Source organism: Pan paniscus, chromosome 2 (assembly GCF_029289425.2).
Source record: "Pan paniscus chromosome 2, NHGRI_mPanPan1-v2.0_pri, whole genome shotgun sequence".
Lineage (NCBI taxonomy): Eukaryota > Metazoa > Chordata > Mammalia > Primates > Hominidae > Pan > Pan paniscus.
The window spans coordinates 35,316,950-35,389,038 of record NC_085926.1 but is presented as its reverse complement, the minus strand read 5'-3'; positions in this window follow the sequence as shown (position 1 = coordinate 35,389,038).

Here is a 72,089-nt window from a genome sequence, read left to right as displayed (position 1 = left end):
AATGTTGACACAGCTCATCTTTCAGAATGCAAATGTGAAAACATCATGGTCTCTGCTTCTATGGACAGTATAACTTGGCAGAAATAAGTGTACCAAAGGCAGATAAAAGTGTCTTGAGAGGACACTAGACAAAATGTTACATGGACTTCTAAAGGAAATCTCTCACATCTGGTTTTAGAATCCAGAAGTTCTTTCAAGAGAAGGAAATGCAATTATATTCTTTCCTATTAATCTGGATATTGTTAAAAACGAAGTAAGTTTTGACTACATAACTGGATCTATAGATTCTATATATGTAGACTGAGGGATAAAAACATGTATTTTCAGTTTGAAGGATTCATTTTGAAGGATTTTGTAGACACCAGCAAGGTCCTTTTTATTTTTCAATGAGGACAAAGTTGAGGGCTTTATTTTCTCATGTGAAGTTTCTTTGTGTTATTGTCAGAATATTGTTCCAAGTTAGTCTGAGTGTAATGTTAAAACCTGAGCTGTGGAATTAGAAACCTGTCCACTCCTTCTTGTCTCAACTTAATTGCATCTTCTTCATAGAGTTCACTCAATCTCAATAGTTTCCATGTTTTCTCTTCTCAGAGTGTCTTGAGCTCCTTCTTTAGAACATTTATTATGATGAATAAGAGTATAATAGTTCATGATTTTTTTTTGTGCATCTCTTTCACAGCTTTCTACGTTTCATGAAGAAAGAAGCTCTGCTTGTCTCATTTATTGCTGCATCTTCCTTGCAGGTACAGTGCCTAACACAAAGTAAACTTTCATGATAGAATTATTGGAATGAATAAAGAATTAGATTAGAGTCCTGACTTTATCTCTTATGAGCTGAAGGGGCTGTGGAATATTTTATTAATCTTATGAGTCTCAGTTTTCTTACCTGTAAAAGGAGCAAAAAATAATTTATGACACAATGGGTTATGAGGATCTCTTGGAGAACATAATAATGAAGGCACTTTGCCAATGTTCAAGTGCTAAGCCAATATTTATTATTGACTATTGTCATGCTGTTATAATTTGTAATGAGCATAAGACCAGGAGCATATGTTAAAACCAAAGTTAGTGCAGAGTGTAAAATGTGCTGCCCAGCTTCTGAAGTGACATTGCAGACCCTTATGAGAAAATCTGTGCTAGGAAGCACTGTGCTGCTAAGTTGTCAATGAAAACCTTTAATAACCCTGTATTTACGTGCTATCCTGGCTTTCCCCAAACTTATCGTCTGGGACCATGACTAGTCCTAGTCTAAGAATTTGGTAATTGCTTTTGCCCAATCTGAGCACAATCTGTTCCGCTACTTTTGAGCTATGCAGGGGTGAAATAAATACAGAACAAGCTTGCAAGCTACATTAAAGAAACTCAAGATGTGCTTTGCACATGGATAAAAGTTAAAAAAAAATGCCTGAACTTTCAAAGTCAAAACCTCTACAAGCAGCAGTATCACGAGTAAAACTTGAAAAACCTAGTGGAATCACCCTGTAGTGCTTTGAAATGTAATGGGTGATATTATATCCTCTAAATTGACTTCCTGAGATGAAGCTAGCCCCATCCCCATATCACAAAAGATTGAAATTAGGATAGCTTTAAATAGTCTTCCCCAAAAAAGATCTGCTTCTCAGGTATATATATGTATATGCACACAAACACACAAAACTATATATATGTGTGTATATATATATGTTTCTATATATATTTCTTTATATATATACATTTCTATATATACATATATATTTTTCCCCTATCAAGGCCAATGTAACTAAAATTAACCACATTTTTTTTCTTTTTGCTCAAAGCAAAATGAGCATCCCAGTTTTAGGAATTTGCAGAAAAAGCCTCACCTTACTCATCTACCTAAAAATGTCTTATATTTTTAGGTTATTTAGGTTATTTATATTTGTCAGCATATATTACGTTATATTTTAAAATATATAATTTTAGTTTCAATTTTATTCCATTGTGACCATCTTTGAAATGATTCATGGAATATGGAGTATTTTAAGTACATATAAAAATAATTTCAACCACAGAATGTTAAGCAAGTCAAACTCAGGTAAAATCAGAATTAAAATGACCTACCCTCAGGAAGAGTCCTGAAATTTATGACTGAGAATATATAACAGAGCCGGGATCAGTTAAAATGCCCAGGGCAAATCTCTGGAAGGTAAAATTTATCAATATATTTGAAGTTGTAACTAAAAAAAGCTATAATTTAAACAATTATAATACATGGATAAAATTGACATAGTCATAATCAATTCTAATCATTTTCCTGAGTTATCCTTTATCAATGATAATTTTAACAATACCAAGAGCCATTAACAACAGGAACAACTGGTTTTATTTATCTTAAAATGCATAGGTCTACCATCACCTCATACACAACATTACATATTAATACCTTTAATTTATGTCTATATTTAAATTGTAAAGACAACAGTTCTGTTCTCAAATTCGAATACACTGAGTACATGATTAAATTCTTATGAGAGTAACACTATAGTTATCTGTGACTAGATACCGGAGATAAATTAATCTCAGTGACTTTTACTAAATTGCATCACTATAGATGATGTTTCACATGTGAACACTTTGTCTCAGAATAGACAAAATATCAGACAGAGTTATTTGAGTAAAAATCTGCCATCATAGGAACATTTAACGATTATTTGCTGTTATTAGCTGTGTCTTTAGAAGCTAGCATTACATCACAGTTGTAATATACTTTTCTCTTGTTTTGTTTTTCCATGTTGATTATAATTTATTGACTATTCACATCTGGCATTCCTCTTTGATTAGTACCACATTGTTTTCTTATTACTTTTGTTTGCAATTATTCTTTCTTTTTTTAGAATTGTCTTATCCTTATTATGATTATAGAGGTGTTTTTTTGTTTTGTTTTTGAGAGTTATGGTCTATTTTAGTTCTCCTAATTTTACTAAGAACTAAAATTCTTCTAGAGTTTCTTATATTTTTACACATTTTTATAACTCCTAAAATTTAGAAGTACTTCATGAAATAAAAACATGCTCAGTCAGCATTTCATATGATGCTATTTCACATTTTGATTTCTATTAATTTCAAAATAGTTGACATGTTTTAAAAATTAAAGAAATAACACTTAAATGCATACAATTCTTATAGTCACTTCCTACCTTTCACCTGTTAGTATCAGCACATGATCACTGGAAGCTTGCATGTTTATTGAGGTGAGTGGCTATATGGAAACAATGCCCAGCTGAAACTAGGGGCAAAATACTAGCAAGAGAAAGGAGTCAGAAAGAGAATGAATAAGATCTATGAAGAAACAGCGTCTATATTTTATTGAATGTCTCCTATGTGTGAAGTATAGGACTAGATGCATTATCTCCTTTAACCTCACAATATACCTGAAAGCTAGGTATTGTTTTTCACCTACAGCACTGAAGACCAAAAAAAAAAAAAAAATTCAAGTAATTTAACTTGTTCAAGGTCACTCAACCCATAAATAGATGCTGGCCTGAGTCCCAAACTTTCTAACAATGCGTTTTATTTTATAAGTTGATGTGCTTATAAAAGAAAGTAGTTTGAATGGTGTTCAGAGAAAGATGAACAAAAACAAACAAACAAACAAAAGAAGTACTCAGTGTCCTTGGAAGACTATCTAAGGAAGAACCACTGAACAAAGCAATGAAAATTACGGATCTTGGAAATAAACTGTAATGTGGGGCAAGAATATTTTAACTGGTGTTTCCAGGGATTGTCCGACTTATGCCTAAAACCTTTCTACTCTCTGCTCCCTGAAGCCTTACCAGATCCCTTCTAGTTTAATATGACTTCTGATTACCCTAGAAAAGTGCCTACATTGGTGGACATAAAAGAAATTAGTAAATTCAAAGTCAAAGAAATTAAATTAGTTTCCTGATTGTTAATAATTCATTTGAGAGTTTGGTTAATAAAGTTACCTCTTCTGAGTTAGTTTTTAGTACCTTGAAGACATCATATTTCCTAACTAGCAAAGCTGAGTTCCAGACTCAATGACTGCGGTGACCAAATGAGGAATTGCCTTTGAAATTGTCTTCACATTTAAAATATATCTCTGGACAACATCTCCTTCACACTCTCTTTCTCTTTTAAACACAACACTAAAGCCTAACCATGAGGACAAGAAAGGAAAGACTTCTAACCACAAGTACTTTTCTTTGAGACTTTGTGTCTCACTTCTTATAAGCATTTCTATGACCCTGGAAGCTTCTAATAATGATATGTGGAGAGAAATGACATTTTAGGGGAACTTTTCTCTAAATGTTTAAATCTGCAAGTTTGTGTTAGTCTTTCATTCAATTGAGAATATGTCTACTAATATAATTCCAGATATCTGACAATTTTCAAACTATAAAGCCCCAAATATTGTTTTTGCTCTCTAAATTTTAAAGCTGATTTTTAAAGGACTACTTCTTTTTTGTTTTTGTTTTTGTTTTTGTTTTTGTTTTGAGATGAAGTCTTGTTCTGTCACTAGGCTGGAGTGCAGTGGCACAATCTTGGCTCACTGCAACCTCTGACTCCCTGGTTCAAGCGATTCTCCTGCCTCAGCCTCCCGAGTAGATGGGATTACAGGCATGCGCCACCACGCCCAGCTAATTCTTATATTTTTAGTAGAGACGGGGTTTCACCATGTTGGCCAGGATGGTCTTGATCTCCTGCCCTTGTGATCTGCCCGCCTTGGCCTCCCAAATTGCTGGAATTACAGGCGTGATCAACCATGCCCGGCTGGTAGGAGTACTTCTTTAATAATTTAATAATTTTTTTTTCTGTTCTGAAAGCATCCTCTACAGATTATCTCTCTACCTCTTTGATATTCCTCCTTTGACTCTTGGTGGCATCCTCTTCTGATATCTGGTCCTTAAATTTTGCAGCTTTCTAGTGGACTGTCATATAGCTCTCTTCATTTTGCAATTTTTGTGGGAATTTTCACAACTTTCATAAATTTGGTTGTAACAAATATGCTGATAATTCCCAACTCTAGTACAGTTCTTCCCTCATTCCATATTCAGAGTCATTTTGAGTTATTCACTAGAAATAATTGCAGAGATGCTAATATCTCAAGCTTAATATGCTCCAAACCCAATTCAATACTATCATTTTAATCCTGTATTTCTTGAGTATTCCACGTCAATTGCCATTTTTACTTAACCCTATCTTAGAAATTTGGCCTCATCTCTGTCTCAATGTTCTTCTTGACACAAAACAGATAAATTACTATAAAATTCTGATAACTTTACTATCTAATTGTATTTAGAGTTTATTCTTTTTTATGTCAACATTTAATACTCTTCAATCCCTCATAAACTATTACCTACAGTATTACAATAATCTTATAAAAGGTCTCTGTTCCAGTCTTGTTCTTCTGAAATCTATCCTTCACACAGACACAAGAATAATGGTTCTGTAATACAAACTTTTTATTACAACCCTCTGAATAAAACACTTCAGTGTATCCTTATTATGTATAATATAAAATGCAATATTTTCAAAGTGATAGGGTTATTCCTTAGGACTTATTAGAATGCAAATTATGATTATAATCATAATAAACATTATAATTTTAACCATCTTTAAAGCAAAAGCAAAATCTACTGGACAGAATTATGGATCCTTTCCTTTTCTTGAAACAGACTCTTGTCTGGCCTTCTGTGGCATAATATTCTCTTATTTTTCCTTTTTCCTCTTGAACATTCCTTGTCTACCTTATTTACATTATTTTTTTCATGGTTAAATGTTGGAATTTCTAAACATTGAAACCCATGGTCAGTAAAATGTTTAATCTGACTTCCTCCGTATATAGGTAACTCCATTTTTTATACCTCCTTCTAGATATCTCCTTCAAATTACAGCCTCAAATAGTCAAATGAGCATCTCACATATTCTCTGGGGCGTTTTAGAGACCCTCAAATTCAATATGCACATATCCTCTCCCAGCTGCCCCCTCAGAGGATATGCCAGAGCCTCTTCTAATTCTCTCTATTGCAATGAATATTATCACCATCCATGTACTTTGATAAGCCAGAAACATATTGATGCTACCCTCTCAGTAACCATTGCCATTCGATGCAGTCCCATGTTCTTTGAATTTTTACTCCTAATTATCTCTCTAATCACCCTGCTTTTCCCCTTTTCCACCCAGGTACTCTTTGACATATCTACCAGCATCAGAGCACCACAATACTTTCATATTCTTCCTCATATCCTCTTCCCATTCTAAGTTCTTTGCCACACTAAAAGTAGAGAGATGTTTTCAAAATGTTATATGATTAACTATCTGCATCTACCATCAATTAAAATAATTGCGTTTTCTTTTAAGATAAAGTTAAAATCATTTACAGACATCGAAGTCCATGTGTGCCTTTTTGTGAGTGTCATCTCACAGGACATCCTCCACTTATTTTGTCTTCCAACTCTGCTGTTCATGCAGTGCTTTTTCCTATCTGCAGAACTCAATATATGTTGCGCTTTTTATTTGCAGGTCCTCCCTCTCTGTCTCTCTATCTGATAACTTCACTTCTAACAGAACTTTATAACTCACTTTGACCATTGTATTCTTAGAAAACCTTCCTTCATTAAGTCAGATTCCCACAACATCCTAGTTTCAATTTTACATTTATTTATTTGTTTAATGTTTGATCCATCTTTGTCTCACCCAGTAGACCATGTGCTGTATCAGGGCCTCAATGCATCTGTTCTTCTTCATGTTTTGTATTCTTAGAAGCTACCTCCAAATTGGGCTCTTTAAATGCATTAGAGATGCTCACATTCAATATGTCAATATGTGGCACTTTGTAATTGCAAAATGCCTTGATGTCATACATTGTGTTACAAAGCAATTCTGTGAGTTAAGTCAGTGTGATTTGCACTTTATAGATGGAGAGATTGGGTTGTGACAAATGTCCAAAAGCCCAGTAATAAGGTATTAATGCCACCTTTCTAAATATACTTCAATACACATAAATATTAAGATACAACAACAAACTAATTTACCTCAATTTTAATTACTTTATTTAGATATGAGCATAAAAGAGCCTGGAGAGGCTTGGAATCAAGTCCAAAAAGAAGATTTATTCATGTATTTAAGATAATAATAATCATCATTATCATCATCATCATCTTATACTATATAATTATCTTAGTGCTTTGGAACCCTTAGGAATAAAAGCCAATAATTCCATCATAGAAATGAAAAAGAACATTTTAAATTCTGTTTACTGTTAATTTGGTAATGACTTTGTTCACTAAACTTGGTGCATATATGTAATAAGTGCTAAATAAAATATGAAATTAACAAAATACTCAAATTAATTTTTTCTAAAGAAAATGTTAAGCAAATTTTACCATAGGAATTTTGTGTTGAAAATATTTTTCTAAGCAGCCGTCTGACACTCTGATAATCAAACAACACTTATAAGCCTACCAAGTGGTCATGTTGTCCCATTTAGGACTGTAGCTGCAGGCAAGAACGTGAGAGAAAAGCTGCTGTTGAGGTCTGGCTCTGTCAGGGACTTGATGCATGACCTTTGGAAAGGCATTTTACTTTCTGAGATTTATTTATAAATGGGGACAACAACGAACTGATTGCTTGAGTTTTCTGTGAAGAATAAAAACCAGCATATCTGATAGCACTCTCTATCCATAGATTGTTGTAATGATGTGATATATACGTGGCTTTATTGAAAGGGATCTCCTCAACTACAGTCAAGCCCATCAAGTTCACTGAGAGCAAGAGAGAGCAAGGAGAAATGTAGAGGTTATTTTCCTTTTCATCTCAGGTAGAAAACTCAGGACCACCCAAGAGTTCTTTAGAACCCTGGTTACATAAGCTATCAAAAATGTTCACCTAAACAGTGAAAAGCTAAACCTCTGCTACCTGTTTTGTCTATGAAATGCATGGCACTAAGGTATTTGGTGAAATTTTAAATCTAAATGTGTTATATTTTAGACACATAGCTGAATCAAATCCCTAGTCCCTTATTTCCTGCAAGTGTCATAATCAGTTTATTTACATTTCCTCTGTAGGCCTTAATTTATTAGTTCTATTTTATGACTCTCATTTAACAGATCAGTAATCAGATTCAGGGAGTTTAAGTGGCTTACAAACATCATTCCTCTATAAATGCATTGCTGAATCTTCACAAAATTATATTAACATTTGTTTATTTGCTCTTCTTTGACTTAGTGTCAGTGGTATGAAAGAAGCAAGAGTTCTAACTTTCAGAATGTGTGCCGTGCATATTCTCTTACCTATAAGCCAAGCTGCTCCCTCATAATCACCCTGATTTTTGATGATGAGTCCTTATCCTTCACAAGAACTTTTGCCTTTGCAACTTAAATTTCCTCTTTAAATCAACTGTCTCGTTCTCCCCATGCCAGCTGTCGATTGCCTTCAGGCACCCTTTCCAGGACAATAAGAACATTTGTTTAAATCTCATTTCTAGATCTAGGGAATTGAGTGATACAAGAACCCTCTGTGAAACTGTTAATCCAGCTTCCTTCACCCCTATGTGCTGCTTCATTTTTACAAACACACACTGGCATTTTCCCTCTAGTGGGAAACAACTGCTAGCAATTTCAGCAGCATATAATTTGTGCCATTGGAGAAGTGGACTCCATCAATTCCAAGTCTCTGAGAGGACTTTGGTTGGCACAGTCAGGTGTGGATATCTACCTATGGCCCTAGCAACCATAGCTGGTGTTGGGGGGGCCTCACAGAGCTCAGGTGGCTGGTGGGAAAGTAGTTTTCAGGAGGTGGAGGCAGTATGGAAGACAATTGTGTCAATGTCCATGATAGCTCCTGCTCCTTGAGGACAGGCCATGCTCCCACCTGAAAATATTCTCTATTCTACCCTTTCCTCTATATTACCATTAGGGCTCCCTCCAATTACTTGGAGAATAGACTGTTTAAATAAATTACTCCCAACATGTGATCTGAGCACCAGTGAGGATTCCTGAGGCCCTGTCATGAGGTCCTTGCTTTTCCGATAATATAACTCTGTAAGTCTGGTGTTTCTTCATGTACTTAAACCAAAACAAAATATCACGAGAAATTGACTACGAAAATAGACATGATAATCTAGTTGTTGTCTGTGGTCAGACTTCAAATATATTTGCGGAAAGTATAAAGCAATGCCACTCTTCTCAATACCTTTTTTTTTTTGAGAAAATAGAAGTTTTTTTTACATAAAAATATGGTACTATTTTATGTTAAACATGGTATTTAACATAAAATATGAATCAACATATAATTAGTATATTATAGATATTTTAAAATTTACTTATAACTTTGGGGTTTTAATTTCTGATATGATAAATGTTGATATGATGCACATAAACAGAAGGTCTTTGGCATCCTCTATGATTTGTAAAACTGAAAATAAATACTGAAACCAAAATGTTTGAGAACCACTAGTTTAGATTACCTTTACTTACTTAGAAGTCAATAGAATTAATGGACTTTTAAATAAATATAGAAGGAAACATTACCCAGGTTTTTGAAATTATTGCTGGGGAGGTAAATATATACCACCTTTGGTCAACTTGTAGTGGCTTTCTGCAGGTCTGTTCAAAACAATCTGGAAAAAAATGCTAAAATCAACTAATTGTGCTCATCATACAGTCAGGAGAGTAGAGTCACCTTTGCCCTCTGTGGATCATGTAAACATGTGATTCATAGATATAACAATAGTATTTCTTCAAGACAAAGATGCTTGTGGGTCTCAATGGAATTCACAAGGCCTTAATGTAAAAGCTATCTAAAAATTTATGGATTAATCATTGTATATGTAAATTAAGAGTCAGGCCTAAAAACTGTAATAATAAAAATAATGACAATAGTATGGCAATAGCTAAAATATATTTTCTTACTATGCACCAAGCACTTACATGTGGGATGAAGCCATAGAAAACAAGGAACTAATACAAAAGTAATAAGTTTGGAGATGTGATTTGACCCTGATATTCTGACTCCAAACTCAAACATCAGAGCCACATTACACTACCTCCATTTTCTGTAGTACATTATGAAAATGGTTGCCAACTTTTCACCTGACATCAAGAGGTAGAGCCTATGTATTCCTTCTCCTTCTAATCTTTGACTTGAATTATTCAATAAAATGCAGCCAAATGCCATTTTTGTGAATTTTGAGGCTGAACCTTTCCTGTCACCCTTTGAATATCTTGCCCTGGCCACTGGGGTTAACCTATTGAAGAATGAGAGAGTACATAAAACAGACCATTCCATCTAGGCCATCTTTGAACAGCATGCCCTCAACCAGTCTGGAAGCTGACTCCTGACAAATGAATGCACCCAGTTGAGACCAACCAACCCTGGCACAGATCAGCAGAACTGTCCAAATGAGCCCAGTGCAAATTGGCAATGATAGAACTGTTAGATTAATACATGTAAGTCATTCAGTTTTAGCATGACCTGTTATGCAGCCTGACTGATAAATGTCTCAAGAAGAAATAAAAAATAGATGCTATATTATCTGATAAAAATTTAAAAGAAGAATACCCATATCCTTGAACAGTAGGAAAAAAGAAAAATGACACTGTAGGATAAGAAATGTAGCAAAAAGCTACAGGGCTTCCTTTGTATTTTCATGTGAGCTACCTGCCCTTACTCATTCTTTGATATAGTTTAATATTTGAAGGACCTCAAAGAAGCATAATTCAAAGAAGTCAAGATATTTTAAATTTGGGAAAAGAAAGAATTGAAGGATGGAAGGAGGAGTAAAAGTAGAAAAATAGGAGGAGAAGTAAAAAAGATTTAAATATGAAAGGAAGCAAATATCAACTTCTCTATGGTATTTTCAGCATCTCCAGCTCTTTCAGGTTAGCAAGAGGAAAAAAAAGTTTCTGTCTTGGGAAGAAAAATAGAAAAGAAAAATTTAGAGAAAAATATGCTGATATTAGGTGTGCTTGGTTATGAAAGAGCAAGAGCCAGATTTGAAAATATGGCAAAGGCTAACTGCAGCTTTATGTCCTATATATAAATCCCCAGAGTGGAATTTTACTTGGGGATGACAGTACTTGTGGAAATGGCATCTTGGAATATAAAGAAAAATGCTGGTATACGCAGAGCAGACTCTCTTTTAGTTGGGGACAAATAATCCTAGAGGGGCCTCCAATCTTACCTAGTCAGTAACCCTCAATCTAGAATTCATAGTCACTTATGACAAATAGAACACCAACTTGCTTATTTTCCACTCTTTGTTGCCTTTTTTAGTCCAACTAAAACACTCAGGGGTTTATGTTTGCCTTAAATATGCATGTGAGACAGGAATTTTATGTTCTTCTTATGTTCTGCCTTTCATGTGGGCTCTGTAGTTACAGTTGTTCTGTAGTAAAGTATGAATGACAAAAATGAGTATACAGAAGTGCAGTGTTATAAATTGGGGAAACATCTCATGATGATAGAGCATGGTCCTTCGAAAATCCTCTGACTTCTCCCTCAGCAGTTCAGTACAGGCTCAAATGTTAAGCTAAATGAATTAAAAGAAGAAAATGGGAAGGATTTTCAGAGGCTAATTCGCTTTCTCTTATATAATATTGAACGTGCTATTGCTCTTTTACTAAAACAGAGTTGCCAATTTTATAATCAAAGCCTTGGTTAGAGATTAGCTCTTGTTGGATGGAGTTGCTGTGCTTTAAATACAGGAGACCATGTTCTTTCTCTCTTTTAAGTTTCATACTTGAGATTTTGGCAGAATATGCCTTCTTTAAGAAAGGTGACTATCTTGTCTTTCTTTAGCATTTCTGTCTAAAAAATCATCCTAAGATCTTATCAAATTAAATCTTTAAAATTAAAATATAAGCTATCTCTTACTATATATACCATACTGGAGGCCAGCCTAGACAAAAGGTGAGCTTTGGACAAACATATTCTTATTTAGTGGTTTATGATCCAGTTTTAGGATGGTTTTCAGCCTGAGTGAGCCTAGAATGTTCAATTGGTTTTAGGTAGATCCTGAGGCCCTGGAAATTTTATCTTGGCCTAGAGAATCAAGAACAGAAGGTCTCCTCCAAGACAGTGGGGTTACAAGATGACCTATGTAAATAACTTAAAATTGTCTTAGTCCTAGCAATGTGTTCTTAGATGAGTTCGAAGAACTCAGAATCCATTCCTCAGAATCATGCATCTTCCATAACTAGCAGATTTGAAGAATGAAAATCACTCCAAATCTATTATGATATAAACTAACTGGGAAGATTGTATGATATTTTCATGCTTTAAAGATTAAAAAATAGCTGCTCCATTTTGTTTTCCCTCATGGTGTCCTATATAATAGTAAGCATTCTAGAGATTCTATAGATATGAATCAAGATTTTCTTCAGAAAGTATCCCTGTCTCCAAAACAGACTATTATATAGTTCACATAAATATTTACAATTATATTCTTGGACAAAGCTAATTATTACAGAATCAATATAGATCAATTTTTAAATGTAATCTCAAATTCCATCTTTGAGTAGAGGAAACTTTCATTAATTCATCTTATAAAATCATAAGTGTACAAAGTAGTACTTTGACTGAAAAACATGAACTCCCACTTTAGAGGCAAATATTGGCATACTAAGACAAATTCTACCCCTACAAATATCCAAACTGAGGATTTGTGTAGAGTAAAAAAATGGAAAATTTGGGGCAATATCAGACCTGAGGGCAGCAGCCACCATATCGTCCATGAGCAGTGACGTCTTAAGCAAAAATGAGCACCATATTTAAATATTTCTGAGTCAATTACATGGATAAAAATTAGAGAAAAATTGATTTTATAATGTGAAATTTTCATTGCAATTAACTGCACTCTCAGAGCTAGCTTAACAGTTTCATCAGAGTAAATTGATGAAGAAGAATTTTATCCTGTAAGTTCTCTCCTTCCATATGCTGCAAATCAGGCTCAGTAACATGTTAAATATCTGTATGCTTCATTTTCCTCATCCTTCCTCCCACAAAGCTCAGAGCTAAACTGATAGTTGCTGTATATATTTAGCTCAGGTTTTTCTTGTACCATTATGCTCATTCCCTCCCTTTATAGATCACCTGCTTCTTTAACTTTGGAAAATGCACAATTAAATCAACTGTTCACAAATTATTATGTTGACTGAATCCCACATTTTAACTTTAAGAGTTGGTTATTGAATTTTTGTATCAAAAAAGTAAAAAGTGGTTGGGCATATACATATCCTTAGAGAATGTTTAGTCTGCTTTTTATCTCAGGTTCAAGTGTTACAAGCTACACATGGTCATTTGGATAGTGGAGTTTTAAAATAGCTCCTTACTACTTAACACATAAATCTGGTTTTGCTCACTCCATGAGAAAAGAATCTTCATTCTAGCTTATGAAAGTGCATCCTATGGCCAACTGCTTCTGTCAGCAGAGAGATTCCACACTTCCTCCAATGATTCACTCCATTGCCCTATCTTCTTCCCTAAAACTTTAAAGCCCAACTATTTTGGTATAAGTTCTTTGAGATACGGAAAATATTATGCCATCATGTCCAGTTCTCATCCAATTGAGGTGGCTTTTATAAATAATTTCAACTTTTATTTTAGATTCAGGGGATATATGTGCAGATTTGTTATGTGAGTATATTGTGTGATGCTGAGGTTTGGGATACAAATGATCCTGTCACTCAGATAGTGACTTACTTTTGCAAACTTTGCCCCCTGTCTCCCTGCGAGTAGTTCCCACTGTCTATTGTTTCCATCTTTATCTTCGTGAGTACAGTGTTTAGCCCCCACTTATAAGTGAGAACATGTAGTATTTGGTTTTCTGTTTCTTCATTAATTGACTTAGGATAATGACCTCCAACTGCATCCATGTTGCTGCAAAGAACATGATTTAGTTTTTTTGTGGCTGCATAGTATTCCATGGTGTACATGTACCACATTTTCTTTATCTAGCCCACGATAGATGGGCACCTAAGTTGATTTTATGTTTTTGCTATTGTGAGTAGCACAGTGATGAACATATGTGTGCATGTGTCTTTTCGGTAGAATGTTTTATTTTCTTTTGAATATGTACCTAGTCATAGGATTGTTGGGTTGAATGGTAGTTCTAAGTTCTTTGAGACATCTTCAAACTGTTTTCCACAATGGCTGAACTAATTTACATTCCCAGCAACAGTGTGTAAGTATTTCTTTTTCTCCGTAGCCTTGCCAGTAACTGTTGTTGTTTTATTTTTCATTATAGACGTTCTTCTTTTTTTTTTTTTTTTGAGATGGAGTTTCACTCTTATTGCCCAGGCCGGAGCGCAATGGTGTGATCTCTGCTCACCACAACCTCTGCCTCCTGGGTTCAGGTGATTCTCCTGCCTTAGCCTCCCGAGTAGCTGGGATTACAGGCATGTGCCACCATGCTCGGCTAATTTTGTATTTTTAGTAGAAACAGGTTTCCTCCATGTTGGTTAGGCTGGTCTCAAACTCTGGACCTCAAGTGATTCACCCACCTTGGCCTCCCAAGTGCTGGAATTACAGGTGTGAGCCACCATGCCCAGCCTTTTTTTTTTTTTTTTTTTTTTTTTTTGACAGTGTCTCACTCTTATTGCCCAAGTTGGAGTGCAGTCGCATGATCTCAGTTCACTGCAGCCTCAAATTCCTGGGCTCAAGTGATCCTCCACCTCAGCCCTCCAAGTAGTGGGGACTACAAGCATGCACCACCACACCCAGGTATTTTGTGTGTGTGTGTGTGTGTGTATTTTTAGTAGAGATGGGGTTTTGCCATGTTGCCCAGGCTTAATAATAGACATTCTCAGTTGTGTGAGATTGTATCTCATTGTGATTTTTGATTTGTATTTCTCTAATGCATAGCAATACTGAGGATTTTTTTAAAATATGTTTATTGGCTGCTTATATGTCTTCTTTTGAGAACTGTCTGTTCATGTCTTTTGCTCACTTTTCAATGGGTTGTTTCTTGATTGTAGAATTCTTTACATTGCTTATTAATTCTGGACATTAGATCTTTGTCAGATGCATAGTTTATGAATGCTTTCTCCCATTCTGTATGTTACCTGTTCACTGTGTTTATATTTATTATGCTGTGCAGAGGCTCTTTAGTTTAATTAAGTTGGAGATGGGAGTTTTGAGATCTGACAGTGGAGGAATACAAGAACAGAAGCCTTCAGAGAGGTCTGAAATCATATAGGAGTAGCAAAATATAACAAAAGATTTTGCATCATGAAGATCAACTTTTTCTGCTATAACTTCTGTATCTTACCACGCCAGAAAGAGTGTAGATTCTTCCCAGAATTGAAACATGTCAAAAATCCATCCCATTATTTTCTTAGCCTCAGTGAGTCCCAGGAAAACAGAGAGGTAGATGGGAGTTGGAGAATCCACTGCAAGTGAAAAGAAAGTATTGGGAGGCTGGAGTAGAAGGTACACTTGAGAGTCAAGAAAAGAAAGAGTCAATGTAGACCTAGCAAAGAGTTCCCTCTTTAAAAAGTTTCTGCTTTCAAAGAAAGGGATCTGATGTTTGGTCACATTCTTAGTGTCTGGTACTATGCATGATACATCTTAGACACTCAGCAAATAACTTTGAATTAACTATTTAGGTAAAAATAACAAAATAGATGTAGACTACATTTCCATTCAGTACAGACATGGACACTGAGCTCACATCCATTTTTTTTTTCTACCTCTGTATCCTTAATTTATCATGGCACAGGTCATTTGGAGAATCTGGGGGAAAAAAAAAGGTATAAAATTCTTCCCCCAAAACGCAGCTACAAAATTTTACCCTCATTTTTGGGCTCATGAATCCTCCAAAGCTCATCCAAAAAATTGATAATCCACTGTGGGGAGGGATTGGGAGAACAGTAATCTCTTCATACGTTTAAGATGCTAGAGACTTTCCACTATACAATTTTATTCAAATAAAATATCAGTCTTTAAGTTCCTCATAGAAATTGTCATTCTTCCTCATTTTTCTCATGTTCCACTGTACCAAATTACTTTAAAATGGCTCATAAAACCCCGTCTCTACTAAAAATACAAAAAATTAGCAGGGCGTAGTGGCGGGTGCCTGTAGTCCCAGCTACTCATGAGGCTGAGGAAGGAGAATGGCGTGAACCTGGGAGGCGGAGCTTGAAGTGAGCTGAGATCGCACCACTGCACTCCAGCCTGGGTGACAGAGCGAGACTCCATATAAAAAAATAAATAAATAAATAAATAATGGCTCATAAGCATGCACAGAAGTTAGATCCATATAGCTATGATAAAACATTGACATTTCTAAGTATGTATCGGAAAGCCACCTAGTCACCCAAACCCACAATAATTTGTGGCTACATCGAATGGTTCTAGATTGGTGTAGCAATTTTCATACTCTTAAGATGTCTACTAGGATTGCAGCTAATGCTGAAGCTCTCTGTAAAAAAGCCTCTGGTGGGAAGGAGGCAAATACAGCGATGGACCACATAAGCCCAGCTCAGCAGCAGGTAATGGATCTGAATGCAGCAGCACATCACATTGGGATCCAATTTTTGGAAACAGTACCTGGCAATTCAAGAAGCAGAATGTACTTACACTCAGGAGATATTCATTGATATAACTGTATAATGATTGTACAAGTCAAAGTTGAAAGAAAATAGAGACTTCAGAAAGCCAAATAATTTTAGACCAAACAATTTTGACATGTTGGACTTAGTCATAAACTCCTAGGAGTGTTGTAACACGGAATTTTTAATAAAACAAGGGGAAAATACCTTATAGTCTCCCTTGTTTGAATTAAGTCAGAAGTCAGGAAGGAATCTCTTGAGGCTGAATGCTACAAAACCAGGGAATGGGTTCATAGAAGGAAAGGTTCTCATTCGTGAAGTCTGTTAGAATCACCCGAGGAGTTAGGACCCATGTATACCTGCAGTTTCCCTCTTCCCTTTCCATAACCTGGGGTGAGGTTGGGAGGTAAGTGCTGGACAAACTAAGGAGAAAAACAACATTTACTAGGTTTTATTGTATACCTGTTATGTATTTCACCTTTATCATTTTCATATTGCCTAAGAAATATTTTCCCTGGGAGAAAGCATAGCTTGCTGGTCAAATAGACAGACTTAGAAACCCAATGGCCTAGGTTTATGTTCTGGTGCTCTCCCTTAGAAACTATGTGACTTGGATGTGTTCTTTATCCTTTACATACTTCAACTCCTCCTCTTTAAAATTGAGATAGTTTTCATCTGAGTTTTTTGGGTAATGATGGGGATTAAAATGGAAGAATTTAGATAAAATATGTGGAACAGTATTTGGCACACAGTGACCACTGAGCAAGTGCTGGCAATCACTCTTAGGAAATTTTATAAGAAAGAAAATGGAAGGTTTAGAAGATGAAGTGACAGCTCAAGGTCATGCAGTGATGGAGATTTTAAAATGAGTCTAGCACACTTTTATGCTGGGGCTCATACAATTTAACTTTGAGGTGGCAGGATGGATTCACTATCTTTTCAAGAGCATGAGAGACATCTGATTCTGTCATTTACTTAGCAAAAGAGAGCAGAACTCCACCTTCATTTTCAAATGCATTCCTTCTTGTGAATATGAAAGTAAACAGCAAAAAATAATGTGGCAATTATTTATGTGAAAATCGTCTTATTTAATATTAATAGTGTTTTTCTTGGCTTCTCTGCTTCAGTTTTATGACTGCATACAAAAGAAATCTAAACATTTTACAATGTTTTTGCTATGTACATTGAAAGAGTCAGGGATTTTCACGATCAGGGCACAAAACCATGTCTTGCTTTTATTTCATCTTCCCTAATAGTTCCCTTGGCCACTGCTCCTGTAGTTCAGGAAATATTGGTCACCATGATGGTCTACAACTGGTGTTGCATAGTCTGTATCTTAGGGTTTCCTTGTTATCAATTCCTGACCAAAGTGTCTAGATATCACAGTTGTTCTACCCTAATATCCACACCTACCCCCAGCAACATTATCCCTGGGTACCGGGCTTCTGGGATTTTCCCCAGCCTCTAAGTTTCAAATTACTTTCTCAGCCAGATATATTTCCTGTCTGAAACTGTGCTTCTGATCTTAGCTTAACTTTGCTTCTGATCTTGCCTTGAAGACTGAGACTTCCCCTTGCTTTCTACGAGCTCTTACCCAGGACAGACATAAATCTCATTTCCTCCTTGCTTTATGTGCCACACTGCAAGCTAAGGCTGTCTCTTCTATATCCAAGATCAGTCTTAAATAACCTATTCTTGGACATAGGTGAGCACTCACAAAATCTATTTGATTCAATTTGATCCAATTCAATTTAATTCAATACAATTCAAGTACTCTGGGCATTTGCTTTAAGATTAGTCCTACATTCAGCACTATTTGTCCATTGACCAAACAGGATAAAAATGCATAATAAGGATAAAATATCACATATCAATATAAATATTCTGTCTTTCTGTTCCTCTCAACTTTAAATAAACTCCACTTATCTATTTTATTTCCCTTCCCCTGGAACAAGCTATCAGGCTTTTTAAGAGTCCTTGTCACATAAATGCAAGTATCTGGTTTGAGGTATCACCAGAGATCTGACAACTGCTTTGGAAACGGAGTAATAGCACGTTTTTCCCATGGGAGCCGTGGGCAATTTGATTCATTTCACATATTTGTGAGAGAGTGTGTATGGATGGGGTGTTTGCCTCTAAAATGCAGCTGACAATGAGTATTTGCAAAAATTAAACTGTCTCTATCAGTGCACACCAAATGTCATGTCAAATTTCACCTCTTAAACCTTGCTCCTGCTTTGTGGGCAGTGGATGTAAGAAGTGGCATATGCACACATCCATACCCATCTGCCCACACTCCCACGCTCACACATTTGGAATTTGCTCACAGGTTGCACGCTGGTAAATACAAGGCACATCTGCCAAATGTCTGCACCAGTGACATCTGATATTCTTGTGCCAGTCACTTCCCCAGAGATGAGATTTACATAGCAACAGACCCAGCAGGTCCATTAAATTTCTCCTTACCCTTTCCTAGGTGCAGTGAGTGCCTGTTAAGAAACCCCAATGGCTCTGTATGCTTTTCTGAGTCATCACTTGCTCTTTCAGCTGGCTGCCTTACCAGTACTCCCTCATGCTTGGTCTCTCTCTCTCTCCCTCGGGACTGGTATGCATGGCCACGCATTGTTAAACATTCCACACTCACAATGAGGTTGGTGTGACAGCTGGGGACCAGGCAGAGATCTGTACTGTGGTGGCACTCATGCACCTGTTATTGGTAGTGAACTTCTGGCTGCCATTCAGTCAGCAGCTGTTAACTACTAAGGTGCCAGGACAAAATGAAATGCAACCAAGAAGTCATGCCCCATCACAAAGGTATGGTCCTAGTCAAATACCTTATACTTAAACTGATATGATTTGGTGTGTCCCCACCCAAATCTCATCTTGAATCGTAGTTCCCATAATCCCCATGTGTTATGGGATTGACCCAGTGGGAGGTAATTAAATCATGGGGGCAGTTACCCCCATGCTGCTGTTCTCATGATAGTGAGTGAGTTCTCGTGAGATCTAATGATTTTATAAGGGGCTTTTCCCTCTTTGATTGGTACTTCTCTCTCCTGCTGCCATGTGAAGAAGGACATGTTTGCTTCCCCTTCTTCCATGATTGCAAGTTTTCTGAGGCCTCCCCAGCTATAGAGAACTATGAGTTAATTAAATCTATTTCCTTTATAAATTGCCCACTCTTAGGCAGTTCTTTATTCCAGCATGAAAATGGGATAATACAGTAAATTGGCACCACAGAAAGTGGAGTGCTGCTACAAGGATACCCAAAAATGTGGAAGCAACTTTGTAGCTGGGTCACAGGCAGAGGTTGGAATGGTTTGGAGGGCTCAGGAAAAGGCAGGAAAATGTGGGAAAGTTTGGAACTGATGCAGGATTTTTGCTTCTTAGTTCAACTAAATCTGGGTTCTTGTCTCACAACCAGGAAAAATTAGGCATGAGAACACGTTGCAGAGTGAGAAGGGTGAAATTCATTAAGTGAAAGGGGAGCTCTTAGCAAAGAGAGGGTTCCTGCCAGCCAACTCCCACCTCACAGATTGAATACCAGGCTACCACAATGAGCTGAGCTGAGGAGGCCAAGCTGAGGAGGCCAAGCTGAGGATCTGAGGAGGCCAAGCTCTTCTCCTGCATAAGACATGGATTCCTGGTGGCCCCACCCCATTCCCACAGTGCATGTGGGCCTCCAGTTAATTGTGGGGATGCCCAGGCAAGCCCCCTGTGCAGGTTCCTTTAGCTGCACAAAATCATCTGGTATGAACACTTGTGGGGCAGGTCAGAGATTCTCTGGGGACCCTTCCTTGTCTGCCCCCTGCCTCTACCAGAACTTCCTAGAGACTTGTTGTATGGCTTTGACCAAAATGCTGATAGTGTTATGGACAATGAAGTCCAGGCTGAGATGGGCTCAGATGGAGATGAGGAACTCATTGGGAACTAATGTAAAAGTCACTCTTGCTATGCTTTAGCAAAAAGACTGGCAGCTTTTTGCCCCTGCCCTAGAGATCTGTGAAACTTTGAACTTGAGAGATGATTTAGTATCTGGCAAAAGAAATTTCTAAGAAGCAAAGCATTTAAGAAGTGACACAGCATAAAAGTTTTGAAAATTTGCAGCCTGACAATGCAGTAGAAAATAAAATCCCATTTTCTGGAGAGGAATTCAAACATGCTGCAGAAATTTGCATAAGTAACAAGGAGCCAAATGCTAATCGACAAGACAATGGGGAAAATATCTTCAGGACATCTCAGAGACCTTCATGGCAGCCCCTCCCATCACAGGCCCGGAGGCCTAGGAGGGAAAAATGGTTTCCAGGACCAGGTCCAGGGGCTCCCTGCTGTGTGCAGCCTAGGGACTTAGTGCTTTGTGCTTAGCAACTCCAGCCATGGCTAAAAGGGGCCAAAGTACAGCTCAGGCCGTGGCTTCAAAAGGTGTAAGCCTCAAGCCTTGGCAACTTCCACATGGTGTTGAGCCTGCAGGTGCACAAAAGTCAAGAATTGAGGTTTGGGAGCCTCTGCCTAGATTTCAGAGGATGTATGGAAACTCCTGGATGTCCAGGCAGAGGTGTGCTGCAGATGCACAGCCCTCATGGAGAACCTCTGATGGGGGAGTGGAGAAGGGAAATCTGAGGTTGGAACCCTTACACAGAGTCTGCACTGGGGCATGGCCTAGTGGAGTTGTGAAAAAAGGGTTGCCATCTTTCAGATCCCAGAATGGTAGGTCCATTGACAGCTTGCACCACATGCCTGGAAAAACTGCTGACACTCAATGCCAGCCAGTGAAAGCAGCCAGGAAGAGGGCTGTACCCTGCAAAACAACAGGACTGGAGCTGCCCCAGGCCTTGGGAGCCCACCTCTTGCATCAGAGTACTAGGATGTGAGATATGGAGTCGAAGGAGATCATTTTGGAACTTTAAGGTTTAATAACTGCCCTATTGGATTTCAAACTTGCATGGGGCCTGTAGCCCCATTTTTGGACAATTTCTCCCATTTGTAATGGGTTTATTTACCCAATTCCTCTACCCCCATTGTATCTAGGCAGTAATTAACTTGGTTTTGATTTTACAGGCTCATAGACAGAAGGGACTTGCCCTGTCTCAGATGAGGCTTTGAACTTGGAGTTTTGAGTTAGTGTTGGAATGAGTTAAGAATTTGGGGGACCGTTGGAAAGGCATGATTGTGTTTTGAAAAGTGAGTACATGAGATATGGGAGGGGTCAGGGACAGAACGATATGGTTTGACTGTGTTACCACCCAAATCTCATCCAGAATTGTAGTTCCCATAATCCTCACCTGTCATGGGAGGGACCTAATGGGAGGTAATTAAATCATGGGTGCAGTTACCCCCATGCTGCTGTTCTCATGATAATGAGTGAGTCCTCACAAGATCTGGTGGTTTTATAAGGGACTTTCCCCCTCTTTGCTGCCGTGTGAAGAAGGATGTGTTTACTTCCTTTTCTTTTCCACCATGATTGTAAATTTCCTGAGGCCTCCCAAGCCATGCAGAACTGTGAGTCAATTAAACTTCTTTCTTTTATAAATTACCCAGGATCAGGCACTTCTTTATAGCAACGTGAAAATGGACAAATATATAAACCCTACCATTAAAACTCTTCCCTTGGAGAGTCACTGTTCACCTTAGCCTATTCATGACACTGATAATGTTTGCAATAAAAATCTGTTTAACTTTTTTTGACATGTGTCCTCCAAACATCTTGACCTTGGAACTCCTTACCTTCCACAGATAGCTCCCTAAGTATATGCACATACATAAACACACATACATGTAGCACCCATTAACCAGAATTCTGGGCAAATAATTCTTACTTGCATTTTCCTAAAGCTGGTTTTTCTTGATTACTTGAGAAGCATATATTATAGTAGCTAGAGCTCATGGCCTAGCAGAGTGACCTTCAGCAAGTTTTAAAATAGTGACTATCTTAAAAAGTTGTTGCAAAAGTTCAATATAACAAAAGAGCTAGAAACAACATCAGGTTCCTTGTAAGCAGGTAATGAAAATTAATTATTGTTATTCCTATGTAGACTATATTTTTGGAAGTCCTAAATTATTCTTGTTAGTCACATTGTTTATTTTTTTCCTACATAGTCAATTTTAAATATTTCTCTTTTTAAAGCTTCTGCCAAAATGATGTTTCTTATCAGTGTTAAGTCTAGGATTTATTTTTTGTCAGCAAGGTAACCAATGCAGTGACCTTCTGTAAACCAGCCATAGATACATCTTGCTCTGACTCTAGCTGAGCTAAGCTGGGCCTAGAGCAGTAGGACCCAGCTCCTGCAGTGGCACCTAAGTTCCTCTTTACTAAACTTGCATGTTTTTGGGGAAAAAAAGGAGGGGATATCTAAAGCTCTGGACAACCTTGAGAAGCTCAATTTTTGCTGCCCTGAAGAAAGTGTAAGGATAGATATTTAATGGAGCTGCTGCTGCTGGGTCTGTTGCTCTTGTAAGTCCTTCCTCTGGGGAAGTGAAGGGTACAGCAATATCGGATGTCAGATTTTAAAGGAAGGGAGTATCTTCATCTTCTCTCCTGAACCACTAATTGAGATTATCCATTGCTTGCTGCCAAAAGAAAGACATAAATAGAAACAAAACTGAAAGTAAACAATAAAGCAAACAAAAATCTGCAAACAATGAAACTAAATCAAATCTTCCCAGTGTAAACTCTGGGCTTAACATGCCTCCTGTTGTGTTTTGATATTTTTGGTGTCATAAAAAAGTAAACAGGCTATTTTATTTCCAGGGCCCTATAAAGCCAGATGGTAGGGGCCTTATCTATTCTTTGGATACTTCTGGTATCCTCCATTGGCTTAAGCCAGATTTAGACTCACCTCATACTAGGTAAAAAAAAAAAAGTGTTCTAAACATATGAAAATAGAAGCAGAATAGCAAGGCCTGGACTGAGATGAAGCAAGTGGCACATTTGCATTGTCTGAAAAATTTTAAAGGGCGCCAAAACACTTAGTAATTGAGGTAAACAATATTTTAAACAGTATTTTTAAAAAATGAATGCAAAAAATTGATGATGAAGAAAATATCAAAATTTTAAATAAAGGCAAGATCAGCATTACTGAATATTTCTTTTACCTTAGACTCTAAGACAGTTAGGCAAAACACTGTGGGATGGAATTCGAATGTAGGAGTGATAGGAAAAAATTAGGTCAACGTAAAAATTAATTGACAATTTCCATTAGACTAATGTTTTTCAAGCTGAGAAAATTCTAAGAAGCTATATCTGACAGCAAAAATAGTTACTGAGAAAAATGTATAAAGAAACATCTTCCTAATTGTCTTAGCAAGCAAGATCAACATACATACTTTTTGCAAAGCAAAAGGAGACAGAGGGGTAGTGGAAAGGAAGGTTTATTAGATACCTGTTGTTACTTTTCATATGATCCTTTAAACTTCAAGATGTCTAGAACTATTTTTATTATCATTTGATTGCTAAACAAATGGAACTTGGAGAGTAATGCTCAAATAAAAAACTTATATGGCAATAGAGCTAGAATTTAGCTCTAGAATTTGCACTAAAATATTTGTTTTTTTTCCTCCACTCTATTTTGTGTGTGCCTTGGCTTTTTTATTTGTAAAGTAGTAATGGCACTAATTCTTACCATTCATCTTTAGTGCATAATGGTAGTAAATGCACTTTAAGCTACAAATACACAACAGAAATATAAAGTTTGTTTATTTTTTAAATTCATTAACTATTTTTTGAGCATCAGGAAGTAAACTATTTTTTGTCTGAAATATTGTGGGGTTGGGGAATAAGGAACCGGCCATTTTGATTTTAAGTTTCACAGATTTGCAGGTCTTAAACATTTGAATTGAGTAGTCTCAATTTTCCTTCTATTTCATGTTGGAAACAAAAATGTAGCTGCTTTATTTCTAGGATACACTGCCTTGAATTGATTACGGAGGCAGATAAGACATCATCTAGGCAACTTTCCAAATTTTTGCTGCTTCTTTGCTGTTAAGAGATTTGGTCCACAGGTAAAGATAAATCATCATATCTTAAAAGTTTCCCCCACCATTTTTCCTTTTTATTCTTCACTTTACCAATACAACAGAATTTTTGCAGTAGGGTGACTGTCAATATTCCCTGGAGTGTCTCTTGAGTGAGTAGACAGACCTTACTTTAGACTTCATGACAGCTGGAAATGGATTCTGTGTTTCAGATGATGATCACTGGCTTTTCTGAGTGGGTGATAAGTTCATATACATAGCAGGATTCTGAGAAATGCTGCTTCAGTTGGATAATTTGCTTATATTTAAAGAACTTGTGACAGCATATTTGAAGTACAGTCTTTTATAATGAATATCTCTGGTAGGTAGTTTATTATTTATGAATCTAATGACTTAAAATTTCATGATAAAAGATTTAGTGCAAGAGAATGTCTAGCATTGCCCAAATTATTACTAATTGGTTGCTAATAGCTGTTACACCGGTTATGTGTATAATTATGTAAAATTATACTGATGGCCTCAGGTGAGCCACTCTTTGGGAATGGAGATATACTTGAGCAAGCAGAAACAAACTCAGAATGCTCAGACAGGTTCTTTTAAATATGTTATCTCCCTTGACCCAAACTCTTTCAGTTGAAGAGGAGAGTTCCTATGAAGGTCTAACTTTTGATGTTGTTTTGGAAATATATCTTAATAGGAAGAAGTATAGCAAACTTGGTAAATGGTTAAAAGTGTGGGCATCAACATCAGATACCCTGGCTGTACATTTTCACTTCTTTACTTTCAAGAACATCTACTGTAACTTTGGACAAGCAATTTTACCTCGGTGATACCTGCTGACCTCACATAAAAAATACAGTTGGCTGAGTGTGGTGGCTCACGCCTGTAATCCCAGCACTTTGGGAGCCGAGGCAGGCTGATCACGAGGTCAGGAGATCGAGACCATCCTGGCTAACACGGTGAAACCCCGTCTCTACTAAAAATACAAAAAATTAGCCAGGCGTGGTGGCGGGTGCCTGTAGTCCCAGCTACTTGGGAGGCTGAGGCAGGAGAATGGCGTGAACCTGGGAGGCGGGGTTTTCAGTGAGCCAAGATTGCACCACTGCGCTCTAGCCTGGGCGACAGAGTGAGACTCCATCTCAAAAACAAAAAAAAGAAAAAAGAAAAAAGAAAAAAATACAGTTATGATATGTAATTAATAGTGTTGTTGAGAGAACAAATGAGATCATATATATGTGATGGAAAAAATATTAATAAAAAGAAATGCTCAGAGATGTTGTCTCCCCACCCCAGTCTACCAGAGAGAATGCTTTCATTGCTAACCCAGCTTTCAAGTCTTAGATTCCTTCTGTATAATCTGTCTCTGCCAGAGAAACCTTTTGTGATGCAGTATAATACAAAAGAGATTGAGCCTAAGACTCAGGAGGAACATGGGGAGGACTTAGCAAAGAAATGAAGTAAACAGATATAAAAGAAAAAAGAAGTAGGCAAGGAAGTAGAGTGTAGAATGAGAGTCTGCAGAATGTAGGGATGCCAAGAGCTAAGAAAGTAATAAAAGTAGCTACCAGAAGCTTGTATTTGTTTTCTTTGAGGGATTGGAAAAAAGAATTGGGCTTCTTATTTTATTTTATTTCATTTTGGACTGTTCTACTTTGAAACTGTGCATATGACCTTACTAAGGAACCTATTTAGATGCCCTAAATTACATATGATTAGACATGTAAAGTGATTATTATTGAACATGGCTCATAGAAAATCCCAAATAAACAAGAACTTTTATAATAATAATAATATAATGATGATGGTTGTATCTGGAGTAAAATTCCAGCAAAAGCTTCATTGAATAGGCATGTCTTATGAACATATCATTAGAGAGACTTGTATAATTGGAGCACTTAGAAAAAAATGGATATTTTGTCATCCCTTCCTTATGTGGATCACCTCAGAAAATATATTTCATTAGAAAAAATATTGGAGAAGCTCTCCATTCCTAATGAGATAAAATTAACATGAGCTACTGGCCTCTCCCTCAAAATGAACCCTGGAGAAATTAGAAAAATAAAGGAATGAGAGACATTTTGGGAAATGTGAGGCAATTATCATGCCTTGGTTTATGTGTGTGTGTGTAGATGTGTGTGAGTGTGTGTATGTGTGTGTGTGTGTGTGCGTGTGTGGTGTGATGGAATGGTCTGCGGACTTAAGGCAATTGAGGAGCTAGACATTTAAGAGTCTATTTCTTGACCACTTCTCACAGAAATTGCAATGGCCATGCTGTTGGTATTGAGTGGTCAATATGAAAGCAGCACAAAAAAGCTGCTAGGATGAAGGTTGATGAAAACAATTCTTTACTATTTACTACTTGAGTCCCTTTCCTCCAAATCTCATGGGTGGTGGATGAGAACTATGAAAAATACCTCTTTATGATCTTCTTTATTTCTCTCAAAAAGTTTAAAGGTGATCTCCTGACTGACAGAGTTGCCTTTGAGAGTGGCAGAGAGAGGAACATACAAAGTCATTCTGTGGAGTCTTGGACCTATTTCTTGCCCTTAGTTAGGATGCGGACCAAGGCCAGATCTTTGACCTATTACATTGTACATTATCATAGAACTGGCACCCCAGACCAATATGACTAGACACCTGAAGCTTATAAATACTTTACAAAAAAAGAAAACTTTAAATGTATGGCTATTTAAAATAAATACAACAAATACAATTTTAAAAGGGGAGATATTGGCAATATGAAGTTAGGAAGTTTTAAATTAATACAACTAGAAGTATTTTGGTATCAAATACTTAGTATATAAAATAAAATGTTCAATAGATGATATAATTACCAGAAAGAACACCACTGAAACATGGATTGGTAAGGTGAAAGATGTGATGAAAGAATTATTTTAGAAGATAGCAGGACATGATAAAAATCAAACATAAGATAAAAGGTAGGAATTGTTGCAGTAGAAGTGCCAACAACTGATGACTAAGTTCCAGAGGAGTCAAAAATGGAGGATTGGTGTCAGTGATTTGTTACAACCAGTAAAACATGGCAGAAGTAGCACTTCTTGTATCTTCTCATGCTAAGTCAACAGAAGTCTTGCAGGTTCTATCTTGATCTCTTTGAATGCCTGTGCTCTAGATGTTCCCTCTCAAAAACCAGTCACCATCTGAGAGAGATATTCAAACCTCATTTAAGAGCTATGGTCAATTGTTCCAGTTGATCTCAACCTTTCAGCAATCTTCTTGTGGTAGCAGATCTCTCAGCCACAAATCTGTCAGCCTCCAGCTGTTGGTCACTGTCAGCTGATCTCATCAACCCAGTTAAGTCTCCAGACATTATGAAGTGGAGAAGAACCATCTTCATTGTACCGCTCTTGAATTTCTAATATGTAGAATCTATGAGCATAAAATTTTGAATTGACTGTCTTTGTTTTTGCCACTATGTTTTAAGACTATTTATTATGCTATAGGTAACTGGAACATTTAATGTGTTCTTTATCAAGAGGTACTTTTTGCTATAATATAAAGAAACTCAAGTAGGCCCAATTTATGTCTTTCATATATTCATTCATTCACTTGTTCTTCAAATATTTGTTAATCTTCCATCATTTATCAGGTGCTATTCAAAGTAATGAGGATACAATAGCGTGTAAGACAGACACAATAGCTGAACTCATGAAAATTACAGCTTTCTTCTGAATTCTTGGAGGAACAGAACTTGTACTCAAGTTAAAGTCATACATCCAGGCACAAAGAAACAAGTATTTATAGTTAATACAACATTTCATGCCATATAGTCATAGATCAAGTAAATTAAATCATGAATGAAGGAATAAAATATATGAATATTGAAATGCCTGTATACTAAAGCTTCTGTGAATATATACACAACAAATATATAGCCTTCTTTAATATGTATATCATATACAATGAGTTAAATGTTTTATTTGAATTATGACAAAGCCTTTGATCAAGAGCAAATGATTCTATCTAGAATGGTACTAATGAAGATGATTTTTGTTTCTCAAACAGCATGATCAAGATTAACCATGAACTCTGGAAGAAAATTCTGTAAAACTACTGAGATTCAAAGCATTCTGGAGCTGACATTAACCTTTGAGCTTGCTGACTCCAACCCCCTTATTTTACAGCTGGAGCAACTGAGCTCCAGCAGGCAGTGAACCAGATGGGTCATGGTATCAGCAGTGGTGCAGAGCAAGCTAAACTCTGTGAGGTCGGCTGAGGTCCTTTGTAACCCAGAGGGATCCTGGCATGAATTTTAAATCCTCTCCTCAATTCTGGCATCAGTTCTAGTATCCATATGTCTGTGCATACATAGAAGCTGAGGCAGAGAAACTCATGAGAATTGCCAAGGCCCTAGAATCCTGAAAACAGTTGCTAATATCCTGTTGCCATGACAACCCACTCAGGAAAGAGCCTAGGTGCCAGACTTAGATTTTTTTTTTTCTGGGTCCCAGAGGAGTACCAGAGTGAGTTGATAACTCTTTTATTGCTACCTGGAGAGAAGCCTTTCCTGCCCTGTGTCTCTTCCAATGGCAGATCAACACTCCAGGGATGGTAACTGATGCAACTGTGGTTGGTTTCATTTCTTTTAGAGACAAAGGTCTCCGATGATTATTGTGCCATGAAAAATAAGGGACTTGTACAAGCTAACATGTCTATGAAAACATGTGATTTCTTTAGTCCCAACTACCTCCGCATTTGTGAGACTCCTTGCTTTATTTTCCCCTACTTGTTTTTCACCAATGCATCTGCTCCTTCCTGCAGAGGAAATGTTTGTACCGTTCAAATGGTTGGACTATGAGTCACAGATTAAACAGGAGGGACTTTTCTGAATGATGCTGAGCAAGGCCTTAATTAAAAGGAAGGAAGAAATTCTGGTGAGTGGGAGCAAGGTTGTGTTGTTTAGAGCCATGCAAAGTGCCAGCCTCTCCCTAGGTAACCACTCGCCTTCTGGCATGAAATCATCCAAATTTAGGATACGTAAAATGCATAGGATCTGGAAATTCTCAGAACTGCATCATGATGCCTCCAGAACCTGTGTACCTGAATTTTGGAACAAGATGATTACTAACTCTCACTTGCTTCCTATATGTCAGACATTATTCTAAGCATTCTTATATTCTAACTCACTAAATCATCACAATAATTTAATAAAGTTGGTACTAGAGAAGTAAAGTGTCCTTCTCATGGACACCCAGCTAAATCAGTGGCAGTGCCAACACGTGAATTCAGGAAGCCTACACTCTGACCCATCATGCCAACCTACCTCTACTGATGTATGACTGTCTGGCTGGCTGGTGCTAGATGGCATCATATGCCTTCATCATGACTTGTTGAATAGGCCACTACTTTCACATTCTTCTGCTCTATCCAAAATGCATTTGGCCATTATCTCCTTCTTTTCATATTCTACACTGCTGCCTTAGTTAAGATACTAATTCTTATTTATTTATTTATTTATTTATTTTTCTTGAGACAGAGTCTTGCTTTGTCACCCAGGCTAGAGTACAGTGGCACAATCTCAGCTCATTGCAGCCCCTGCCTCCCGGTTCAAGTGATTCTCTGCCTCCGCCTACCAAGTAGCTAGGATTACAGGGGCATGCCACCAGGCCTGGCTAATTTTTGTACTTTTAGTAGAGACAGGATTTCACCGTGCTGGCAAGGCTGGTGTTGAACTCCTGACCTCAAGTGATCCTCACTCATTGGCCTCCCAAAATGGTGGGATTACAGGTGTGAGCTACTGCACCTGGCCCTAATTCTTTCTTGACTGGGAAATTCAGCATCCACATATTGTATCTCCTTGCTTCCCATGTTGGTTTTGTTCAATCCATTCTCCACATTGCAACCAAGTGATTCTTCTAAAATGTATATAAGAACTTTTTTGCTCTTTTTTTTTTTTTTTTTTTTTTTTGAGATGGAGTCTTGCTCTGTCGCCCAGGCTGGAGTGCAGTGGCGCAATCTCAGCTCACTGCAAGCTCCGCCTCCTGGGTTCACTCCATTCTCCTGCCTCAGCCTCCCGAGTAGCTGGGACTACAGGCGCCTGCCACCACGCCTGGCTAATATTTTTTGTATTTTTAGTAGAGACGGGGTTTCACCATGTTGGCCAGGATGGTCTCGATCTCCTGACCTTGTGATCGGCCCGCCTCGGCCTCCCAAAGTGCTGGGATTACAGGCTTGAGCCACCACGCCCGGCCCTTTTTTACTCTTATTTTAAAATCCTGCAATGATTTTTTTGTCTTCCTGTTGGTTCTCAAATATTTAGCAGGCTATCCCTGTGGCTTAAGCACACTGCTGCCACAGTTAGGTTTTTCTCTATTGTAATTGTCTATTTGATCTAGCTTAATTGTGCCCTAATCCAAGACAGAGCTTATGATTTTGTCATTTTCTCCACTCCCTAAAACACCTTTTTGCATATGGTAAATGTGAAATAAGGCAAAGAAAGTTGAGTTAATAGTTATTGAACTAAGATGAATAGTTAGGCCTTGGTCTCCATATTAAGAAGCTGCCATGATATACTTCTGTTGTAGCTTACCCTATATGTGAAATTACCATTATAAAGCATGTATTCATCTCACAGAAAAATTAAAGAATATGAATCTGACAGACACAGTTAGTATATACTACTCTGGAGAAAAAATTTTCTGAATCACAAAACAAATTGCTTTCAGTCTCAATCCAGAAATCATCACCAGAAGTATGTTTTTGTTTTTGAAAATTAATATCTGCCTTTTCTTTAAGTACCCAAAGCCATGCTAATTCTACTGGGTGAGCATTGGTCTCATCGCTTTTAATGCACATGATCCATTAATGTCATGTGTCATAATACACCTTGTTAGGGAACATTGTTTTATAGTCTCAGTCATAATCAGCCATATTTGTCGATCATACACAGTGTTGAGAACAATGTATTAGAAAGTTTAGTGCAGAATGCACAGGAAATGCCCCAGTGTCCTGAGGAGAATTTCCTCAGTTCAGTTGATGGTACTTTCTTTCATCTAGCCATGTAATCTATCAACCTTGGGTCTGTCTTCCTCTCCCTCAGCTTCCACGTTCAATAGCTTAAATAGCTGTTGAATCCATCCCCTCATCTCCACTGCTACTACTTCTGCCCTAGGCTTTGTCATCTCCTAGTGGAAACTGGAGTATCTTCCTCATTAGTTTCCCTGTCTCCTGTCTTCTTCAAAATGCCTTCATAGTATTTTATCAAGAAAGCAAAACTTATCATGTCATTTCCTTATTTAAAACTCTGGACACTCTTCATAATCCAAGTTCTGCAGCCTAGAATTTAAAATCTCATATTATCTGGCTAACAGTTAAATTTACTGGGTGGCAGGCACTGTTCTAAGTGCTTTAGTTCTCTTGTTGGCTTCTAAGGGTCTCCGTGTCTCCCCAGGAGACACTCCTAAGAGGGAAGTGCTATTTTATCACTGCCTTACTTTCAACTTCAAAAACTTTGTATTCTCACTACATGTTGTACATATGTGAGGTACCTTATACTTCAAGAGATTTTGTGCATGTTATTTTCTCTGCTTGATATGACTTCTATTTCCTTCCCATCTCATTGTCTTAACTGGTTGTTCATCCTTTAAAACTAGTTATAGGCATATCAAAAATTACAGTCTCCAAAAAAAACCTGTTTTAACCTCATCCATGTAGCCAGGCAAGGAGCCCATGTTCTATGTTTCCATAAAACTTTATATAAAATCTGAACATGATGTCTGTCATGATGAAATACTCTTGTCTTTTTATGGACATATAATTGATCTAAGTCCCCAAGGACAGAGGCTATGTTTGATTCTGTACCGATCTTTGAATCCTTCTTACTTCCAGTGGATGTTCAATAAGTACCTATTGAATAGAATAAGTACTTCCCTGTATATTCATGTAAAATAATATTTATATATTCTTTTATGACCAACCTTTAGTTTATGAGTGACCATTAGGGATTATAAAATGGGCTTTACTCTCGCAGTTTCATATTTCTAATAAAGTTATGATGTTAGGTATAGATATACTGTGGAAACAACAAGGGAAGAAAGAATAAGAAACCAGGAAAAAAATCAGAGAAAATTAGATATAATCTGAGCACAGGTGATAGCTGAAAACATGAGCAGTGAGCTAATTGAGGGACAGAATTTTAAGAAAAAAACTAAAGAGCCCTAAATAATACCTAGTTACTGAGCCTGCTAGAAAGGGGATCAGCAAAGGAAAAGTGTTTATTTGTTGGCAAAAGCTCCAGGGACAAGTCAGCTCTTTATTGAGTTTGAACATAAGGAGAAGTACCCAAGAATGTAAGGCTTTCATCACATTTGTTTCATCTGTCACTTTATTTACTTTCTCTTGAGAATTTAAATGGAGAGAGATCTGAGCGAATTTGAAATTTGTTATTTTATAATGTTAAGTCCAAAGCTTCTAAATAGTTTTGAGAAATCATAAGGTCTGTTAGAGATTTATTTAGCACATTTTAAAATGTGCCTGTTTCTTACATTTAAAGTCCCCCTTCTGTTTTCTACACATTACCAGCTACATTTGACCTTCAAATAGAAAAAGAAAATTATGACTGATACAGTAGTTAAGAGATTTCTATATGACAAGAAGTAATGCTGGACATTTTATATAGATGACCTTATCTAGTCCCCCAACTTTATCAGTGAGGACTTATTTAATCAGCAAACTATGTATTGAGCACCTATTATGTGCAGACACTCTCTAGCTGCTGAGAATACACAATAAGAAAAACAGATTCCAATTTTTGACCACATGGAGCTTATATTCTCATGGGGGAAAATAGACCATAAACAAAATAAATTAGTATAATATAACATATAGTATATTAGAATATTGGCAAAAATAATGAGGGGAAGTGGGATTGAAATTTCTTGGGGCAATGTTTCATTTCAAGTAGAATGATCAGAGAAGGCCTTGTTGACAAGATGACTTTATTAGAGGCTTTGATAGTGAGGATGTATGTGGGAAGAAAATTCAAAGCAGATGGAACAGCAAGAACAAAAGCTCTTCTAATTTAGGCTTTGAAAAGCAGTATGGAAGCCAATGTGTCTGCAGTGTGATCTATACTCTCTAGAGGGTGGAGAGTATGAAGAAATAAAGTTGGAGACAAAAAAGGGAGAGAAGGTGAGCCAGGGAGGTGAGAAGGATCGTGGGGAGACTTAGAGGGCCTTAGAAGAAATTGTTCCTTTTCCCTGAGTGAGACAGGAAGGCTTTGACAGGTTCTGAGCAGAGATATGACCGGATTTGAGTGACATTATAGCAGGATCAGCACAGGAAACAAGTGGTACCCAGGGAAGAAGCAGGCAGGAGTTTGAAGAAGTGATATTTTTTCTGGAACAAAATGTGTCAGTTGTGATGTGACTATGAACTTCCTGCTAATGGATATGTAATTTTGAGGCCAGTATGCTTGCAATATCCTACGCCCCGGCACCACTGATTACAATGGACTCCACCTGTTGCAAATAGACCATCACACACTAAATTCTCTTTTATTCCTTTTTCATTAGACAACTGCAATAAAATTACTGCTATTGCCTCTGTTACTTTTTTTTATGATGTCAAACCAATGTCTTACATTATTAAAGAACTTAAAATACAAAGTTTCATTCTGTGGACAGATCTTCAATTGCTATTTATTACTGCAAAGAAAGTACATCATTATTACTGGTAATGTAATATAGTCATAAGCCTGAGGCGACTTTGGTCAAGTTGACATTAAAATATGCCCTACTAATGTCAGTCATATTTGCTTACTGATACATTAATAGTTAAATATTGTTACTGTGAATATTCACTTGGCATCAAAATAATCACAAATGCCAAACACAGTCATTGAAGTTATGAGATAATCTCTGCTAATTGGTTGATCAGATGATCCAGTATATGCCTTTATATCTTTGTAAATTAAATTCCATCTATAATACAAAATTAAATAATAATCTCAGTTAATAATATAATAAATATCTCAGTGGTCCTTTTAATAATAAAAAAATGGTCATTGCTTTTTACCTCTCAAGAAGAGGTTGATATATTAGTCATCTATTACTACAGTGATGCTATGTAACGAACTACCTTCCAACTCAAGAACTTAAAGTATAATAAAAAAAAAAAAGAAGGAAAAGATATAGCCCCCCTTCATTCCTGGAGCTGTTGGAGCTGTGAGTCTACTGATGAAGACAAGACTTAGCAACCTTGTCTCTTCTTTGAATTGGAGGCCTCTGAGTTAGCTGGGGGATAAAGACACTGTTCCATGTGTCTTTATCTTCCTTGAACCAGTGGGATAGCCAGGGCACATTCTTCTCAGAGCAATGGCAGAGGTGCAGAAGAGCCTGGACAACCTCAAAAGTATATTTCCAGCAGGCATGTGCCACAGCTGGCTATATTTACTTGTAAGACCTGATTGTTAAATGTTCAGCATTTTCTGAGGTGGTTATTAAACACAGCCATTATTAAAATTTAAATTACATAAAGGTATAGATAAACACATTATATTAAAAAAGAAAATAATAAACATTAAAAACTCACCACTTCCTAATTATTTTCTACATTATTTTAATCTGGGATTTTGAGGTCATTTACATCTGGTATGTCTATACAGTAGAGATATTATAACATGATATGTTACTGTGCATCTCTTTCCATCTCCACATTTACTAATGTCTCATTGTTAACATGAAGTTGGCCGTGGTGAAAGTATTTATACCATGAATATCATCAAATGTGAGAAATCAGGAACTTCCTCATCTTGTTTAACTGATTCTCAAACCAAGCTCTTTAATAACTGGAGAGCCAGTTGTTACACATTTTTAAGCACACCATTCATTTTGAGCCTTTGCTCACATCAGTTCTCCAAATATCCTATTGATCAAAATCAAACAATGGTGAAATACACTCTACCTTTAGTGAAAGACACTGCAATATTACAAGACAAGGTGAATCTACAGGGAGGGCTGAAGAATTGAAGCTAATAATTCAATCTACCATAGTTGGGAAAAGATACAAAAGGCATATCTTTTGTATGCCTTTTGGCATACAAATAGGGAAATAGGGAAAAATAGGGAAATCAGTGTTTTATGTATGTGAATGAATTAGTATATATTACTTTGATTTTTCTTAAAAGCAACATTTTTTTCTTCATTATTTCAAACATTTCTCAAAGGAAAACAAAGTGACAATTTGAATTACAAAATAGATTATCTGTTTGTATTTATAAAGTGTTCATTAATTATGATGGTAGACAATTCAAACAGGCTAGAATGAGTTTCTTGGTCATAATTCCTAAGTTCTAACAAGCACAATTCATAGTAAAATTTATTCAATTTTGAATGTATCATATTATCCCCAATCCATGATTTTTTCAAAGTACTAAAAAGCTGACATGGGCTATATGAGAGAACATTAAAATTTAACATTAAGAATGTTGGTTAATAGTCTTACTTTCCTTGTGTGCAGATTTGTCTGTTCATTCCCAGCTGCATTGAAAATGTTTTCTGAACAAAGGGAGGAGGAGGGCACCTTAAAGATTGCAGTGGAAGTCAAGGAAAACCATAATTTACATTTCAGAATATAAATGCCCCACAGAGGCCTTCTTCCCCTGCTGCCTGGAACTTTGATTGGCATTTCAATAGAATTCTACCAAATTGGAGGTTGGTCCCAGGAAACTCATCCTCATGGTTACCAATGACTCTAATTCCAGGCATCTGATCTGGGCAAATAATATTTATGAGAACAGGACATTTAAAAAGTCGAGACAACTATGAAAGCCAATGAGAATCAGAAAACCAACATAAGAAGGAGAATAAGGACGTGGGTAGTAAGGATTTGTGGGTGCTTCCTTCTGGAAAACAGATGTATTTCTAGTTAAAGTTAATCCTGCTTTTCTAATTGTTGATAAACTGGCAAACAGCAATTATTTGTGTATTTGTGTGGGCGTGTGTGTGTGTGTGTGTATCATATGTTTTTTCACTCTCACTCAAAAACCCATCTTCTCCAGAAAGGATTATCTTCTATAATCTTATAAATTTAAAGCACTATAAAAATTGGATTATTTTGGATATAAAATTTCTAGAATTCTTGAGTATAAAATTTTATTTTGGATGTTAAATTGTAAAACCTGGACTCCTCTCTTAAAATCGGGGAAAAAAAGGAAAAAGAAATTGAGGTACCTCAAATTAATTATCAACTTCTCCCTCTCTAAAAATAATAAAATTCTAAATCACCTTTTTTCCCCTTTTCTCCAATTTTCAAAGCTTGTAGCAGGAAAATGAAAATTATACTTTATCTATTCTATTAGCTTATAACCTTACCATCCAATCAAACTTCCATTCTGGTCTAGAACTGTCCTTTCTTCCTTCTTACCGTTCTTTTCCCTCCCTCCCTCCGGCCCTCCTTTCCTTCCTTCCTTCCTTCCTTCCTTCCTCCTTCCTTCCTTCCTTCCTTCCTTCCTTCCTTCCTTCGTCCTTCCTTCCTCCCTCCCTCCCTCCCTTCCTTCCTTCCTCATTCCCTGCTTCTTATTATTTTTTCCTTCCTCCTTTCCTTCTGTTTGGCTCTTAATCATTTTTATGAAGATAAAGTAATGTGTGGTTTTATAAATATGAATACATACAGGAAGATATAAGAAATTACAAGGATATAGCTGCTATGAGAAGTCCAGTGTACATGGTGAGAAAAAGAAATCTAACATTTCCCCCCAAGAGACTAGCCAATTGTATTAATAGACAAATGTATTTGAATCTGTTCTGATCTCAATAATTTAAAGTGTGAAATTTAGCACATAGACCATTTCCAGTTATTTACGAGTTTTTCTCTATTGGGCTTCTAACATTTACTCATTTTTTCTCATGCCAATATTACATAGGACTAATTATTATAGCTTTAGTATAATTCTTTTTTTCCTTGCAGGTACAAATATTCTATCATTATAATATTCTGAACATTTTCTTGAGTTTTTCCTTTACTTTTTTGGCAGATAAATGTTATAATATCCATACCAAAAATCTTTAAACATTATTTTAAGATTTAAATCATAATTAATTTGGCAGAATTGATATGTTTATAATTTTGCATTTTACCAGCTCATAATGTATATGTAAAATTTCATTTCAATCTTATTTTATGCCTCTTCAGTAAAGTTTCACAGTTGTTTTCTCTTGTGGCTTTCATTAAAATATGGAATTTCCTATTCTCACAGTAAAAACTAACTTTCCAAATGATGATTTTTAAAAACCACCAATTATATTCTCATCAGATCTCAGATGATCATATCCCCACTTTTTCTAAAACACTTTATTTTGTTATTGTAGGAAATTACATTAGGGCTGTGATTCTTACTCGGAATTTCTGCTAGAGCTATTAGAAAAGAGAAATTGTCATTCTGCTAGAGTTGCTAAACTAATAGGATAGTGATCTAGAAATGTTAGCTACCATTTGCCAACATATCCAAGACAATATTTGAGGGAAAAGACCACACAATATAAACGATGATTTAAAGCTGAAGAGACAAAGATTGAGGACATAATTTGTAGAACTTGAACTAATTCATGCCTAAACTTAATCTACCTAGTGGAATTCTCAATATGATGAATCAAAAATCTTTTATTTTTTTAAGTGATTGCCAGGTGCCACTGAAAGAGACATGCATATAGTGTTTTGTGTTCAATTTTTAGATATTTAAAAATAATCATTATAAAGATAAAACAGGAGCAGATAATTTCCATTTTGCAAGAGCATAGACACAAAACTCATAGGGATGATTTACATTAAAACTATTGCAGTTTGCCTAGTATTTTCTTTCTGGTTACTTCTACATTTTATGTCACTGGGGATGGTCTTTTAAACTTTCAATGAATAGGTACTTGAGAATTCTACTTTTCATGTCTGTTTATTTTTTTTTTGCATCATGGTCAGTGGCATGACCACTATGATTACTGCTCTTTGTTTGTGAAGTTTTATTCTGCATCTTTACATGATATCGTATCACATGCCTTTAATTTCTTAAGCACATTGGTAACAATTAACAGGCCATATTTATTGGATTCACAAATTCTTTCCTTTCTTCATCCCTTCTTTGTTCCTTCCACACTTAGTATAAAATAAGACTTCAAAAAGTTCAAATTTTCTCCACCTTTGCTTGATATTTTCTTTTCTTACCTACCAACTTCTGAGAGAAGAATGTGAAATGTCTCTATTATTATTATTATTACAGTTTTTGCTTTTTCAATATAAAATATATGTTGCTAGGAACTTGAATATTAAGATGAAATATTTCTCATTGTATCCTTTATCCTACTTACCTCAAATCAATTTTTTCTAATGTTAACATTGCCTGTCTTTTCTGTTTATCATTTCCTTGGTATAGTGTGTGCGTGTGTGTGTGCGCGCGCTGTGTTATAAAATCATGCCTGAGTACAAAATCCTTTAAAATGCCAAAGAGACAAATTAGTTTTAATGAAACAGTATGAAAAGTTCACTAATCTAATTTCACATTCTTTATTACAGCTAACATTTAAGAAATGACCACTTTTTCTTTTTTTTTTCTTCTTTTTGTTTTTTAAAGGATCTTGCTTTGTTGCGTAGGATAGAGGTTAGTAGCCTAATCATAAGTCACTGCAAACTCAAACTCCTGGGTGAAGCAACCCTCCTGCCTCAGCCTCCTGAATAGCTGTGACTACAGTTGTGCATCATCACACCTAGCTACAAAATAACCACTTTTGAAAATGTGTTAGAGTATCAAAAAAGAATACTCATATTTACCTAAGAAGGCTGAAAATCCTCCACCTTTTTCCAACCACATATATGTGTGCAGTGAGCTAAATGGTATGTGCCCCCAAACTTATACATTTAAATCTTAACCCCCAATGTGATGGTATCAGGAATTGAGGGCACTGGGGAGGTGATTAGATCATGAGAATGAAGCCATAACAAATGGTATTAGTGCCGTATAAAAGAGACCCCAGCCAGGCGCGGTGGCTTACGTGTGTAATCCCAGCACTTTGGGAGGCTGAGGCGGGCGGATCACAAGGTCAGGAGTTCGAGATCAGCTTGCCTAATATGGTGAAATCTCGTCTCTACTAAAAATAGGAAAATTAGCCAGGTGTAGTGGTGCGCGCCTGTAGTCCCAGCTACTCGGGAGGCTGAGGCAGGAGAATCGCTTGAACCCAGGAGGTGGAGGTTGCAATGAGCCAAGATCTCGCCACTGCACTCCAGCCTGGGTGACAGAGCGAGACTCTGTCTCAAAAATTACTAATAATAAAATAAATAAATAGGTAAATAAAAGAGACCCCAGAGAGCTCCCTCGCCCCTGCCACCATGTGAGTTAATTGTGAGAAGATGGCTACCTATACGAGGAAGTAGAAACTTACCAAACAACTAGCTAGCTGATGCCTTGATCTTGGATTTTCCAGTTTCCAGTATAATGAAAATAAATTTCTATTATTTACAAGCCACTCAGTGTACAGAATTTCATCATAGCAGTCCGAACAAACTAAGACAATGTGTGAGGCTAATTTCTTTCAGCTTACTTCAACCAAAATTGTGTCATAACAGATTGAATGCAAAAGCAGATAATGAAAAACCAGTTATCTTTTATTAAATCAGAAATTAGGGAATTTACCAAAGGCAAAACTAAACTCTCTTCTCACTAAATTCATTTCGGTTTGGAGAAATACAGTTTTTATAGTTTTTAATGTGTAATTTCTGTTAAAATGTAATGGATTTGTTAAAGCTATTTTAACTTAATTGTTAAATAAATACTTTCAAAATTGTTCAGTTTTAATTTTGAATTCATGAAATATTAATAGATATAACCCATATGAGCAAAAGACCTTTGGGGTTCTCAGTAATTTTTAAAAGTATAAAAGGATTCTGAGAACAAAAATGTGAAAACCTTTGTTTTGGTAAAGTTTCCCTTATTTTATATATTTATTGTGAATATTTTCTTCCAGTTTATGATACGTGTTTTCATTTCCCAAAAGCTGTTAATAAACCAATTTTTAAAAATTAATAAAGCCTAAGAAACATATATATTTTTTGTAAGTACTTTGTTTATCTTCTCCTATAAATTTTGACTATCCCTCAGGGCCAAGGGAGTCATGATATGTCTGAAATTCAGTGTTGTACATTATGTGAAGGTTGAAGTTCATTTTAACTACATGGTTATCCAATACACAGTTGTTCTAGCACCATTTGTTAAAAGACTGTTGAATTCATTAAATTTCCTTGGTGCCTATGTAAAAAAAAATCAGGTGAATATTGATTTTATAATATTGTAAATATTTACAGTAGTATAAATATTGAAATACTGTAGTTTTATTGTAAATATTGAAATGTTGATTGATATCTATCAAAAATCATATTGAAATTAGATTTGGGGTTGCTGTGAATCTATAAATCAGTTTGGCAGCTTAATGATATTGAGTCTTCATGAAGATGAACAGTAATTCAGGCTTTCATTTTTTGCTGTGATGTTCCATAGTTTTTGTTGTAAAGGTCTTCAGTATTTTTGTTACCTATATTGCATTTCAAAAAATATTTTTATTTGTTCATGATTTCTCTTACTTCTTTCAGCAGTGTTGTGTAATTCTCATTGTAGAGATTTTTCCCCTCCTTGGTTAGCTGTAATCCTAGGTATTTTATTCATTTTGTGGCTGTTTTGAATGGGATTGCATTCTTCATTTGGCTCTCAGTTTGCATGCCATCGGTGTATAGAAATGCTACTGATTTTTGTACATTGATTTTGTATCCTGAAACCTTACTGAAGTAGTTTATCAGTTCTAGGATCCTTTTGGTGGAGCCTATGGGAAAATCTACATGTAGAACCATGTCATCTGCAAAGAGAGATAGTTTAACTTCCTCTTTTCTTATTTGGATGCCCTTATTTCTTTCTCTTGCTGATTCTCTGGCTAGGACTTTTAGTACTATCTTGAATAAGATTGGTAAGAGTGTGCATCTTTGTCTTGTTCTAGTTCTCAAGTGGAATGCTCCAGCTTTTGCCCATTCGATGTGTTCATGTTGGCTATAGGTTTGTCTTAGATGGCTGTTATTATTTTGAGGTATGTTCCTTTGATGACTAATTTGTTTAGAGTTTTTAACATAGATGTTGAATTTTATTGAAAGCCTTTTATGCATCTGTTGAGATAATCATATGGTTTTTGTTTTTAATTCTGTTTATGTGGTGAATTACATTTATTGATTTGCATATATTGAAACAACCTTGCATCCCAGGAATAAAGCCTATTTGATAATGACAAATTAAGTTTTTGATGCACTGCTAAATTTGATTTGCTAGTATTTTGTTGAGAAATTTTGTGTCTGTATTCATCAGGGATATTGGCTTGATGTTTTCTTTTTTTGTTGTGTCTCTGCTACATTTTATTGTCGGAATGATGCTGATTTGTATAACAAATTAGGGAGGAGTGCCTACTCCTCAATTCTTTGGAATAATTTCAGTAAGATTGGTACTAGCTATTTGTACATTTGATGAAATTTGGCTGTGCATTCATCTGGTTCTGGGCTCTTTTTGGTTGGTAGGCTTTTTGCTACTGATTCAATTTTGGAATTGTTATTGATCCATTCAGTATTTCAATTTCTTCCTTGTTCAATTTTGGGAAGCTGTCTGTTCCCAGAATTTGTCCATTTTTTCTAGGTTTTCTACTTTGTATACATAGATGTGTGCACAGTAATCTCTGAGGATTTTTTGTATTTTTATGTGGTCCATTGTAATTTTGCCCTAGTCATTTCTGATTGTGTTTATTTGGATTTTCTTTTTTCTTTATTAATCTAGCTAGCAGTCTACCAATCTTGTTCATTCTTTCAATTAACCAATTTTGGATTTATTGATTTTTTAATAGATTTTCTTGTCTCAATTTCATTCAGTTCAGCTCCGATTTTGGTTATTATTTTTCTCTTGTTAGCTTTGGGTTTAGTTGGCTCTTATTTTGTTAGTTCTTCTAGGTGTGACATTAGATTGTTAATTTGAGATCTTTCCAACTTTTTGATACAGTCACTTATTGCTTTAAACTTTCCTCTTAACACTGCTTTAGCTCTGTTCCAAATATTCTGGTATATTGTGTCTGTTTTTCTTAGTTTCAAATAATTTTTTGATTCCTACCTTTATTTCATTCTTATCCCGAAGTCATTCAGAAGCAGGTTGTTTAACTTGCATATAATTGTATGGTTTTGAGAGATCTTCTTGGTATTGATTTCTATTTTTATTATGCTGATGCCCAAGAGCGTGGTTGGTATGATTTGGATTTTTTTGAATTTGTTGAGACTTGATTTATAGCTGAGCATATAGCCAATTTTAGAGTATTTGCCATTTGCAGATGAGAATAATGTATGTTCTGTTTTTATTGGGTGGAGTGTTCTCCTAAATGTCTGTTAGGTCCAATTGGTCAAGTGTTGCATTTAAGTGCAGAATATCTTTGTTAGCTTTCTGCCTCAATGATCTGTCTAACATTGTCAGTTGGTTGTTGAAGTCTCCCACTGTTATTGTGTGGTTATCTAAATATCTTCATATATCTCTAATAGTTTTTGTTATGAATCTGGGTGCTCCAACATTGGATGCATATATATTTAAAATAGTTAAGTCTTCTTGTTGAATTGACCCCTTCCTCATTAAGTAATGTCTTCATTTTTTATCATTGTTGGTTAAAGTCTGTTTTGTCTTGTAAAAGAATAGCAACCCCTTCTCCTTTTTATATTTCATTTGCCTGATAGATCTTTCTTCATCCCTTTGTTTTGAGCCTATGGTTGTCATTACATGTGATATGGATCGCCTGAAGATAGCAGTTGGATCTTGCTTCTTTATCCAACTTGTCACTCTATGCCTATTAAGTGGATCATTTAGCCCATTTACATTCAAGGTGATTATTGATATGTGAGTATTTAATCCTGTGATCATATTATTAGCTGATTGCTATGTAGATTTCATTGTATGGTTGCTTTATATTGTCATTGGCTAAGTATTTAAGGGTGTTTTGTGGTGGTGGTTATTGTTCTTTTGTTTCCATGTTTATTACTCCCTTTAAGACCTCTCCTAAAGCAAGTCTAGTTGTAATGAATTCCCTTAGTATTTGCTTGTCTAAAAAGAATTTTATTGGGCCAGGCATGATGGCTCACACTTGTAATCCCAACACTTCGGGAGGTCGAGGAGAGCGGATCACCAGAGGTCAGGAGTTCAAGGCCAGCCTGGTCAGCATGGTGAAACCCCATCTCTACTAAAAAAGAAAAAAAAATTCAAAAATTAGCCAGGCATGGTGGCGGTTGCCTGATCCCAGCTACTTGGAAGGCTGAGGTAGGAGAATCACTTGAACCTGGGAGGCGGAGGTTGCAGTGAGCCAAGACCATGCCACTGCACTCCAGCCTGGGCAACAAGAACAAACAAAACTCTTGTTTAAAAAAAAAAAAAAAAAAAGAAGAACGTTATTTCTCTTTTGCTTATGGGGTTTAATTTGGTGGGATATGAAATTCTTGGTTAAAATTTCTTTTCTTTAAGGATGTTGAAAATATGCCTCCAATCTTTTCTGGCTTCTAATGAAAGTTCCTCTGTTAACCTGATATAATTTTCTTTGTACAGAAAGTCCTCTTCTTTCTTCCTAGCTGCCTTTAAGATTTTTTATTTTGAGGAATTTGTTAACTATGTGTCTTGGAGATGGCTGTCTTGTATAGTATCTCACAGGAATTCTCTGAATTTCTTGAATTTGCGTGACAAACTCATTAGCTAGTTGGAGAAAATATTCATGGACTATATGCTCAAATACATTTTCCAAGTTGCTTGCTCTCTCTCCTTCTCTTTCAGGAATGCAGAGTCATAGGTTATGTCTCTTTACAGAGGTTTCTCAGAGGTTTTATTCTTTTTTTTATGTTTTTCTACCTAAGTTGCTTCAAAGGAGCCGTCTTCAAACTCTGATATTCTTTTCCTAACTTGGTCTATTCTCTTGTTAATGCTTCAGATTGTATTATGAAACTCCTGTAGCGAGTTTTTTATTTCCAGAATTTCATTTTGGCTCTTTCTTAAAATGGCTATGTCGTCTTTGAACTCTTGGATCATTTTACTGTCTTCCTTGAATTGGGCTCAGCATTCTCTTATATCTCTGTGAGATTCCTTACCTCCAGATTCTGAATTCTATTTCTGACATTTCAGCCATTTATATCTGATTAAGAACCATTGCTGGTGAGCTAGTGTGATTATTTGGACATAAGAAGACATTCTGGATTTTAGAGTTGCCAGATTTCTTGCACTGGTTTTTTCTCATCTGTGGGGGCTGATGTTCCGTTTTCCTTTGAAGTTGCTTTCCCTTGTTGGAGACTTGATTTTTATGTTCTTTATTGCCCTTGAGAGTTCGACTATGGTGCAAGCTGGGTATAGTCAAATGGCTTTATTTCTGGATGGTTTCAAAGGGCCAAGGCTCACTCAGCACTCCTAGACTGCATGCTCTAACATTGGGGGTCTATGATCAGGCCCATGGCTTTGTCCTCTGGCCCCTTGAGGTCAAGCACAGACTGTTCTTGGGGAGCTGAGGTGCTCCCAGACCACTGGCAACAATATTCCACTGGGAGCTGCAAGTGAGAGCACTTTGGTGAGAAGGCCAAGGGTAAAACTACTCTGGTGGGTTTGTTTGGGGACATGGACAAAAGCATCCTTGCAGGTGGCAGGCGGCTGTGGGTGAAAGCAGTCCAGAAGGGCAATCTCAGGGTCATGGGTGAAAGTGCTCTGGTGAGGCAGCCAGGAGCCTGCAGGTGAAAGCAGTTTGAAGGGCGGTAGTAGTGTTGTGAGTGAACATGTTCTGGTGGGGCAGCAGGTATGTCACAGGTGAATGTGCTATGGCAGGGGGCCATCAATAAAAGTGCTCTGGCAGGGCCACTGAGGCTGCACTGCAAGCCATTGTACCCAGGCAGGAGCTCTGAGAGGGGTCCGCAGACAGGAAGTCAAGCATTTTAGACTCACCCTGATCCCATAGGATCTTAAAGATCTTTAAGATTAAAGATCTTAAAGGTCTTTAAGATCCTATGGGATCAGGGTGAGTCTAAAATGCATGACTTCCTGCTCTCCAGGAAGCTCTCTTCCTGCACTACTCTCTCCAGTTCTGTCAGATAAAGATGATTAAAGCTACCTACAAAAGTATGGAGAACATTTAGGAATGGGCATCTATGGCTGTGTTCCACTGCAGCTGTTTCCATGCTAAACTGCTTGGGCTCCACAGATTCAAGCTCTGCCTCTGCCTACTTCTTGGGCAGTTCCCCCTGTGAACTCAAATCTCAATGGGGGTTGTGTGCATTCCTGCAGTTAGGACCCTGGTGACCCATGTTGAGAGTGGGCTGCTGTGCATTTATTTCATACACCCCTTCCTTAGGAGTCATTCAGGGACGGGAAGAAGTCCTGGTGCTCAGCAAACCCATGTGGGGTTTCCGGCTTCCTTCCCCTTCGGCCTCAATGCCTGTGTTGTCTGTCTATCTGCTCAGTAAATTCTCTCTGAAGATCTATCCAGAGTATGCCAGTCTACTCAATATTCTGGTCTCTCTTGGTGGGAGAAGTTCTTCATGCCTGCTTGACAATTTCTTTAACAGATATGGGATATGATAATTTTTTCTTATTTGTGTTCATTTCCATAAGAATTGTTTTTATAGAAATTTGATCATTTGGGCTGTGTTGTTAGATAAATAGGTACATAATTTTTCATGATAGTACATTGTTATAATTTTATTTTCTATAGGATTTATAGGATTCACCCTTTCAGTTCTGATATAGGTAATTGATATTTTCTCTATTATAAAAATAATAAAACCTTATGAACATAAAGTTGGTTGGGAGAATATCTTTTTTTCTGAATCTATTATAAGAGTCAGTGTTGGCTTTATTAATTTATTCCATTGTCAGTCTGTGTTCTGTTTCATTAATTTCTGCTCTTTATTGGTTTTTCTTCTCTGTATTTTGGGATTAATTTGTTTTTATTTTTCTAGCTTCTTAAGGTGAAAACTTAGATCTTTGGTTTTAAACTTCCCATCTTTATTAACATGCTCTTGTAATGCAAAAAAGTGTTTAATTCACTATTTAATTGTACCCAATATGTTTTGATATGTTGTATCTTGATTATAACTCAGTTTGAAATGCTTTCTACTTCACTTGTAATTACTTTTATCTATGGATTATTTATGTGTTGTTTTTAATTTCCAAATATGTGGGGCTTTTATTGTTTCTTATTGTGACTGACTTTTATGTAATTTTCTTATCATTAGAAAATATACTCTGTAAAATTTATATCTTTTGATATTCATTGATACATATTTTATAGCCAACACATGATCTATGCTATGGTTTGAATGTTTGTCCCTTCTGAAACTTATATTGAAAATCCCAAATGTCACAGTATTGAAAGCTGAGTGCTTTCAGAGGTGTTTGGGTCATAATGGCTCTGCCCTCACGAATGGGTTAATTCATTCATGGATTAATACATTAATGGGTTATCATGAAAGCTGGTTAGTTATCAGGAGAGTAGGTCTATTTTAAAAGCCAGTTTGGCATGCTCTTGGCCCTCTTGCCATGTGATGAAATCTGCCGTGTTATGATGTTGTAAGCATGCCCCCATCAGATGTGGCCCCTTGACCTCAGACTTCCCAGCCTCCAGAACAGTAGGAAATAAATTTATTTTCTTTATAAATTTCCAAGTCTCAGGTATTCAGTTACAGAAACAGAAAATAGACTCAAATAATTAATTTTAATGAATATTCTATGTGGACTTCAAAAAAAATGTGTATTCTGTTATGTTGAGTGTAGTATTTGTAAAATACACATTAGTAAACTTGATTCATATTGTCATTACAATAATTTATATTCTTACAGAGTTTTCGTCTGTTTTACTAATTTTTAAGATGAGAGTGTTAAAATTTTCTATTTTGATAGGGAATTTGTATCTTTCATTTAGTTCTGCAGGCTAATTTCTTCTTCTATTTCTTATATGGTATATTCAGTGCATATACATTTAGAATTCCTATGTTTTCCTGATGAGCCTTTATCATTATATATTACCCTTCTTATTGCTTGTAATACTCTTACCTTTAAGTCTACTTCACTATTAATATAGCCATGCCCTTTATATATTTACTATTTGCATAGTATATCTTTTAGTATGATTTTACATCCAACCTCTCTGATAATTTATATTTAAAATGTCTTTTGTAGATAGTGTATAATTAAGTCTTCCGTTCCTAATGTCTCCACTAATCTTTTTTTTTAATTTTAGTGGTTTGTCAATTTACATTTAATGGATATAATATTTATTGGTATGTTTGGGTTATTTCTATTATCTTGCTTTTTTTTAGACATCTTTCTGTTTTGGATCTTTTCTTTCTCTATTTCTGCCTTATATTTGGTTATTCAAGTTTAAAAATATCTTCCATTTTAATTCCTCTATTGGCTTTTAATCTATTCTAAATATTAATTCATTCATTATTTATTTTAGTTTTTCTGTAGCAATTACAGCATACATTCTTAAATCATCACAATCTTCTTAGTGCTGTACCACTTTATGATTTATATCCTCTCCCTCTAATAATTACAGGTCATATTTTCCTGCTTTCTCTCATGTTTAGTAATTTTTTATTCAATGCTGGGAATTATTTATGACACACTGTTAGGAGTTTGGAATATGTTTCCTTCCTTTAAATAGTGCTGGATTTTATTTTTATAGGTAATTAGATTACTTGTGCTATTTGTTGTTACCCCTGTCAGACTTGGTTTGTTCTTTATTAAGGAGGATCTATTTTAGTATTCAATTTAGTTCTAGGTTAGTGCCCTTTGCTTACTCTATGGCATATTACTTACTTGAAACATGTGGCCTTTCCAGAATCTCAAGTGAATGTCTGCATTTCTCAGAAAGGTCTGTCCATTCCGGCGGGTCTATAACATTAATATCTCCCAGTATTTCTTGACTCCTCTACAGTCAATGTCCCATTTTTACCCTCGCAGCAAGTTATATCTGCTAAGCATTACAGAGAACCCCTTGACCAAAAGCCCGTATGAATTCTCAGTCTTCTGTGGCATTTCCTCTCTTCTAAGGCATAGCTCCCTCTCACCTAGTATTCTGTTCTGCAAACTCAAGCTGGTTCAGCAATGCAGAACTCCTATCCTTGTCTCCTCACCTCCACAAGACTAGCATGCCCTATTTGAGCTCCACTTCTCCACAACAGCAGGTGTATACCCTTAGGCAGAAAGAGGCGGGTAATTACGGATATATTCTCATGTATTTAATTTTTTCAAGGGTCACTCTACTGTACTGCTTGTTACATTCTGTAGGACCTTTTATTATTAATACTTGTTTTTCTTCAATGCTGAAAAGATTTCTGTCATGTCTTTGGGAATCCTTTCCCTTCTAATCCCCTTATTGCTTTTATTTCTTTGCACTCTTATTTAACTATTAAATAAATATGTATACTTCAGGATCTATTCTCTGTATATTAAATTATTTTCTTTTCTAATTTCTCATTATTTTGAAAAGCATTCTGGGATTATGCTCAAATTTGTCTTTCCAGTTTTCTTTTGATGATTCAATTTTATTATTCTCAAGTTGTATGTGTTTTTCTGTTTTACAGCAGCTTATTGTTTAAAGAGCCATTTCCATTTTTTATGCCTTTAAGTTTATGAATTTCACCTTTTATTTCCTTCTTACCTTTGTTTTTCTCTGCCATATATTCTAGCATGTTCAGTTTGTTTCTTTTTTTATTGTGTTAGTTATGTGCTCATCTTTGTCTCTGAGATTCTTTTGCCTACCTGTGTATGCGGTTTGGCCTATCTTAAGAAATTTTGCAAGAGGGATAGGATATGCTTCTTATGGGTACCTACATGTAGCTTACTTCTAGGCCTGAGTGTTCTTTTTTCCTTCTTTATTATCTATACAGGGCACTGTCCTGCCACTGGCCTTAGCGCTCCAACTCACTGCCCCGGTTAATTGAAACCAGCATGGAGCATGGAGCTGTGGGCTATCTGCTGAACTACTTACAAGTTATTCATATCCTATTCCTGGTCTCTGTCATCTCAAGACTTGAAGTACCAATGGAGCTACTCCTTCCTCTCACTCCATTTTTCATAGCAGTCCTGTTCTGTTTGTTACAGGCCATTTTCTCAATCAACTGTGTCTCATCAATTCCACCTCTTAGAGAGTCTTAAGCATTTATACTTCAAATTTGGCATGCTTTAAATGATAGAGGGTGAGGAGGCAGAAGGATATGTGTTAAGCTCTACATCTTGATTCTAGGAACCTATATTGCAAAATGTATGAGCATAGGATAGATTAGTGATAGATAATGATGAAGAGAATGCCTTTTAATCACAGTGGATATTCAGCCGATATACACCAGGACACCCACATTATCTGTGTATGATCAGTATCTATTTTGATTGGTTTGTGTTCCTGTCATGTTTGCTGCTAAATAATATAAATGTCATATTTACCTGTAATAATTGCAGAGTATGGACAGAGCATTCTGATAGTCTTGAAAAGCTGGCTAGGAAATAATAGTTTGGAAGCCCTTGCTATTTTTGTATTGGTTGAGAGTTGCTGGTATCTCTTTTTATCTGCCTGTTTGCTATAGGAAGAATCTTTTGAGGAATCAGAGGAGGATGCCTCTGTCCATTTGATAGGAAGCAAGATGTAGGACAGGCATGCAAGACCAAAATATGTCTTTTTCTGACCTGTTGCAGAACTTTAATTTCTATCTGGTGGAATCACAAAAATTGACTCATGATTTTTTTCCTCCTAGAAACATATATTGATGTAGCTGAATGTCTATATAGCCTCAAACTCAAAGCAAACAATGCTTACATAAACCTGCCATATTTACCCACTGGGTTGAGATGCAAATATCAGCCAGGATTCCAAGTCTTATCCAGGATATCACTTTCTTGTTTCAGGCTTCACCCTTTTACTTTATCCTTGATGTCACATGATTGCTATTTCTTTGGAAGATGGTCAGGGTTTACTGACCATCCTCATGTCGATCAGTAGCAGACCACGTGGAGCTAGCACTGAGTAAAGCTTTAATGGAGTTAGATACATACACACAAACACACACACACACATGCACACACACACAATGAGTTTCATGTGTTGGTGTATTGAAGTTCTAGGCAACCAAAGGAAAAAGCTGAAACATCATTTTGTCTGTAAGGATGAAAGCCTGAAGTCTTTGGGACACAGCAGGTGGTTAAAAGGGCCTTCAAATTGCAGGCTTAGAGATTTCCTCAAAATGCCTCCTCCACAGCTGTCCTCCTAATGCACCTTTCAGAGGCTCAGCTGTGTTCTGTAATGGTTTTTAAAAGGTTATATTCCCATGTAAAGATTTTACCCCTTTCTCTTTAAGCAAAGATTGCTGAAAGCAAAACAAAATAGGACTTTGAAGTGGGAAAAAATCAAACATCTAAGACATAAAAAGAAAGATTTCAAACTTGGAAAATTAATACCAACTTTAGGACTGCATTTTTAGGGACCAGCAGTAAATTGTGAAGGCAATTTGATGGCACCTGGAGCTGGACACTGAAGACAGGAAACTTGCAGATGAGATAGTATCAATATGCTAATCTTGGATCTCTATGGTTGCTTCTGATTGCAGTTTCACTAATCTCTTTAAGCAGTGGTTCTCAAAGTGTGATCCCTGGACTAGCAGCATCAGCATTACCTGGGAACTTATTTGAAATGTTCATTCTCAGGCTGTACTTTATATCTATCTACTGAATAAGAAACTCTGGGGGTGGGTCCCCTCCATCAGTTTTAATGAGCACCCCCCACCCCCAGGATTCTGATGCATACTACAGGTTAAGAACCATTATCTTGGAGAATGTCTCTAGAAAGAATGGCATTAAATTTCATAGCCACCCCTACTCTCCTTTTAGATTGTCTCCATTTCTCCTATGTATATTTCTCTTGGTGATTAAACAATGCGCACATAGAGCTCTAAAGAACTGGCAGAAATCTTTTTTTTTTTTTTTTTCAGGCAGAGTCTCTCTCTGTTGCCCAGGCTAGAGTGCAGTGGCGCGATCTCAGATCACTGCTAGCTCCACCTCCCGGGTTCACGCCATTCTCCTGCCTCAGGGACTACAGTAGCTGGGACTACAGGTGCCGGCCACCACGCCCGGCTAATTTTTTGTATTTTTAGTAAAGACGGGGTTTCACCATGTTAGCCAGGATGGTCTCGATCTCCTGACCTCGTGATCTGCCCGCCTCGGCCTCCCAAAGTGCTGGGATTACAGGCGTGAGCCACCGCGCCCGGCCAGAAATCTCTAAACTACCAAGAATGGGAGTGAAAGCAAAGCTTGCTTTTCTAACTGTCCCATCGTAGGCCTTTGATCTCCTTACAGGTGAGAGATACGGACTTTGTTCCTACTGGCTTTGTTCCTACTGATTTGTTCCTACTGGCGTTGTTCCTACTGATTTTCCTACCTGCTTCTGGCCTCATTCTCATTTAGTGACCAGCCTAAATTCCCATCTTTCATGGTTTTCCCATCTACGTTGGTCTCTTGGTTTGTTCTCAATTCTGCTTGCCTCCTTCATTTTGCCATCACTTCACCTCTCACAACAGAAGCTTTCATTGGTTGCTTCTGTTGTGAGAGATGGAGTGATGGCAAATGTCCAAGAGAGCACTTCACAGGAAGGAGAATTAACACTGCACTGTCTGCTTGCAATCCATTTTTATTTATAATTAGAATCCACCCTCTGATGTACCTAATGAAACTACCGTTTCAAAAATGTAGAGATTGAGGCTGAGAGAAGATAAAAACTTTCCCAAAGTGGCACAATTCTCAAATGCTTGATATAGGAACCAAATCCATTTTTGCCTGCCAGAAAATGTATGGTTATTCATTCCTCGCCACACTGTCCTATATGTGTTAGCCTCTTGTTTTGTCTGTACTATATTTCTGGTTTGTAGTGATAGATATTCAGGGCTTGAACATTATAGGTGTCTCTGAGTTTGCTTAGTTATATTTTTAAATAAAACAAGGCCAACTACTATTTTTTCAGATGTAGCTAATGGGGAAAAAAGGTAAAACAGTTTTTATTCACTTAGCATTTCTTTCCCCTTTTTTCATACTCCTCCTGTTTCACTTTCTTATCTGTATTTTAAAAACATCCTTGGGAAATGCCATTCATGACAAGGAAGGAGAGAAAGATGGGGTTTATGCTGGCATATGCTTTGAAGTTCAAATGTAAAACAAAGGAGGAAAATGGAGCATATAAAAAGGAATAGTACATTTTTATGCTTTAATCGAAATATGCAGAGAACAAAAATAATTAATCATTTTAACTTTAGAATAGATTGCAAAGGAAAGAATATGGTCTGATATCTATTTCTCCGGAGACAGCACCCTTGGGAAATGGTCATAAAGTTGCCACAGGAAGGATTTGAGTACGATAAAGTTAGGAAGGAGGGCCTGGTTTGCTAGTTATGTTTCTCCTGGTTAAGTTGCTGTGACTTAAAGAATGATCTTTCCTGCTTACTTAGTTGAGGATCTTTAATTATTAAACTGCCTGAAGACCTCTCCTGGATGCAGACCTTTTCCAGATGACTGTTGTAATTTATTGCAGAGTAAAAGCCTCATGGAGTTGTGAATCATCAACCTCTATTTAAATCTTGGACCTATCAATTTTAAGCAAATAAGCCCATATCTGAGACTCTGTTGTTTTATTTGCAATATTAGTGACTTAATTTCTTGATATAACCAAGTTACCTCAAGAAATTTAGTGATGTAATTTGTGGATCCCTGAGCTAAATAAAACTCTAGGACCCCTTGTTCAAACATTATTGAGAATTTCAGGATGGCAAAAGAAGAGCATTAGACAGGTCCCTTCTTCGTGCAGAGTCCTGTAGGGCTGCGCAAGTCATGTGTCCATGAAGTCAGTCCTGTGCTTCATTGTCTGCAAGATGATTCATCTCTGAGAACCTAGGGGATAATATGGTCCAAGAAGACCCAGATTAGAGCAAACACAAGTTGATACGTGATTTTGTGCCACTGGTCTGGTGAACTTCATACTGCTTTGTTCAGACTTGCTATGAACAGGTTAAGCAATTATTTGAAACACACACTCTATTTGGATGTATTTAAATGAATCTAGAAACTTTCAGTTTCATTCTTTTCAATTTTTACAAGTTTATTGTAAAAATTAAATGAGATCACAGATGTAGAATACATGGCCCATTGTAAAGGCAAATTAATATTTTCCCCAGATATATTTCTGAAATTCCCTACATGAGAATCACATGATTATTGATTACAAAGCAGACTCTCAGTTCCCATCTCAGACCTAATGAATCAAAGGCTCTGTGACTGGAACATGGGAACTTGAATTTTTACCAAATATATCAAGAGGTTCTTATGCCACCAAAACTTTAAAATAACTATAGTAAAAACAAGTTATCCATCAGGCCCTTCCCAGTTCCAAAGATAATCTTGATATGTAATTTGTACTGGACTAAAGCCTGGCCATCACCAAAAATGTGTAAATTTTAACAATGACAAAATTCTTTTTTTTTCTTTCTGTTACAATAACTTATGGCAACAGCAAATATAACAACACAGCTGTGGTTCATTAAGCATATTTTATATGCCAAGTGCTTAATATGCATTATATTTAATCCCCAAATAACTTGTGAAGTAGGACTTGTGGTCCCATTTTATAAGAGAAATGACTGATACTCAGAGATGTTAAAGGATTTGCAGTTAGCAAGTGGCAGCTTTGTGTTAGATGTCTGGTCTTCTGTGGGCCAAAAGTCCATGGTGTCCCAGTACATGGTATTATCTTTCTGAGTGGGAAAGTAAATGAAGAATGTGGGTAAATTGTCCCTATAAATTTACTTGCTTTTTTTCAGAATCCGGATGTATTGGCCTTCTTAGCACTAAACTTGGTGTTTGGAGCAAAAATCCTCTCAAGGACCAAAGTAATGGAGAGGATCCCTTGCTTAGTGGAACGTACTCCAGGAATAGATATATTGAGTTGCAATGTTTTCTTGTCTGAAGCTAACTAAGCCCTGCCTCTCTAAACCCAGCCTCATTAGTGAGCAATTTGTTACTGCCTTTTTTGTTGTTGCCACCAATATGTCTGGCTAAATGAAAATGCAAGGGACAAACCAAGAGATGCATGAAATAATTTTGAATGGAGGTATGAGCTATAAAGCTACAGGAGGCAGCTAAGAAGTAAGACATCAAAGGAAGTTTTTTGTTTATTTGTTTTGTATTGCACCAATTTATCTTTTACTGAATGAGAAATACAGCATAGTGAATGAGTTAATTTTTAATCTTTCCTTTTCATATATGTGGAAAACAAAGAAAAAAGAGACTGTTAACAGCTTAGTCGTCTTTTCATTTTAGTTTTCATTTCTATTCTTCATTGTGTGCCAAGAGGGGAGACAGAAATATGGAAATTCAACACAAATGAAATGGGTCAAATTCTTGGAGTCTACATTTATTGCTGCTTAGTAGATTAACATCAATAAGAGTTGTTGAGCCTGTCTATTCTTATGCCTTATATAAATATGTCTCACAAAACTTGTTAGACATTAGCAGTTATAATAAATAGCAAGATTTAAAATATAAGTACCTAGGATTAAAGTAAATACCTGGTTATTCTATTTAATACAAATTCGGAGTTATATCACTGGCCTAAGTAAAATTTTCTTTGAATTTTTAATTATAGAAAATTCTGAGTGTTGTTTTTTCCATTGAGTTTTCAGTTTGGAATTTTCTTCTGCAACAATACTGTATAAACAGTGATGTGCTAGTTGGTATTTAACAACTAGCTCTCCATGGGCAGAAAAAAAAACAAAAAAAAATTATCTGTTACATTTGCTGATTTCCATGCTGTAGAAACCCCCATGTGGCCAATTTTTGTTGAGAGAATAAAAATAGTAACACATGTAAAATAGTTAGACTAATGCCTGGTACAAAGTAAACTTTGTAGAAATATTATCTATTTTTAGCAAAAGTGTAGGAACACCAAATATTCATCAATAGGGGAATGATAAACAAATTAAAAATGTTCCAATGTTTCCTATTGAGAAAATTAAAAGCAGTTAAAGAAAGTAAACTAAATCTATGGAAAATTACATGGACTCTTTCAACATTTAAGAAATGTCAATTCATTGGTTGGTTTTCATGGTTTCTGATGAGAAGTCAGTTGTTGTTATTATACCACTGTATTTATGCTGTTTATTTTTAAATCTGGTTATTTTTCAGAATTTTATTTTATTTTTGGCTTTTGGTAGCTTGATTATGATGTTCTAGGTTGGACTGTCTACTAATTTATTTTCGCTGGGATCTGTTAAGCTTCTTTTATATGTTGATCAATGTTCTTCACCAATTTTGGAAAATCTCAGTCATTACTTCCTTAAATATTTCTTCTGTTTCATTCTCTCTAATCTTCTCACAATTCAGTTAATCATGTATTTGGCCATTTGAAATAAATCTCTATTATTTTCTTTTTATTTCATTAACTTCCCCATCAGTAAATAATGTACTAGAGTACTTGAAGCAATTCTGTTATACTATTTTCTTCTTCACTAATTTTTCTATCAGTCTTTAGTTTAAATAGTTAATAATAAACTTTTTTGAGCTCATCAATTATTTTTTATTTTTTGCTTCTGTCTATTCTACATTTTGAACAAATCCTTACCGTCAGATGTTGCATTTTTCAGCTCTAGAATTTCTATGCACTGATTACTTTTTTAATTAATAGACTTTACTTTAGATATAAGTTTTAGATTTACAGAAAAATTAAGCAAAGCAAGTGGAGTTTTTATATAATTTATTAATTCCCTTCTCAGTTTTCCTATTAATAATATTTTGCATTGTTGTGGTAATCTGTTAACAATTAATGATCCAATATTAACACATTACTAACATGAGTCCGGTAGTTTACATTAGGGTTCACTCTTGGTATTGTACAATCTATGGGTTTGACAAATGTAAAGTGACATATATCCACAATTACAGTAACATTCACAATATTGTCCCTGACCTAAAATCCTCTGTGTTTTACCTGTTCATTCCTTCCTTCCTTCCTTCCTTCCCCAGAAACCCTGGTAACCACAAATTTTTTTATTATCTCTCTAGTTTTGCCTTTTCCAAAATTTTGTATAGCTGGAATTATGTAGTATGTGGCATTTCAAATTGGCTTCTGATATGGTTTGGCTTTGTGTCCCCACCCAAATCTCATATTGAATTGTAATCCCCATAATCCTCATGTGTCAAGGGAGAGACCAGGTGGAGGTAGTTGAATCATGGGGGTGGTTCCTCCAATGCTTTTCTTGTGATAGTGAGATCTCACAAATCTAATGGTTTTATAAAGGGCTCTTCCCCCTTTGCTCAGCATCTTTCCTGTCACCTTGTGAAGAAGGCACCTTGCTTTCCCTTTGCCTTCTGCCATTATTGTAAGTTTCCTGAGGCTTCCCTAGCCATGCCAAACTGTGAGTCAATTAAAACTCTTTCATTTGTACATTACCCAGTCTCGGGCAGTTCTTTTTAGCAGTATGAAAATGGACTAATACATTTAGCCATATGCATTTAAGATTTCTCCATGTCTTTTTGTGAATTGATAGCTCATTTCATTTATTGCTGAAAAAAATTCCATTGTCTAGATGTACCATGGTTTGTTTATCTATTTACCTATTACATTGAAGACCACCATAATTGCTTCCAAGATTCAGCAATTATGAATAAAGTTGCTATAAACATCCATGTACAAGTTTTATATGGCTGTAGGTTTTTAACTCATTTGGGTAAATACCAGGGAGCATGATGGCTGGATCCTATGGTAAGAGAATATCTAGTTTTTTTGTGCCAAATGGCCTTCCAAAGTAGCTATACCATTTTGCATTCCAACCAACAATGATTGAGCATTGCTGTTATTCTACATGCTCACCAGTATTCGATGTTGTCAATGTTTTGGATTTTGGCCATAGTAATAGGTAAGAAGTGGTGGCTTTTTGTGGTGACATGTCTGCTCAGGTTTTTTGCCCATTTTGCAGTTAGGTTGTTTGCTTTCTTATTGTTGAGTTTTAAGAGTTTCTATATGTTGAATATCAATCCTTTATCATATATATAATGGAAATATTTTCTTGCAGTGTGTGGTTTGTCTTTTCATTTTCTTAGTAGTGTTTTTTGCAGAGCAGAAGTTTTTACTTTTAATGAACTACAACTTACCAATTTCTTTTGTCATAAATTGTGCTTTTAGTGTTGTACCTAAGATGTCATCACTAAACCTAAGGTTATATAGATTTTCTTCTATGTTACCTTTTAGAAGTTTTATGATTTTGTATTTTATATTTAGGTCTATGATCCATTTTTAATTAATATTTGTGAAAAGTATGAAGTCTGTGTCTAGATTATTTTTTTCCATGTTCCTACCCAGTTCTTCCAGCATCATTTGTTGAAAATATTATCTGTTCTTCACTGAGTTTCCTATGCTCTTTTTTCAAAGGTCAGTTGACTACCTTTATGTGGGTGAACTTATAGGCTATTTTGATTTATTTCTCTATTTATTCATCAATACCTCATTCCCTTTGTAATTTTATTGTCTGTGTTGAAGTTGGATAGTGTCAGTCATCTGACTTTGTTTATCTCCTTTACAGTTGTGTTGGCTATTCTGGGTCTTTTACCATTCCATGTAAGCATTAAAACCAGGTTGTCCATATCCACAGGGGAACTTGCTGAAATTTTGATTGGAATTGCATTGAATCTACAGATCATTTTGGTAGTAGGCAACATCTTAACAATATCAAGACTTCCTATTCAGGTTCATGAACTATCTCTCTATTAACTTAGACCTTCTTTGATTTAGTTCATCAGAATTGTGCAGTTTCCCTTATATGTTTATATATGATGTATATTATACATATACTGTCTCATATATATTATATATATATATTAGATTGGTGCAAAAGTAATTGTGGTTCTTGCCATTAAAAGTAATGGTAAAAACCGCAATTATTTTTGCACCAACATAAATTTTTATATATGTATTTTATATCTTCTCTGCTAAATTTCTTCATCATTTTATTCATTTTTGTCCATTTTTCTATAATTTTGACCAAATTTAAATACTTATTTTTAATACATTGTTTTTTCATTTTAATATCAGAATCTCTGGCTCTGCTTATATTACATATTTTTTCCTTTGCTTACCTATGTGTCATATTTTCAGACTTTTTGTTGTATTCTGAGAATTAGATTTAAAGAGAAATCATAATAGAGACTAAAGTTAATATTATTTTTCCCCAAATGGGGCATTCCCATTCCACTGTCAGGAAAGCAGGAGAGAAGTTGGTTCCTTTTATTCCTTTAGATATAGAGCTGAGTTTGAGCTGTGTGTAACTTGAGTTAGTTTCAATTCACATTCAGTTTTTAAAATCTTCATTTTGAGATCTGCCTTATTTTCATTTAGGCCTCTTCATCTTTAAGGCTTTGGGGATACAAATACCACAGGACTAGGAGAGATGCCATTCTGCTTTTAGCACCTCTTGCCACCTCCACCTACCACCTTTCCTGCAATGGTATACAGTAGAACAGAATAGGCATGTTTTGAGAATTAAATGTGTATTTGTGGAACTTCTAGATTTCAATCTCTCTTGTCATCTAAAAAAAGAACCATTACAACTCTTAACACTTTCTCATTACCTTAGCCAAGCCCTGGGAAATATAATCCATAATGACAGTATTTTAAGTACTTACATATATTAACTTATTTATTATTTCCAACACTGTGGGTAATGTACTATTACAATTTCCATTTGGAAATGGGAAAACTGAAACAAAAAAGTGTTTAAAAGAAAAATTGCCCAAAGGCACACAGCTAGTAAGTTGCTCACATGAAATTAATGCTCTGTATTCAGTGTGTCAAGTTGACTTTCAGAAGGACTACCCCAGGAAAGTTATTTCATCTGCCTTGGGGACTGGAATTATTCATAAATGATATCTAGAAAAGATCTTAACATCTCTTTGCTCTTTCAGAACCTATGTATGGCTGTTTCTTTTCCAAACAATTTTTGAATAACAGAGTCTATGTCTGCCCCATCCTGTGCCTTTTCAGATAGTACCATGTATCATACCACCATTCCTTGGCATCAATAAAATTTGATGGTCTTACACTCTCTCCACTGATCATCCTCTCCCTTTGATATCTGTCTGATTTCCTAGCTTCAGCTGATTTAGAACCCTCCTGTCTTAGCCCTGTGCTTGGACAAAAAGAAAGATTTGGCTTTCCTTTATCCCATACCTATCTCACTAAGCTTTATCTCTTGCTGCTCCTGGTTAGTGGAATGCCCTTTTCCTGGCCATGGGATCTTTTGTCTTTTCCAGGCTTTTTTGTTGATAAGGACTGTGGATGACAACAGGGATATAGCAATAATAGCTTAGACATATTATTTATTAGGCATTTGGATGCAAATCAAATGAGGATAAATATTGAGTGAAGACTATATTATGTTATTAAATATAATAAATACAATATAATATTTTATGTTCCTATACAAACTATTCAGCTATAAATGAAGCTGAGGTCAGGTTAAAAAACACAGAACAAGTAAATTAAACAATGTTGATTCTCAATAGTATTTTATGTCATAGGCTTTGAGTAAGACTCAAGTCAAATTCTAGTTGAGGTTGAAATAATTCAAAGTGACACCTCATACCAAACAAAGAGCTACCTGGTTCACATAAGTGGATCCTCTATCAATATCCATATTTATAAATGTAAAATGCCATTATTGGCATTTAGATAATCAATATTCACATTTGGAGCTCTCATTTTCATGAAAAAGCTTAGAAAAAGAATGGAAAATGTCACACTACTGGTTCCTTTTTGTGAGTACAAGAAGGTGTCTCTAATATCTTGTGTCTGTATTAGCATGTATTCTTTAAGATGAAAAATGACAACTCAATGTAATTGTTTTCTCACCTAAGCTGAGAACAATGTCCATAGCAAGGCATATTGATTTTTAAGCCAGTGATCATTTTTGTGCTTAAAAAGTCCAAGTACCATGGGCCACTATTTTAGTTGTGGATAAAATATATTCAGAAATGAAGTAACCATCTCAGCCAATGACAACTGCAGCCCATCCTCATCCTGGAATTCAGTGAAGGCTTGTCATGCTGTCTTTTCTTTTGAAGTTCCATGAAGAGTCACATTAAGGGGGTGAATGCTCCCATTTTAGGTTCCATTTAGGCCACCCTATTAACTTTCTGTTAAAAGCTTTTTCTACTTTATTTTTTACCCATTTGAACATTTTCTTGTAAAATCTCTGGCTAGAAGAAAATTTCCTTTAAGAAACTTTGACTGAAACATAGACACCGTTTTTAAGTTATAAGCCTTTGAAGAGAAGTACAGGTTTTCTAACTCTGTAAAAAAATATTCAATTCTATCTTTTATTTCACAGTCATACTCAAATAGGGTTTGATATAAAACTCTAAATCTGCCTTTATTTTACTGATCCTACTTGAGAAGTAGTGGGTCAAACTTTAGTTGAAATTTAACATATTACTTTTTAAAATTCAAATTACTGAACACTAAAACTATGGGATGATGCTATTCACTGCTTTATCCTATACTTCGTAGGAATAAAAATAGAATTGTTATCTTGGATCAACTTTTTAGTTTTCCTCTGGGAAACATTTGTAGAGAAATCTTTTGGCATCTTATAGAGGCCTAATAATGGCTTAAGTTATGATTAGCCAGAACAAGTATAAAGGGAAAGTTTGAGGGTACCCCCATTACAAACTTCTGCTTCCAAATACCAAGTGTACTATTTTGTGTTATTATAGCTTAAGTCCTTGAGGACCTGACAGGGAGTTTTGCAATGATTTGTAAATGGAAAGACCACTGGAAAGTATTCAATATTAAGAACTAACAGCACATTAAGAAGAATCTTGCAAGACTGATAAGTTAGTCCTTTTTTAAGATGGAGTAACATAACTGAGGTTATATTCATTTACGTCTTGATGATAAAAGATCATCAGTCAAAAAAGGTAGTAAAGAATGCTCTTGAAGAGGGAGTAGTTACCCAAATGACTCCCAAGAACTCTATTCATGGGAAAAGGGCAATATTTGGATAAGTTGAACTGGTTAGTTGGAGAGTTGTAGGCATGAGTTTGGAAGTGAGGTGAAGAAACATAAAGCCAGTTAAGAAACATATAAGCAGTTAAGAAACTACTAAAGGAAACATTAGTAGTCCTTTAAGAAGTGATAAAAGTGTTTATAGAGGAAAATGGTGACATATATGAATTTTGGAAAGTAAATTCCACCCAGTAAACATCAGGGAAAATAGATCCAAAAAGAAATCCTGGGAGAACGAGAAATCCTTCAAAAATCTGTAATCTGGAGGAGAGATAATGGAGAAGTTAGAGTGGCATCTGAGAGGAATGAACAAAGTTTATGTACTTTGGAAATGAGGAATATGCTGTGAACAACAATTATTTGAAGATTATATTTGCATAGAAAGAGAAATTGAAGCATAATTATCATATTTTTTGAGAAGTATTAAAAATACTCTAGAATATTGTACTTAACTTTTACATAAAATTGATTCATTCTTCAAGTTGTTAGAAACTAAACACTTTATTTTTTACTATGGTTATCTGGAAACTTGTTAGATATGTTTCATGAATTTAAATCTTTATATGTCTACTAAACTAGACTTTCTGGAAAAGATGACATTCTTTGTACCTAACACATGTAAGATAAAGGATAGGTTTTCAGAAATTGTAATAGAACAAATTGACCAGAAAATCACAATAATAACAATAATCATGGTAATACTTATAAAGGCAGTATTTTTATTATTCAAAACAAAATTTACATGTATTATCTCCTGTGATTCTCTGTGATCTAGATAACTTTATAATTAAGAAAACTTCAAAATAGTTAAAGAACTTCCCCAAGATCACAGAGTCTAAACATTTTTCTGCTTTTCAATATACCAATTATCTCAAAAACAAATGTTGAGCTGATGCTGGGGCTTCAGTGATCTTTCCAGAATATTCCAGCATCAGCTGGACAGAGACAGTGTAGCACTATTTAGGGTAATTGTCATTTAATATCTTTACACAACATTTCTTGTTAATGGCCCGTGTTTTATGCTTCTTCTCCACAAAACCTCTTTTCTGTCCTTTTGTAGTTATAACAGCAACAGTCAATTTTCCTTTTTTTCTTTTTCATTAATCTAACTTAGGTGAACTTATTTATTATTAGTGAATTTTGCAAAGCTATTTCCACTGTCCCTATGGATTCCCAGATAATATGGTCCTAAACCTCCAAACAAATACTGACATTTCCTTATTAGAAATTATAATATCAATGAATACTGTAAAAATGATGCTATTGTTAAAAACAACACTAACAAAAGCTGCATTTATTTGCAAGAACGTTGAGATGAGTAACAATGGTCAGTGATAATATTTTCACCTAAAATAATTATAAGCAGTAAACTACTAATGAACACTACCATGAAACTTCAAAGAGGAAGAGATTAAGAATTAATAGGTTAAATGGAAGGTGAAATTAGATTTTATAAAAGAACTAAGTTTTTCAAGTGGTTTAAAAGGTAAGGGCTTTCATTGAAGCAAACCAGGTGATTGTGAAAAGGCACATTAAACATGACATTGTTTGGAAACTGTGGGAACTGATTATAGCTAATTATAGCTGAAGTAGATAGTAAAAATTGAGACAAAAATGGAAGTTGAGATCCCTCTGTCCAATATGGTAGACACTGGCACTATGTCATTGTTTAAACAAAATAAAATTAAAAATTCAGTTTCACGTTGACACTAGCCTGATTTCCAGTGCTCAGTATTTATGTTTGGCTAGTGGCTACTATAATGGATACCACAGAAATGAAGTAATTCTTTCATTTCAGGAGCTTCTTTAAAAGATCACCACAGACAGACAAGGGCCAAGTGATAATTGTATAGGCTCATATATAGCAAAATGAAGAGCAACGAAATGAAAAGTAAAATGAGAAATGTGAACCATATTATCAGTCCTGTCTTCAGCATATTAATCTTTTTCATATTTATCCTGATTTATTTAAAGCTGCTAAGCATATTTCTATAGCAACATAAATGCACTGGAGTTTTCAATTTTAACATAGATATAGATGGATTGGATTGGTGCAAAATTATTTTTTTGCAAAAGCTGCAATTACTTTTGTGCCAACCTAATAGAATCATAGAAAACACATACACAGACACACACACACACACAGACAACCCATAGAGAACATAGCTTTTTGCCAGAACCCTTTATTATAAACACAAAGGCACAAGTTTCTAGTGGTGCAAAATTAGTTGCTTAATATTACACAATTAATAAGATATTCAAATTAAGCCCTTGCCTTGTTTCTCACAACTAGGAACTTGTCCCAAAAGACCATAAAATATCCCTGGATCTGGATTTTGAAATTTAAAGATTATAGTAAATGTACTGGGATTTATTCTGTCCTTATTTTCAGGATATTCTGGGCTCTAAAAGTGGTAATATAGTAGAACCTCAACAGCTATTCACCTCAAATAATTAGACAGTGTGAATCCTGACAATTCTGGTGTTTGGTTCCGCAGTGGGGATCATAAGACAGAATTTTATTTACAGGCATATTATGGAGCCTTTGCTGTGAGCTCTGGGAAAGTTTTATTTTCTCTCCTATAAAAGAGGCACAAGAGAAACATGATGTATTTTCTTCTACTGGATATGCCTGGATGGACCTGGGAGTCGTATACCCTGAGAATGCAGCCAATGAAATAGCATGGCAGAATAGCCGACCTAGAGCCCTTCCTTCCATATCTGCAGCCACCTTCCTAGTCATTTCTTATTTAGTTATATAATAAAGATCATTTTTGTGGTTTATAAACAAGAATTATAATTAATTTTTACATAAATAAGGTAAGATGAAATACAGCAATTTTTATTTATATATTTTTTTCCTGGAGTGACATACATTTTATATACATTTTTAGTGCACATAACAGATAACCCAAAGAAAGAGAAAACATTCTAGTTTGAAAAATCAGTACATGCAAAAGTATAAAGTCAGAGAGCCTGATATTTTTAAAGAATAGTCAAGGTCTATTAGTTTTCAGGAAGGAATAATTATGAAAGCTTTAGTAGGTGGCAATAGGCAGGCAAATGTCAAATTAGAAACATATTATGAAATATTTTGCTTGGCATACCAAAATTATATAAATTTTATCCCAGAAGTAAAACCTTGAACTCTATGAGGAGTCCCCAAAGATGATTCTATTAATCCTATTTGAAAAACACTCATGGATTTTTTTTTTTGCTAGAGTAAGTTTAAAGGTTAATTCCCTTATTTAATAATAAACTTTCAGTCACAATATGTTGTTTATTATCTGTGCATATTATTTTAAACATTGATATTAGGATTTTCTACTACAATGTTAAGGAATAGTGGTGGTGGTTCGGAAGATAAATGTGAGAGGGACAGTTAAACCTCAAGCAGCTTGTGCAAAGACCATTTTGCCAAAAGTGTGTCTATGCAATTCTCAAAAGAAGGTTAGATATTCAAACACTCCTACACCTTCACAGATAATGGTAAAATAAATGTCTAGATGGACCCATTATTTTTGATAGAGAATATATGATTAACTTAATTAACTCAGTCCTCTAATTCACACCTTTCATCTTTTGAAAGGACACCACCAAAATCATGGGCAAACATATCACTAAAGTGTAGGTATCGAGACATGAGTATAAATAAATCTAATTAATTTTTAAAAATCATTACTGCACGCATGTGGATACAGTTCTAAATTTTAAACACATTTTCCCAGCATAAGAAAAACTCAGGTGTTCATACGCACTTTAAACAGAAAATGTTCCTGGCTCTTGCATTCATGCTGTTACTTAGTTGTTACTAATAGTAACTAGGGTATGTATCTTGAAATATGCTTTTAGCCTTGCTGTGCTAATAGTTCATTCTTGTTTGTGAACAATAGGGTTGAATTTTTCAGAGAGTATATTTAAGGCTTAATAAATGTAGTCCTTGGCTATGAAGTCAAGAATTTCTTAGGAAGGCTCTGGCTTATTAACTTAAGTTCTACCTGTTTACACTTGTGACATGTTCAACATCATGTCAGATGCTATGAGGGAATACAAAAGTAGAAAGAAAGTGGGTTGGATAGTGTCCCCTTCACATCAAAGTCATGTCCATCAGGAATCCCAATGCACCCTTATTTGGAAATAAAATCTTTGCAGATATAATTAGTTAAATTAAAATGAGATCATACTTGGTTAAGGTAGGCCCTGAAATCAATGATGGGTATATTTATAAGAGAATTGGGAGAAAGCTTAGACACAAAGGGTACACACAGGTACCCAAGGGAAAATGTCATGTGACACAGAGTCAGAGATCGGAGTGAGTCAGCTACAATCCAAAAAATGCCAAGGTTTGCTGGCAACTAGAAGCTAGGAGAGAGACATGGAAAAAATTCCCCCTCAGAACTTCCTGAAGGAACCAAACCTGCTGACACCTTGATTTCAGACTTCCAGCCACCCAAACTGTATCAGAATAAGACTTCTGTGGTTTTAAGCCACCCAGTTTATGGTAATTTGTCACAAGATCTCTATGGAAGGAATACACAAAAGAAACAAGGATTTGTGGAATCCATGCTATGGGGCCGATTCTGCACTAGACTTTCAATTGTTCATTGAATCCTTATAGGGATTCTATCCCTGTCACAGAGAAACCCAGAAACTCAGAGATAAAAAACAAGGAAACTAACTAAAGCTCAAGGTGGTTAATAACTTCACTCTCTTAGCAAATAATCATCGGGGGTCGAGTTCCTGTTTCTTCTGTTAAGTTCATCACCCTGAACTCCCTGGGCATGGATTTATTCCTCTTACAATGATGTGCTGCTGATTTTGGGATGTTCAGAAAAGAGGAGCTCAAGGAGTACTGGGGCATGAAAGGATATCTTCCATGAGGGAATGGAGCTGAAGCTGGCTTTTGAAATTTCAATAGGATTTGCATAGACATAGAGGTCTAAGCATGCTTTTCAAGGGGAGAGAGACTGGGATCCTAACTCAGTTTTATGGTTTAAGCAGTCAAATGCTGATACACATGCTGAATTGTACATTTTCTATGTAAGATTCCTGCATCTGTTGTATCTCAACGGTATATACTCTGCCAGAATTCATGCATATGACACATCTCCAAACCTTACAGACACCCTGCAGTATAGGTATGCTCATCCTCATAGTATGAATAAGAAAATGACTTTCTGAAAGGTTAAATGCTTTTGTTCAAGGTCACACGATTAGAAATTGATGACAGGGAATTCAATAAACAATGTTTCTGACTCCAAGCTCTATATACTCAAACTGTATATAATGGTAGAATAATTCTCCCTCTTCCCTTGCACTCTCTCTTTATCCATTTCTTTCTTTAAATTTGTGTAGTATTTTTATAGAATAGAAACAGCACTCGGTGGGATACAACTTATATAAGACACAAATCTCAATGAGAATGCAACATATTCATATCTTTCTGAACATAATGCATTTTAAGGCCTAAGTATCTGTATGTATTTGGTAGGGGAAAAAGGCATATTAATTATGACTAGGAGAGCACGGTTACTTAGCAGGAAACTTGCTCATCAACTCTGGGCCATGCAAAGTCAATGATAATTGCTCATTTTTTGTCTGTCTTGCTAAGCTAGGGGAAGGTATCTGAAGGGATGGGCTGTGTCACCACTATCATTACACACCTGCCTTCTGGCTCTATGCCTGGCATAAAGCATGTGATCAGTAAATGTCTTCCTGAATGAGTGGATACATGAATGAATTATTATATGAGATGATAGCTACCCTATGTTTCTTTGGTCATCATTGATGGTTGTTACTCAAGCAGTTGAAAACATATATAAGGTATCTGAGCTAAGACTCACATGTAAAGTGAAGTGCTTATCACTAACTTTCACTAAAAATAATGAAATTATGTTTAATATTTATATGTTTTGTAAAAATATACTTTTCTTAAAAACAAATAACGTACTCTACCTTTTTCTACCTTAAAGTAATTCTTCTAAATACCAGGCTTCTTTTGCTATACTCTCTTCTCTGACAGTGCATTAGGAGTCTAGACATAACACACGGTTAACAGAGCAAGATCGGGGATACATGTGTAAAAGGAATAAAAGAAAACCAATTTAAGAACCCATACAACCTCTCTGATAAATCCTTAATTCTTGTTTTAATGATTAATTAATACAAATCAGAATATAATGATAAATCCTTAATTCTTGTTTTAATGATTAATTTATATAAGCCAGAATATAAACACGTTTTGAAAGTTTTCTGATAATTTAAGCAAGACCTCATCAGGGTAATTGTATTCACACCATCTATTTAGGAATCAGTCTTTCCAAATAGTATTATATTAAGATAATGAGACAATATGCATATGCAAATTGCTGAAATCAAAAATCATGTTAATGAAAACATTAAACAGAAAATATTAGATAGAATGATAATTTGACATATGAAATACCTTCAACTATATGGAAAATTCATGCAAATAGCTTAACCATCACAACCTGATGTGCTTTTTAATCTACTAGAAAATTGCAAGGGGAGATGGACCACAGTGGCAGCGACTTTATTTTAAATTACGAGAAATGTAAAGGAGTATTCTTTTTGCAATTTCAATATGGATAAGTCCCAAGCTTTTTCTTCTGCCAGTTTCAACCTTGATGAAAGTCACTTGTGCCCTGATCCCACATGAAAAACTGCTAAGATTCCTGCAGTAGAGTCAGACAGATCCACAAGTCAGTTTCCCCTTCTCTCTCTTGCCCCTCCCATGCAATGCTCTGCATTATTTCTCTGGGTCTTTTTTGTTATATGTTGATTCTCAGGAAACATTTACTTGTATTTCTCTGCTATTTATTTGAACAGCAATATGGTCCCCTTGCGTTCATTTGGTCTTGTAGGATGACCTTTAATAAGGTGTGGGTTTCCCCTGGAGCACCAGAAGTTGTTTCCCGGGAGTATAACAATTCCCAGTCTCCCTTCTTCTACCCAGATGCATTGCATATGCTTAGGGAAAAGTCAGTTTCCAGTTAAGGGCTATTTTTCTAGAATACAGGGAAGATGTGTCAGAAAGATATCCTCCCAATAGCTGAAAAGAAAGGAAAGTTTTTTTTTGTCAAAGCTATTTTGTTCCAGACATTGTTCAAGGACATCCACAAAACTCTGAGAAGTAGGTATTATTATCTCTGTTTCTCAGATGAGCTAGTAGTAGTTAAGTGGTAGGTGTAGAATTTAAACTTAAATTTATCTGCTCCCAAAACTCTTTCCACCATACCCATTGACCCAGAAATATGCTTGCAATCAGCATAAAGCAAGCAGCACAATTTAAAGTATCTTTATATAAGCTGCTTGGAACCATAGAACCATAGTACAGTACTGATGGGAAGCTTAACAACCATTTAATCCAATCACCCCACTTAAAGATAAAAGCTCTAGCTTTAAGAGGTGCAGTGTTTTCCTCAAGGTCACATATTATAACTATAACCCAACTCTTCTAATTCCAATACTCATTCATAACAATATTCTACCTCTCACTTAACAATTTGGCTTGCTTTAATACAGCTTCTTTTTTCTTTTTTATATTTTCATCTTTATCCTCTATTGATTGATTGTCCTAACTGATGAAACAGAAGAATTTGCATTCACCAACTTTCTTCTCTCTCGTTGTGAACAAGTTTAAAGAATTTCCTAGAAAAAGGTCACTTGAGGTCCACCATGAATGAGAATGGATTGGAACAAACTGCAAAACTATTTGGAGTTTAATTCACTGATTGTTGAAAGATTTTCTTTTCTCTCTACTTTCAATCTTTTTTGAACTGAACTGATGTTAAAATGCAATTAATATCCTTACCAACTTGCCAGTCTGCAGAGTTCCGTGCTTCTGCTCAAACTGAAAAAAAAGAAACAGACAAAAAGCAAGCAAAAACATACAATAAAGCAAAAATGCATAGCTACTTCACACAGAGACAACTTCAATGTTTTTCCAGAGTCAGTGCTGCCTGAGGATGCATACCATTTGTCCTTGATAGTCAATTTTCTGCCATCTTGAGAACAGCTAGCAATCCATCCATCACTATGCTTGGGGTACATAAAAAGAACAGCACCTTGTAATGGTCTTTAAAAAAATTACTCCCAAAAGATAAGAGAGACCAAATGCTTGTTGTTTTTTAATAGAATTTGAATGAGAGATATTAAAAAGAAACAAACTAAAATATATATTCAATACATCTTACCGGCAATTGTCAAACTCTCTGTCTCTTTTTTGGACACATCTTTTGAAAATGGCTTTTGTTTTGACATTTTACCTGAATGCGTTTATCCCTAATGCTGGGGTCCCATTTTGGGAAACTAAGAACATGGAAAGCCCACTCCATAGACAGAAGTGCTGCAAACACTTTGCACATGTATTAGTCCCCAGATTAAAAAACAAACTCCAGATCAGGAGTTTTTGTAGTCTGTTACCACACCAAGTGGTTAAAATGTCAGTAGATACTAAGAAGTTACCGCTGCTGGCTCCACAAGTTTCTACAGAATATTCATTTTTCAAATCAGTTGGGATATAGAGAGATAGGTAGACTTTGAGGGTAAAAGAGACAGGAGGCATGGTAAGGAGGAGGTAATATCAAGAAGAAACCTGTCTGATTCATTATTAAATGAGAAATGCTACATTTTATTAAGCATTTGCTTAGGTCAATTTCCTCAGAAGCAAAGTCTGAGATAAGGATTCCTGTACAAGTGATGTATTTGGGGAGAAATGGGTGAGAAAAGAAGGATAAGACAGGGATAGGAGCCAAACAATGATGTGGTCTCAGCTGGAAATCAGCTTCAGCCTGATCTTGTAAGACGTTCTAGAGCTGCACTGTCCAATATATTAAGTAGTCATTGGCCGCAGGTGGCAATTAAGCACTTGAAACATGATTAGCCTGAATTGAAATGTGCCCCAAGTGTAAAATACATATCAGATCAAAGATGCAGCGCAGAAATGTAAAATATCTCATGAATAGTGTTTTTTTACTGATTACATATTGAAGTAATATATTGGGTTCACTAAAATATATGATTAAAATATTTCACCCACCCACTTTTTTTTTACTTTTTAAATGTGACTACTAGAAAAATTTCAATTACATATGTGGTTTGCATTGTATTTCTACTGAGCTACACTGCTTTGGAATGATCGTCTGAATTTACTTTAATCAGGAAAATAATACAGTCATGTAATGTCCCTCTCTCCCTCCCTCCCTCACTCTCTTCCTTCCTTCCTTCTTTCCTCCCTCCCTTCCTTCTTTCCATCCTTCCTTTCCTCCATCTTTCCTTCTTTCCATCCTTCCTTTCCTCCATCCTTCCTTCTCCCCCCCCACTTCTTCCTTTTTTCCTTTCTTCCTTTTTTGTTTGCTTCTTTCTCCTTAAAAAACAAACCTAACCATTAATGTGTATTTAACACTGACCAAGGCAGGACTGTCTTCTAGATCTCCTACTGAAGTTGCACAGAGGCCTGTGGTCTCATCATCCAAACACCCAGGCAGACATGTCCACAACTGTACTATCCTAAGCACAGCTACAGAATGCTCCTGACAGCTTGGTGGTGGGAAGAGATATTGGCAGCAGCTCTTCAAAATAAGCAGCTTATTCAAGGTTCAAAAACACATCATCAACTGGCTTCCAGGTACTGCCATCTTTTTATTTGTAGGCCCATGTTGTTGATGGCAGGTGAAAGCTATTGTGACAGGATACCAAAACAAAAGAACCCTACCTCATTCCATTTCTGAAGTAGTGCTACTTGCAGGCACCTGAAGGACACTTAAAAATTTAGGAGCAGCTGCAAAGAGTTAAATTATGTACCATAAAATTAATATTTAAGTTATAATTCATTACATAAATTGTACTGCAACTTATACCATTTCTACACCAGATTTTTTTCTTTGGTAACTTGCTAAATTCTTTGGTGCATGCTCAATTTCTAGAAACACTTGGTAACTAGACTGATCCCTTGCAGAAAGCCCTTTTCATAACATAAGGTGACCTTCATAGTCATCATTATCGTCATCATCATCATCATCATCATCATCATCATCACTGTGTCACCAATGATACTATTTTTTAACTTTTGTCCATGGCATATTGATTAGTATCAGGCACAATAAATGATTTATAATGTGTTGGGCATTTGGGATGTTAAAGCAAAAATTATGATGAATAAAATCAACAGTGTAGGCAGTGTGTTATCTCTTCTTTGACAATTTGTAGGTCAAAAGAATTTGAGTACAGGCAGCAATTCTAGAATATAACTCAACTGCATAGCATGTTACTAGGCTGAGGTCAATTTTATGTTATCTTTTTCTGTGCTTTCAGTTTTCTTGCATTTTAAAAAAGAAACTAAACAGCCAATCCAGCAGAGTGGCATAAGGAATGCACAGCTTACCAAACTCCATTGTCAGTGATAGTAAATACAACAGTGGATAACGTGGCAGAGCAGAGAGGAAAAGCAAA